The 72,089-nt window shown below is 37.1% G+C and overlaps 2 pseudogenes across 2 annotated transcripts; both read right to left on the reverse strand.

The window, feature by feature from the left end:
• Positions 1-33,764: 33,764 nt before the first annotated feature.
• On the reverse strand, positions 33,765-35,310 carry LOC309846243 (DDB1- and CUL4-associated factor 13-like; annotated as a pseudogene). Its single transcript has 2 exons — positions 35,022-35,310; positions 33,765-34,801 (listed from the first exon to the last, which is right to left on the reverse strand). The product of its transcript is annotated as a DDB1- and CUL4-associated factor 13-like (transcript).
• Positions 35,311-44,059: 8,749 nt separating this feature from the next.
• Positions 44,060-44,731, reverse strand: LOC309842806 (peptidyl-prolyl cis-trans isomerase FKBP3 pseudogene; annotated as a pseudogene). Its single transcript has one exon. The product of its transcript is annotated as a peptidyl-prolyl cis-trans isomerase FKBP3 pseudogene (transcript).
• Positions 44,732-72,089: the final 27,358 nt, after the last annotated feature.

Consider the following 72,089-nt stretch of genomic DNA (forward strand, 5'->3'; position numbering starts at 1 on the left):
GAATTGTCATTCTGAACTCTAGATCTGACATATTACCAATTTCGGTATTGATTAGGTTCCTAGCCTTCGGTACTGCCTCTTGTTCTTTTTTTTGTGTTGAATTTTTCCGTCTTGTCATTTGGTCCAGATAAGAGTATATAAAGGAGCAAGTAAAATACTAAAAGTGTGGCAACAACCCAGGAAAATATGCTTTAACCAAATTAGAAGAGATCTCAAATCGTGAGGGGGGAGAAAGGGGATAAAAAGAGGTTCAAAAAGGAAGAAAGAAAAAAAAAGCCAAAAGAAAAGAAAAGAATTTAAAAAAAAGAAAACAAGAAAAATAATAAAGAAGAAAAAATATATATATTAGATAAACTAGTTAAAAAACGTTAAAAAAGAAAAAGGTAAAAGTTAAAAAAAATTTTTTTCCAGTAGGTGAGAAAAAAAACAAAAAATGAAAAAGAAAAAATTTAAATCAACTGCAAGACTAAAAAAAATCACAGGGAAAAAGCCCTCGGTTCCATGCTTTGCTTTCTCCTCTTCTGGAATTCTGCTGGCTGGATTTCTTGTTGATCTTCTGGTGGAGGGGCCTGGTGTAGTGATTGTCAAGTGTCTTTGCCCCAGGTGGAATTGCACCGCCTTACCAGGGGCCGGGGTCAATAATCCGCTCAAGTTTGCTTTCAGGAGCTTTAGTTCCCTGAGGGCTTTCCGTAGAGTTCCAGGAGGACGGGAATACAAATGGCAGCCTCCTGGTCTCCGGCCTGGAGGAGCGAGAGCTTGGGGCCCCACTCCTCAGTGCGCCCTCAGCAAACAGCGCCCAGTTACTCCCATCTGCCTGACCTCTGGCCCCGCTCCGAGCTCACCGAGCCTGCGGCCGGTTCAAGGTAACACCGAGCTGTGAGTTTACTGTCGGCTCTGTCTCTGTAGCCGACTTTCCCGTTCCAATACCTGCAAGCTCTGCGACACTCAGACACCCCCGATCCTTCTGTGACCCTGTGGGACCTGAGGCCACGCTGACCCCGCGTGGGCTTCGGCCCGGTTTAGCCTCTGGAGCAATGTCCCTCAGTGGAACAGACTTTTAAAAGTCCTGATTTTGTGCTCTGTTGCTCCGCCGCTTGCCGGGAGCCAGCCCCACCCCTCGGGGTCTATCTTCCCGTCGCTTTGGATTCATGTCTCCGCCGGTCCTACCTTTCAGAAAGTGGTTGTTTTTCTGTTTCCAGAATTGCTCTTCTCTTCGATCTGCCGATGTTTTTGCAGGTGTTTGAAATCTTTAGATAAGCTATCTAGCTGGTCTCCTGCTAGCTGAAGTAGTCTCAGCCTGCTACTTCTCCACCATCTTGACTCCTCCCCTATACTTTTTTTTTTTTTAATGGTTTGAGTTTAATTTTGGAGCATCAACCCTGTGAGAAATACATGTCTTTTTTTTCCTTTTCTTTTTTTTTTTTTTTCGTATCTTGACTTTTATTGTCCACTGTACTTCCTTACTTATTTTACCTTATGTGCCTTAAAATGCTAATTGAAAACAAATTACATAATTAAAGAATATATGTAGGTCATCAAATTATACATTTGCATGTGAACTTTTTTTATGATTTTTATTTTATTTTTTTAATTCATTTTTTATTTTCAGCATAACAGTAGTCATTATTTTTGCACCCCACCCAGTGCTCCATGCAATCCGTGCCCTCTATAATACCCACCACCTGGTACCCCGACCTCCCACCCCCCTGCCCCTTCAAAACCCTCAGATTGCTTTTCACAGTCCATAGTCTCTCATGGCTCACCTCCCCTTCCAATTTTTCCCAACTCCCTTTTCCTCTCTAACTCCCCATGTCCTCCATGCTATTTGTTATGCTCCACAAATAAGTGAAACCTTATGATAATTGACTCTCTCTTCTTGACTTATTTCACTCAGCATAATCTCTTCCAGTCCCATCCATGTTGCTACAAAAGTTGGGTATTCGTCCTTTCTGATGGAGGCATAATACTCCATAGTGTATATGGACCTCATCTTCCTTATCCATTTGTCCGTTGAAGGGCATCTTGGTTCTTTCCACAGCTTGGCGACCGTGGCCATTGCTGCAGTAAACATTGGGGTACAGATGGCCCTTCTTTTCACTACATCTGTATCTTTGGGGTAAATACCCAGGAGTGCAATGGCAGGGTCATAGGGAAGTTCTATTTTTAATTTCTTGAGGAATCTCCACACTGTTCTCCAAAGAGGCTGCACCAACTTGCATTCCCACCAACAGTGGAAGAGGGTTCCCCTTTCTCCACATCCCCTCCAACATGTTTTTTCCTGTCTTGCTAATTTTGGCCATTCTAACTGGTGTAAGGTGATATCTCAATTTAGTTTTAATTTGAATCTCCCTGACGGCTAGTGATGATGAACATTTTTTCATGTGTCTGATAGCCATTTGTATGTCTTTATTAGAGAAGTGTCTGTCCATATCTTCTGCCCATTTTTTGATATAATTGTCTGTTTTGTGTGTGTTGAGTTTGAGGAGTTCATTATAGATCCTGGATATCAACCTTTTTGTCTGTACTGTCATTAATTTGTATGGAATCAGAAGAGACCCCAAATTGCTAAGGAAATATTGAAAAACAAAAATAAAATGGGAGGCATCACGTTACCTGATTTCAAGCTTTACTACAAAGCTGTGATCACCAAGACAGCATGGTACTGGCATAAAAACAGACATAAAGACCAGTGTAACAGAGTAGAGAGCCCAGATATGGACCCTCAACTCTATGTTCAAATAATCTTCGACAAAACAGGAAAAAATATACAGTGGAAAAAAGACAGTCTCCTCAATAAATGGTGCTGGGAAAACTGGGCAGCTATATGAGAAGAATGAAACTCGACCATTCTCTTACACTGTACACAAAGATAAACTCAAAATGGATAAAAGACCTCAATGTGAGACAGGAATCCATCAGAATCCTAGAGGAGAACATAGGCAGTAATCTCTTCGATATCAGCCATAGCAACTTCTTTCAAGATATGTCTCCAAAGGCAAAGGAAACAAAAGCAAAGATGAACTTTTGGGACTTCATCAAAATCAAAAGCTTCTTGATTTTGATCAAGAAGGAAACAGTCAAGAAAACAAAGAGGCAACCCATGGAATGGGAGAAGATATTTGCAAATGACAATACAGACAAAAATTTGATTTCCTTTTCTTTTTTATTATGTTATCTTAGTCACCATATAGTACGTCATTAGTTTGTGATGTAATGTTCCATGATTCATTGTTTGCACGTAACACTCAGTGTGCTCCATCGAATCTGTGTCCTCTTTAATGCCCATCACCCAGATAACCCATCCCCTCCAAAAAAAAAAAAAAAAAAAACAAAAAAACAAAACAAAAAAACAGAAAACAAAAACCCTCAGCTTGATTCCCAGAGTCCATAGTCTCTCATGGTTTATCTCCTCCTCTGATTCCCATCCCCTTCATTTTTCCCTTTCTTCTCCTAATGTCCTCCATGTTATTCCTTATGTTCCACAAATAAGTGAAACCATATAATTGTGTCCCTCTGTTGACTTATTTCACTTAGTATAATCTCCTCCATTTCCATCCATGTTGATGCAAATGTTGGATATTCATCCTTTCTGATGGGTGAGTAATTGCCCATTGTATAGATGGACCACATCTTCTTTATCTTTTGTCTGTTGAAGGGCATCTTGGCTCCTTCCACAGGTAGGCTATTGTGTACATTGGTGCTATGAACATTGGGGAGCATATGGCCCTTCTTTTCACTACATCTGTATATTCGGGGTATACGCACTAGTGCAGTTGCTGGGTCATAGGGTAGCTCTATTTTTAAGTTTTTGAGAAACCCCCACACTGTTCTCCAAACTGGCTACACCAGCTTGTATTCCAACCAACAGTATAAGAGGGTTACCTTTTCTCCACAGCCTCTCCAACATTTATTGTTTCTTGTCTTGTCAATTTCTGACATTCTAACTGGTATAAAGTGGCATCTCAATGTTGTTTTGATTTGAATTTCCCTGATGGCTAATGATGTTGGACATTTTTTTCATGTGTCTGATAGCCATTTGTATATCTTCTTTGGAGAAGTGTCTGCTCATGTCTTCTGCCCATTTTTTGACTTGATTGTTTTTTGGGTGTTGAGTTTGTGAAGTTTTTCATAGATCTTGGATACCAGCCTTTTATGGTAGTGTCATTTGAAAATATCTTCTCCCATTAGATGGGTTGCCCCTTTGTTTTGTTGACTGTTTCCTTTGCTGTGCAGAAGCTTTTAATCTTGATGAAGTTTCAAAAGTTCATTTTCTCTTTTGTTTTCCTTGCCTTTGGAGATGTGTTTTGAAAGAAGTTGCTATAGCTGATATAAAAAAGGTGACTGCCTATGTTCTCCTCTAGGATTTTGATGGATTCCTGTCTCACATCAAGATCTTTCATCCATTTAGAGTTTATCTTTGTGTATGTTGTAAGAGGATGGTCAAGTTTCATTCTTCAGTATGTAGCTGTCCAATTTTCCCAGCACAATTTATTGAAGAAACTGTCTTTTTCCATTGGATATTTTTTCCTGATTTGTTGAAGATTAGTTGGTCATAAAGTTGAGGATTATATATGGGCTCTCTATTCTGCTCCATTGATCTATATTTCTATTTTTGTGCCTGTACTATGTTGTCTTGTTGATCATAGCTTTGTAATATAGCTAAAATCAGGCAACATGATGCCCCCACTTTGTTTTTCTTTTTCAAAATATCCCTGGAAATTCAGGGTATTTTCTGGTTCCATACAAATTTTAGGACTGTTTGTTCCAGCACTTTGAAAAATAGCATTGGTATTTTGATTGAGATGGCGTTGAAAGTATAGATTGCTCTGGGCAGCATGGACATTTTAACAATGTTTATTCTTCTGATCCATGAGCATGGAACATTTTCTCCATTGTTTTGTGTCTTCTTCAATCTTCTTCATAAGTGTTCTGTAGTTTCTAGAGTACAGCTCCTTTACTTCTTGATTAGGTTTATTCCAAGGTATAAGTTTTTTGGTGCTATTATAAATGGAATCAATTCCCTAATTTCTCTTTCTACAGTTATACTGTTACTGTATAGGAAAGCAACTGATTTCTGTGCACTGATTCTGTATTCTGTCACATTACTGAATTGCTGTATGAGTTCTAATAATTGGGGGTGGAGCCTTTTGGGTTTTCCAAATAAAGTATGTCATCTGTGGAGAGAGAGAGGTTGATTTCTATGCTAATTTCAATACATTTTATTTATTTTTGTTGTCTGATTGCTGTTGCTAGGACTTCTAGTACTATGTTGAACAATAGTGGCAAGAGTGGGCATCCTTGTCGTCATCCTGATCTTAAGGGAAATGTTCTCAGCTTTTACTCCATTGAAAATTATATTTGTTGTAGGCTTTTCACAGATGGTTTTTATTAAATTGAGGAATATTCCCTCTATCCCTACACTCTGAAAAGTTTTAATCAGGAAAGGATGCTGCATTTTGTCAAATGCTTTTTCTGCATCAATTGAGAGGACCATGTGGTTCTTATCTCTTCTCTTATTTATGTATTCTATCACATTTATTGATCCATGAATGTTGAACCACCCTTGCATCTCAGGAATAAATCCCACCTGGTCATGATGGATAATCCTTTTAATGTATTATTGGAATGTATTAGTTAGGATCTTGTTGAGAATTTTGAGATTCATATTCATCAGGGATATGGTCTGTAATTCTTTTTGATGGGGTCTTTGCTGGGTTTTGGGATCAAGGTAATGCTGGCCTCATAGTATGAGTTTGGAAGTTTTCTTTTTGTTTACAACATTCCACCCTAAAACAACAGAATACTCATTTTTCTCCAGTGCACATGGAACACTCCAGAATAGACCACATACTGGGTCACAAATCAGGTCTCAACTGATACCAAAAGATTGAGATTATTCCCTGAATATTCTCAGACCATAATGTTTTGAAACTGGAGCTCAATCACAAGAAAAAATTTGGAAGAAATTCAAACACTTGGAAGCTAAAGACCATCCTGCTTAAGAATATTTGGGTCAAGGGAGGAGTCAAGACAGTGGAAGAGTAGCAGGCTGAGATGATATCTGGTCACAGGAATTCAGTTAATTAGTTATCAAACCATTCCGGACACCTAAAAGTCCAACAGGAGATCAAAGAGAAGAGGAGCAGCAATTCTAGAAACAGAAAATTGACCACTATCTGAAAGATTGGATCTGTGGAGAAGTGAATCCGAAGCAACAGGAAGTTAGAGTGTAGGGGAGGGGCTGGCTCCCAGCAAGCAGCAGAACACTGGAGCACAAGATCAGAGCTTTTAAAAGTTTGCCCCACTGAGGGATGGTGCTCCAGAGGCTAAGGAGGGGTGGAGCCCTCATGGGGATAGCGTGGTCTCAGGTAACACAGGGTCACAGAAGGATTGGGGGTGTCTGAGTGTAGCAGAGCTCACAGATATTAGAGCAGAGAAGCCAGCTACAGAGACGGAGCTGAGGAGTGAGCTCTCAGCTCGGGCTTACCTTAAACTGTGATCCATGGCACAGTCAGGCCACTGATCTTTGAGCAGGGTCCCCACATGTGGCAGATCTGGGGACACTCACCTTCCTTCTATGTAGGCAGTAATCTGCTGGGTTTGGAGACTCCAAATGGGACTGTGTGCCAAGACATAAAAGTTCATACACAGGCTGGGTGAGCTTGGAGTGTGGCCGGAGACCAGAGAGACAGGAGTGATTGAGTGCTCTTCTCCAAGTGCACTGAGGAGTGGGGCCCTGAGCTCCCAGCTCCTCTGGGTTGGAGACTGGAAGGCTGCCATTTTCATTCCTATCCTCCAGAGCTCTATGGAAAGCGTTCAGGGAACAAAAGCTCCTGAGAGAAAACCTGAGCAGATTACTTAGAGCAGCCCCTCACAAGAGCCATGCAATTCCGCCTCAGGCAAAGACACTTGAGAATCATGGCAACAGACCCTTCCCCAAGAAGATCAGCAAGAACATCCAGCCAAAACCAACCTCACTGATCAAGGAGAACATCAGAGTTCCAGAGGAGGAGAAATCAGAGCATGGAATTCATGGCTTTCTCCCCATGATCCTTTAGTCTTGCAGAGTTAAATATTTTTAATTTTATTTTTTTCTTATTCTAATTTTTTAAACTTTTCCTCTTTTAACTTTTTTTAACTAGTACATCTTAACAATACCTTTCTTTAAAAAATCTTTTTGAAACTTTATTATTATACTCATATTTTATCCTTCATTGTATCTAACTTTATTTTTTGTATACATACAGGGTTTTTTCCTCTAAAAAATATTTGGGGTACAACTTCTTCTAATAGATCAAAATATATCCTAAATCTAGCACAGGGCTTTGTTCTCGTCTCCAGCCTGAGCAAATTTTCTCCACTTTCTTTTTCTTTCTTTCCCAACCAACTTATCAACTCCTTTTTTAGAATTTTTTAAAATTTTCATCTTTACAGTCATATTCCATCCCTTCATCATATTTATCCTTATTTTTTTAGTATATATATATATGTGTGTGTGTGTGTTTCTTTCTTTAAAATTTTGGGAGATAGTGACTTCTTTTTTTTTTTTTAAAGATTTTATTTATTTATTTGACAGAGAGAGATCACAAGTAGACAGAGAGGCAGGCAGAGAGAGAGAGGGGGAAGCAGGCTCCCGGCTGAGCAGAGAGCCTGATGCGGGCCTCGATCCCAGGACCCTGAGATCATGACCTGAGCCGAAGGCAGCGGCTTAACCCACTGAGCCACCCAGGCGCCCTATATAGTTTATTTTTGAATTTCTTTTTACCCCCTTTCTTCTCCCCATGATTTGGGGTCTCTTCTGGAGTGGTTAGCACACATTATTCTGGGGTCTTTGCCACCCTTTAAGTATTTTATTCTCTCATTCATATATTCTTATCTGGATAAAATGACAAGGTGGAAAAACTCACCACAAAAAAAAAAAAAAAAAAAAAAAAAAGGCCGTACCTAAGGCTAGGGACCTAATCAATTCGGATATTGTTAAAATGTCAGATCTAGAGTTCAGAATGATGATTCTCAAGGTCCTAGCTGGGATCAAAAAAGGCATGGAAGATATTAGAGAAACACTATCTGGAGAAATAAAAGCCCTTTCTAGATTAATAAAAGAACCCAAATCTAACCAAGCTGGAATTTTTTAAAAAAGCTATAAATAAGGTACAGTAAAAAATGGAGGCTCTTACTGCTAGGATAAATGAGGCAAAAAAAAGAATTAGTGATATAGAAGACCAAATGACAGAGACTAAAGAAGCTGAGCAAAAGAGGGACAAACAGCTACTGGAGCACGAGGGGAGAATTCAAGAGATAAGTGACACCATAAGATGAAACAACATTAGAATAATAATTGGGATTCCAGAAGAAGAAGAAAGAGAGAGGGGAACAGAAGGTATATTGGAGAGAATTATTGGAGAGAATTTCCCCAATATGGCAAAGGGAACAAGCATCAAAATCCAGGAGGTGCAGAGAATTCCCCTCAAAATCAACAAGATTAGGTCCACAACCCGTCACCTAATAATAAAATTTACAAGTCTCAGTGACAAAGAGAAAATCCTGAAAGCAGCCTGGGAAAAGAAGTCTGTAACATACAATGGTAAAAATATTAGATTGGCAGCTGACTTATCCACAGAGACCTGGCAGGCCAGAAAGAGCTGGCATGATATTTTCAGAGCACTAAACGAGAAAAACATGCAGCCAAGAATACTATATCCAGCTAGGCTATCACTGAAAATAGAAGGAGAGATAAAAAGCTTACAGAACAAACAAAAACTAAAAGAATTTGTAAATATCAAACGAGCTCTAAGGAAATATTGAAAGGGGTCCTCTAAGCAAAGAGAGAACCTAAGAGTAGCAGACCAGAAAGGAACAGAGACAATACACAGTAACAGTCACCTTACAGGCAACACAATGGCACTGAATTCATACCTCGCAATTGTTACCTTGAATGTAAATGGGCTAAATGTCCCAATCAAAAGAACAGGGTATCAGAATGGATAAAAAAAAATAAGACCCATCAATATGCTGTCTACAATAAACTCATTTTAGACCCAAACACATCTCCAGATTTAAAGTGAGGGGGCGGAAAACAATTTACCATGCTAATGGACATCAAAAGAAAGCTGGGGTGGCAATCCTTAGATCAGATTAACTAGATTTTAAGCCAAAGACTATAATAAGAGATGAAGAAGGACACTATATCATATTCAAAGGGTCCATCCAACAAGAAGATCTAACAATTTTAAATATCTATGCCCCCAACATGGGAGCAGCCAACTCTATAAACCAATTAATAACAAAATCAAAGAAACACAATGACAGTAATACAATAATAGTAGGGGACTTTAATACACCCTTGATTGACATGGACAGATCATCTAAGCAAAAGATCAACAAGGAAATAAAGATTTTAAATGACAGAATGGACCAGATGGACATCACAGATATATTTAGAACATTCCATCCCAAAGCAACAGAATACACATTCTTCTCTAATGCACATGGAACAGTCTCCAGAATACATCACATCTTGGGTCACAAATCAGGTCTCAACTGGTATCAAAAGATTGGGATCATTCCCAGCATATTTTCAGACCACAATGCTCTGAAGGTAGAACTCAATCACAAGAGGAAAGTTGGAAAGAACCCACATACATGGATGCTAAAGAGCATCCTACTAAAGAATGAATAGGTCAACCAGGAAATCAAAGAAGAATTAAAAAAAAAAATCATGGAAACAAATGATAATGAAAACACAACTGTTCAACATCTGTGGGACACAGAAAAGGCAGTCCTGAGAGGAAAGTATATAGTGATACAAGCTGTCTCGAAAAACAAGAAGGGTCTCAGGAACACAACCTAACCCTATACCTAAAGGAGCTGGAGAAAGAAGAGTAAAAAAAGCCTAAATCCAGCAGAAGAATAGAAGTAATAAAGATCAGAACAGAAATCAATGAAATAGAAGCAAAAAAAAAAAAAAAAAACCCAAAACCAAAAAACAAAACAAACAAACAAACAAACAAAAAACAAAAAACAACCAGTAGAACAAATCAACGAAACTAGGAACTGGTTCTTTGAAAGAATAAGATTGATAAACCCCTGGCCAGACTTATCAAAAAGAAATGAGAAAGGACCCAAATAAATAAAATCATGAATGAAAGAGGAGAGATCACAACAAACACCAAAGAAATACAAATAATTATCAGAATGTATTTTGAGGGATGACTGGGTGGTTCAGTGGGTTAAGACCTCTGCCTTTGGCTCAGTTCATGACCCCAGGGTGCCAGGATTGAGCCCCACATCGGGCTCTCTGTTCAGCAGGGAGCCTGCTTCCCCATCTCTCTTTCTCTGCCTCCCTCATTGCCTACTTATGATCTCTGTTTGTCAAATAAATAAATAAAATATTTTTAAAAAGAGAACATATTATGAGCAACTATACACAGCAAATTTGACAATCTGGAAGAAATGGATGCATTCCTAGAGACATATAAACTACCACAACTAAACCAGGAAGAAATAGAAAACCTCAACAGACCCATAACCAGTAAGGAGATTGAAGCAGTCATCAAAAATCTCCCAACAGAGGTGCCTGGGTGGCTCAGTTGGTTAAGCAACTGCCTTCAGCTCAGGTCATGATCCTGGAGTCATAGGATCGAGTCCCATATTGGGCTCCCTGCTCGGCAGGGACTCTGCTTCTCCCACTGACCTCTCTCCTCTCACACTCTCTCTCTCTAAAATAAATAAATAAAATCTTAAAAAAAAAAATCTCCCAACAAACAAGAGCCCAGGGCCAGATGGTTTCTCAGGGGAAATTTATCAAGCATTTAAAAAAATAATTCCTATTCTCCTGAAACTGTTCCAAAAATATAAATGGAAGGAAAACTTCCACACTCATTTTATGAGGCCAGGATTACCTTGATCCCAAAACCAAAGACCCCATTAAAAAAAAGAGAATTACAGATCAATATCCTTGATGAACACAGATGCGAAAATTCTCACCAAAATACTAGCCAATAGGATCCAACAGTATATTAAAAAGATTATTCACTAGGATCAACAGGGATTTATTTCTGGGCTGAAAGGTTGGTTCAACATCCACAAATCAATCACTGTGGTACAATACGTTAATAAAAGAACAAGAACCATATCATACTCTCAATAGATACTGAAAAAGCATTTGACAAAGTACAGCATCCTTTCTTGATCAAAACTCTTCACAGTGTTGGTATAGATGGTACATACCTCAATATCATAAAAGCCATCTATGAAAAACCCACTGCAAATATCATTCTCAATGGGGAAAAACTGAGAGCTTTTTCCCTAAGGTCAGGAGCATGGCAGGGATGTCCATTACCACCACTGCTATTCAACATATGACTAGAAGTCCTAGATTCAGCAATCAGACAACAATAAGAAATTAAAGGCACCCAAATCAGCAAAGAAAAGTCAAATTATCACTCTTTGCAGATGATCTGATACTTTATCTGGAAAACCCAAAAGACTCCACTCCAAATCTGCTAGAACTTGTACAAGAATTCAGTAAAGAGTCAGGATATAATATCAATGCACAAAAATCAGCTGCATTTCTATACACCAACAACAAGACAAAAAAAACGAGAAATTAAGGAGTCAAGCCCATTTACAATTGCACCCAAAACCATAAGCTACATAGGAATAAACCTAACCAAAGAGGCAAACAGTCTGTACTCAGAAAACTATAAAGTACTCAAGAAAGAAATTTAGAAAGACATAAAGAAATGGAAAAACGTTCCATGCTCATGGATTAGAAGAACAAATATGAAAATATCTATGCTACCTAAAGCAATCTACATGCTTAATGCAATCCCTGTCAAAATACCATCAATTTTTTCAAAGAAATGGAAAAAATAATTCTAGAATTTATATGGAATTAGGAATGGCCAGAGGAATGTTGAAAAAGAGCCAAAGTTGGTGGCATCACAATTCCAGACTTCAAGCTCTATTACAAAGCTGTCATCATCAAGACAGTATGGGGGGGTGCCTGAGTGGCTCAGCCTCTGCCTTTGGCTCAGGTCATGATCTCAGAGTCCTGGGATCGAGACCCGCATCGGGCTCTCTGCTCAGCAGTGAGCCTGCTTCCCCCTCTCGCTGCCTGCCTCTCTGCCTGCTTGTGATCTCTCTCTCTCTCTCTCTGTCAAATAAATAAATAAAATCTTAAAAAAAAAAAAGACAGTATGGTACTGGTCCCAAAACAGACACATGGATGAATGGAACAGAATAGAGAGCCCAGAAATAGACCCTCAACTCTATGGTCAACTAATCTTTGACAAAGCAGGAAAGAATGTCCAATGGAAAAAGACATTCAACAAATGGTGTTGGGAAAATTGGACAGTCACATGCAGAAAAATGAAACTGGACCATTTCCTTACACCACACACAAAAGTCGACCCAAAATGGATGAAAGACTTCAATGTGAGACAGGTATCCATCAAAATCCTTGAGAAGAACACAGGTAACAACCTCTTTGACCTCAGCCGCAGCAAATTCTTCCTAGAAACATCACCAAAGGGAAGGATAGCAAGGACAAAAATGAACTATTGGGACTTCATCCAGATCAAAAGCTTTTGCACAACAAAGTAAACAGTCCACAAAACCAAAAGACAATGGACAGAATGGGAAAAGGTATTTGCAAACAACATATCAGATAAAGGGCTAGTATACAAAATCTGTTAAGAACTTATCGAACTCAATATTCAAAGAAATAAGCAGAGGACATAAACAGATAATTCTGTGAAGAAGAAATCCAGATGGCCAACAGACACATGCAAAAGTGCTCCACATCACTTGGCATCAGGGAAATACAAATCAGAACCACAACAAGATACTACCACCTCACATCAGTCAGAATGGCTAAAATTAACAAGTGAGGAAATGACAGATGCTGGTGAGGATGTGGAGAAAGGGGAACCCTCCTACACTGTTAGTGGGAGTGCAAGCTGATGCAGCCACTCTGGAAAACAGCATGGAGGTTCCTCAAAAAGTTGAAAATACAGCTATCCTAAGACTCAGCAATCACACTACTGGGTATTTACCCTAAAGATACAAATGTAGTGATCCGACGGGGTACATACACCTGAATGTTTATAGCAGCAATGTCCACAATACCCAAACTATAGAAAGAACCTAGATCCATCAACAGATGAATGGAAAAAGGAGAAGTGGTGTGTATATATACAATGGAATACTATGCAGCCATAAAAGAAATGACATCTTGCCATTCATGATGACATGGATTGAACTAGAAGGTATTATGCTGAGTGAAATAAGTCAATCAGAGAAAGACAATTATCATATGATCTCTGTGATATGAGGAATTTGAGTGGCAACCTGGGAGGTTTCGGGGGATAGGGAAGGAACAAATGAAACAAGATGGGATTGGGAGGGAGACAATCCATAAGAGGCTCTTAATCTCACAAAGCAAACTGAGGGTTGCTGGAGGGAAGTGGGGGGAGTAGAGGGTGGTTGAGTTATGGACATTGGGGAGGGTTGTGCTATGGTGAGTGCTGTGAAGTGTGTAAACCTGGTGATTCACAGACCTGTACCCCTGCAGCTAATAATACCTATATGTTAATAAAAAAATTTTTAAAAATTATTCCTAATTGAAAAAAAAAAGAAAAAAAGAATATTGTGTCAACCAGGTAATCAAAGAAGAACTTAATTCATGGACACTAATGAGAATGAAAATATATTAGTCTAAAACCTGTAGGATACTGCAAAGGCTGTTTTAAGGGGGAAATACATAGCCATCCAAGCCTCACTCAAGAAAAAAAAAGAAAAATCCTGAATACACAAATTAACTTTACACCTTAAAGAAATGGAGAAAGAGGGTGCCTGGGTGGTTCGGTGGGTTAAAGCCCCTGCTTTCAGCTCAGGTAGTGATCCCAGGGTCCTTGGATCGAGCTCCACATCAGGCTCTCTGCTCAGCAGGGAGCCTGCTTTCTCCTCTCTCTCTGCCTGCCTCTCTGCCTACCTGTGATCTCTGTCTGTCAAATAAATAAACAGATTTCCAAAAAAAAAAAAAAGAAAGAAAGAAATGAAGAACAACAAATAAAGCCTAATCCATGCATTAGAAGAGAAATAATAAAGATTAGAGCAAACAATCTGTACTCAGAAAACTGATTTCTGATTTCAATGAATCAGAAACCAGAAATGTAGGTAGAACAGATCAACAAAATTAGAAGATGGTTCTTTGAAAGAACTAATAAGATTGATTAACCACTGGACTGACTTATCCAAGAGACAAGAGAAAGAACCCAAAGTAATAAAATTATGAATGAAAGGGGAAGAGATCATGACTAACATGATACACACACACACATAATACATACAGGAAATAGAAACAATTATTAGAAATTTCTATCAATACCTATATGCTAATAAATTAAGAAACCTGGATGAAATGGATGCCTTCCTGGAAACCTATAAACTACCAAGATTGAAACAGGAAGAAATTGACAACCTGAATAGGTCGACAGCCAGTAACAAGATTGAAGCAGTGATCAAAAACCTCCCAAAAAACAAGATCCAGGGCCTGACGGATTCCCTGGGCAATTCTGCCAAACATTCAAAGAAGACATAATTCCTATTCTCCTGAAGCTGTTTCAAAAAGTAGAAACAGAAGGTGGTGCCTATTATTTGTTCATAGTGCAAAAGATCAGTCACATTGTAATGTGGGGAGAAAATGCAAGTACTGAACAAAGAAAAATAGCAGGTATATGGTTAAGGGGAAAAAAAAAAAAACCAGTTTCTTCAAAAAGTAGCTGAGTTTGACTTGCAATACTTATTACCCATAAAGCCTATTTAGGGTTGTGTTTGCTCCATGCTATGTGATTCTTATGTTATCATCACCATGACCATCCTTTATTAATTAGCTTTATGAGCTGAGAACTTTTATGTGCCTGAAGTCATGCCTTCACAAAAAGTATGATTCAGTAACCACATAAAAGAAAAATGCAACTAACTGAATGTTTTTAGAGGGAGAACAATCATGAACTTCTAGTAGAGCAGGGACTCAAGGGGAAGCACTTTCTACATAGTCCTTCTTCACAGAAGATAATCTTGCCTCTGTTTGAATACCTTTAGAAATGAGAACTAAATCTTCATGAGATATCCTTCATGGATGCCAGAGAGTATTTCTACTATAATGTTCTTTCTTCTTATAAGCCCAAATCTTCCTTTTTGCAGGTTTTCCCAAATCTTGCCCAGTGTCGTGCAGCAACACAAAATTGTTTTACCTTTTTCCTCCATGCTGAGTTTGCAAATATTAGGAGATGGATTTTGATATTTGTTATGGTTATACACATTAAACAATTCAGGCTTCTCCAGTAAGCTGGACCAACACAAGTTCTGTCCCTCTAAACGTACCCTGCTTTTTCAGGGTGTTTTAAAAACATATTAGCTATGTGCAATGTCTATTCTCACCAGTCTTATTCAACATAGAACTGGAAGTTCTAACCAGGCATACAGATTGGAAAGGAAGGGATAAAATTATCTCTATTTGCAGATGGTATGATTGTCCATGTAGAAAATCCCAGAGTTTACAAAAACTCTTAGAACTTTAGTAAGTTTAGAAGTTTAGTAAGATATTAAATACAAGTTCAACACATATAGGAACTAAACAAAGACACAATATCAATTGTAACTGGTCCAAAGAAAATTAAATACTTAGGGATACACTTACCAAAATATTCAAAGAATTTGTATGCGAAAAGTTAAAAAATGTTGATGAAAGAAACAAAGAAGGCCTTTAAATGGAGAAATATGCCATGTTCATGGATCAGAAGTTTCTACATGGTGAAAATGTGAATTCTCCACAAATTGAATTATAAATTTAATTCCTATCAAAATCCCAGCAAGTTATTTTTACAGACAAGCTTGCTGTAAGGTACATGTCACAGAACATAGCTAAAACAAGCTTTTTAGAGAATAATTAGGAATCAGAATTACCCTACCCAAGGTTTACTGTCTCACTACAGTATTTAAGACAGTATAATATTAGTAGAAGAATAGACATGTAGGTCTACTGAAAACACAACAAAGCCAGAAACAGGCCCACAGAAATATGATCAAATTATTTTTTAAGGTGAAACTGATTCACTGGAAGAAGGACAGCCTTTTCAATTAAAATTGCTAAAACAATGGAATATCCATAGGCAAAACAAACAAAAAACTTCTACCAAAACCTTATACTTCACAACTTATACAAAAATTAATTAAAATGAGTCAAATGACTTATGTGTAAAACATAAAACAGGGGTACCTGGCTGGCTCAGTGGGTTAAAGCCTCTGCCTTTGGCTCAGGTCATGATCTCAGGGTCCTGGGATCGAGCCCCGCATCAGGCTCTCTGCTCAGCTGGTTAGCCTGCTTCCTTCCCTCTCTTTCTCTCTCTGCCTGCCTCTCTGCCTACTTGTGATCTCTCTCTCTCTGTCAAATAAATAAATAAAATCTTTAAAAAAATAAAACAACAAAGATTAAAAAAAATATATGACAAAATTCTTTGGACTATAGAGCTAAGCAAAGATTGTTATACTTGACACAAAAACAGGACTCATAAAAGGAAAAAATTATAAATTGGACCTCATCAAAATTTAAAACTTGTTCTGTGAAAGTCCATGTGACAACCTAAAGACTATGAGAAAATATTCACAAAATTCATATCTGACATAGAACTTGTATCTAAAATATATAAATAACTCTCAATATTGGACAAGGAAAATAAATTAAAATTATACAATCAAATTAGAAAATGGGCAAAAAGTCATGAACAGGTATTTCTCTGAAGTGAGTACACAAATGGCAAATAAACACATGAAAAGGTATTCAATATCATTACCCATTATAGAAACACAAAATCACAAAGAGATATCACCACACACCTCTCAAGATGGTTACATTAAAAGTACTGACAACTCTAAATACTGGTGAGGCTATTAAGAGAAACTGACTCTATTTTACTGATGGGAATTTAAAATGATACTCTGGAAAATAGTCTAACAGTTTATTACAAAGCTAAGCATGAAATTACTGTATCACCCAGCAATTGTTCTATTGGGCATCTATCCCAGAAAAATAAAAACTTTCTTTTCATGCAAAAAAAAAAACCCAAAATATTCATAACAGCTTTATTTCAAAAAGCCAATCATTGGAACCAACCCACATATTCTCCAACAAGTGAATGTTTAAACAATCTGGGGGACATACATACTATGAAATGTTACTCATTGATAAAAAGGAATAAATTCCTGAATGCAACAAGTTGGATGGATATCTAAGAAATTACGCCCAGTGGGAAAAAGCCCATCTCAAAAAGTTATAGGTTGTATTATTCCATTTTATAACATTCTTAAAATAACACAATTTTAGAAATGCAGACAGACAATAGGTTGCCAGTGTTTAGGGGCAAGAGGGGACATAGGTAGGAGATAGGGGTGATTATAAAAGGATATTACAAGAAATTCTTGGGTGTTGTAACAGTTGAATATCTTGGTTGTGATACTATATATACAAGTCATCACAAATGGCAAAATTAATCAGTTATTAACACACATGCCCTCGCACACATGTGCATATACATGAGTCCAGTAAAATTGGGGAAATCTGAATAAGGTGAATATATCATGGTTGTGATATTGTAATTTTGAAAATTATGGTCATGGGGAGAAAGTGTCCCAGGTTTTTCCAAAAGCCTTCCTTTGACTCAGTTTTGTTTTGTTTTGTTTTCAGTCTTTAGATACATCACAGTCTCAATTAGAGCCTCACTTTTTACACATAAAACCTTCTGACAGACTACAAAAAGAAAGCAAATGATTTCTCATTTAATATGCAAGCAATGAGCATATAGACAGGTTCCAGCTAAAACAACATTGAGCAATAACTAGTAATTACCTTATTGTGGGGTGTGGGAATTGAAATTGAAAACGTGCTACCCAACCCCTTAAATCCATGGGTTTTCCTGAAAATTAACATAGGAATCTTCAAAAGCTAAGAATCAGTTTTCTCCAGTGTGAAGAAAGGAGCCCTTATTTTTCATGTGCATAGTTAATGTGGTATAGATATAATTTTATTGCAAAAATGAGATTTTCTTACGCAAAAGAGCAAGCCATTTCTTATTTGTAAAATATGTGGAACCTCAAATACAAATTATGGCAATGGCCAGGGGAAAAGTTTGCCTTCATAAATTAAAAACTCAGTAATAGGGTCCAGGGTTGGGGGGATGAGTGGAGAGGCAGAAGTTTCTCCTTTAGCCTTTATCCCACAGTTTGTAACCAAGGAGCAAAGACAAAGAGGGAGGTCTGATGACAATCCCTTATTTAATTAGATAGATATTCTGGAAGCAGGAAAACAGGTGAGATGCTTTTTAACGTTGTAGCAGCTCTTGATGGAAAAAGTGGACCAAGTTGTGAACCTTGGAAACAAGTTGGCATCTCTCACAGTCTACGAACATAGGCTTTGTAAAATGTACTTTGCTACTTTTAGGAAACGTGTTGACATTGCCTACTCTTTAACTGTAGTGAAGGGATTTTGTCCATGTTTGGGCCTGAGCTTTTAAGGGAGAGAGCAGAGTCTTTAGGGAAAAGCCAGTGGCAATGGATTCCCAGTGAAGTATCCAAGAGAAAGATAAACCTCATAGAGAAGAGAGTCAGGGGCTCCCAATGGGACCTCAGTTCTCCACTTGCTAAGCCACAAAGTTTGCCTGCTTTGACTTAATAAGGGAACCCTTCCTTTATTCATAAGGCAGTATTTTTTTTTTTTTAACTTCTCTTACCTTTTACCCACTGGAGTTTGTTGCTAATGCTAATAACCATTTGTCTATGCTTCATGTCAAGGCTGCTGTGGTTTAAAACTTCATTGTTGAATTCCTTCTCTCATTCTTCTGATGATAGCACATGGTCAAGATTGCTGGTATCATAGTCTGTGGATGACCCAAAGTCATTTTCCATCACTTGCTTCTCAGAGAACTTTATGTTCAAGATGATATCAGTTGGCAGTGCACCAGTGTGAAAGCAGGAGGCACTGAATATAAAGAAACAGAAGAGACGGTCCTGTCCTTGGGGAATATATAAGCCACAAAAAGGGCTTGGAAAGGCTCAGAAAGTAATTTTCAAATAGACGCATTAATATAGTGCAAACGGAGTATTATATTAAGGTCAGGCAGAATCTACAAGACAAAGGAAGGATTATAAAAATAATAACTAGAATTATATAGTCTTTACTAATTTACAAATACCTCTCTTGCCTTATATCTTTAACTACAGCTCTTTCAAGTAAAGGACTAGATTTTTATTATCCCTATCTTTCTGATGAAGAAACTGGGACTCGGAGTTTGTCATTACTGTGGCCACACTGGGGTCCTAAGCCCTTGATCTTTCTTCCAAAACATTCTCCCTTTAGAATCTGAGGAGGTGAGATTAACCTGGGAAGTAGATGAGTTTGGAATAGGACTTTATGGGAAGTAAAATTATGTGCAATGGTAGACAGAGATGAAGAGAATGTTCCTGGTTTGCTGCTAATCTTAAACCAAACAAACAAAAACAGAAACTCTCCACACAGTGGAGGCTTTTTTTTTTAAGACTTCTTTTTGAACAATCAAAAACCCCCATTTGGTTGGAGACAGTTTCTTTGCACTCATTCCTACTTTCTTTTTTCACTAACTATTTGTTTATTGAAAAGCATTGAACAAATCAGACAATCAATCTGAGGTGCTTATTCCATTCATAGATTGTATGTAATAACATTTCCATTGGTGGCAACTAGCTCAAAGGAATTCAATCCTTCTTATAAACATAAATCTTCAATACACCTCCTTGCAGCAAGGAGAAGGCAGGTGTTAATGTCATGAAGCTTCACAAGGAGACTGTGATACATGAACTCCTTCTGAAGTGAAAAAGTAGCATAGAAAAACTAAGAAGCATATCAGTAAGGCATAAAACCTATGGCCACATGATATACTTAATGAGGAACAGTATTCCCTTCAAGCTAAAATTCTCTGTAGCCCACCACCAAGAGCAACATAAATAAAGCAGAGAGGCAGAAGAGAGTCACTGAAGAAAAAGTGATAACCTTCCCAGAATCAAAGGGCAGCTATGTGTTTGGGGAGGAAACTCCATGTTTTTTGACATGTGTTAAATGTCAGATCAATCTGTTTCTGGGGGAAATGGTAATTTTTCCCTCCCATAGTTGGAACTTTATTGACTGAAGTCCACAACCTAAAATTCCATGCAAGTAAGGAGAGATTCAAAACTGGATTATCATTTGCAACACCGATCACATTTCATCAGTGTAAAAATGTACAAAATATATAAAGCCAACTGACAAGATCTCCAAGAGAATGTCTCATTGTGCCACTGTCCCACTCAGCTTTCCCTCCATGCCCAACCCAGTACACTACTTTTTGCAGGGCATATTTAGTATCATATCATCAACTATTTATTAAACAGCTAATAGATCCTCAGAATGCACTCCCCTGGCAGAGGAAAGTTGAGTAAGACATAGTCCTCCCCACCTCAAGATGGTGAGGGGTTAAAACAATCTGGGTGGCATCGAACAACACAAGCTTTATGTGGCCAAGGGTTACACAGCAAGCATAAGAAACTTGAAGGGCTTTGTGGTACATTGCAAAGAACCTGGTATTGAGAGTTGGAAGGTCTTTGTTCTATTCTTCAATTTCTCTTACTAAACTATGGCTGTAACATTATCTTTTTGTGCCTTAATAAATTTATCTGTAACATGTAAATAATAACAGTTGCTTTGCCTACTGCAGAACACCATTGTGAAGAACACATGAGATCGTGTACTTTGACGTTGAGTTACACATTATAAATCTGAATGATGGAAGCAGTTAAGAATGAGAATTAAAGTAAAAAGTAGCTAAATTTTAAAAAGTGAAAATTAGCTAAAATGGGGTCAGGAAACCATCATGCTAGCATGGGCAAGTTATAAGGGGGAAAAAAAAAAACCTCTGATTAAGAAGAGACAAAGAGTGGGCGCCTGGGTGGCTCAGTGGGTTAAAGCCTCTGCCTTTGGCTCAAGTCATGATCCCAGGGTCCTGGGATTGAGCCCTGCCTCAGGCTCTCTGCTCGATAGGAAGCCTGCTTCCTCCTCTCTTTCTCTCTGCCTGCCTCTCAGCCTACCTATGATCTCTATCTGTCAGATAAATAGATAAAATCTTTAAAAAAAAAAAAAGAAGAAGAAGAAGAGACAAAGAGGAAATTCGGCATACAGGAAGAATGAAGCAGAAATGTCAGGATAGAACCCATGAAAAGGAGGAACAGAGTCACAGAAGAGGAGGGAAAGAGAAAGAGAGAAACAAAGAAAGACAGGAAAAAGAGAGGGGTGAAAATTGAAGACTAGGAGGCAAGCATAACGCAGTATAGTAGTCTGTCAGAATACAAGCATCTGAAGGTTGGAGACCATCTTTGAATCTATATCTGATACTTAATATAGTGTGTTATGTACTCATAGTAGATGCTAAATTCACATCTCCTGACATAAAAAACTTGCCATGTTAAGGGATTCTTTGGCTCTTTTGCCAAAATCATCAGAGGGATACATTTCAATTTCTTATAAAATTACTTTTTGTCTTTCTCCTTCAGGCTCTATCCCTATTGAGAAAATGGAACACATTTTCTCAAGAAGCTGTAAACATACATATTATAAAAGTTAAAATAATAGGGACTCCAAAACAACAGCTAGTAGATATTATAAATAGTTAAAGTTATTTAGAAAATACAGCACAGTAACTATGTAGGAGACCACCAGAAGCTAACTGAACTTAAACCAAAAAAAAGAGGGGGGGGTGTAAATTATTGAGACAATGTGTGTGTGTGTGTGTGTGTGTGTAATTCTCACTTTTTTTTTTTTAGGAAATAGATGTTAGATGTTAGTGTCCTCTTACCTCAGGACTAATGGCAGTATAGAGAGATTGCTACCACCACCTTAATACCTGTTTCTGAGGAAGCTGGGAAATAATGTAATGCCCCTGGAAAGCAAGGCAAGTTCTTGGTGAAGAAAAAGACAGAATAGAAACAGAAGAGATTCTTCAGGACCAGGAGAGGAGAGGGGCCCTGAAAATACCAGGAGTGCTTGCACTACTCCTTGACAGAGCCAAGGGAGATGTAAAATCTTGGAAGTGGCTGGTTGTATGTCACTCTTCCAGAGCTTAAACCACATGAGTGCGTCTTTCAGGTGCCACAGTGATCCTTCTGTTCAAGTGTGATACAAAGACCATAGGGCCATTTTCCTTCAGGTACCATGTCCAGGTTTAGAAAATGAAAAACAACAGATATGTTCCCCAAACAGAGCTATGTCCCTAAAAGTTATACTTTGAGTAAGAATCCATAGAATCATTTCATACCCTCAAGGGAAGAATCTCAATTAATGACAGAAAATCAATTTCTCATTAACCTAAGGAAGTAGAGGGTTTTGGTATCAGATTTGATTTGATATTAGAAAAATAAAGACCACCCATACGAATCTTCAACAACTGCTCATGTGGTTCTTCAGAACCATTGCTATAGGCAGGATATTTTCCCTAACATGCACACAGGAGGTGAATATCAAAACTGACCATCTCTTATAGGCAACTTTCTAAACAAATAATTGAAAAGGAGGATTTCTTTTATCTACCTCAAATGTGTAATGGAAGAAAGAAGGAGCCAGAGTGTCATTTTACAGCTGATCAAAACAAAGGACATCTCATAAGTGTATAAAGGTTTAGGACAGAGGTTAGAACTCCTAAGCCTGAGCTATACCCCATGCTTAGATGCAAGCATGTTTGGACTAATCTGGCAGACAGGTGTCCCTGGCCTGACTGTGTCTATTTGCTTGAATACTAAAGACTCTTGAGTGGAGACCCATTTTAAAGGAAGGAAGGAATAGACAGAATGCTTGGACTAACAGCAAAGCACTGTTGTAAAAAAGAGGAGTAATTCTGAATATAACTTGCTGCCTATCACTTGGAGTTGCCTTCCAGCTGAATCCCAATGAACTTATGTCTTATTCTAAGAAGAAGAGAAATGAAAACTGATAAACCAGTTGCTGTTCATCTCTTCTAAGATATTAGGACACAGAAAATCTCTGTTTAGGAACCAATGTGGCAGAATCTTACCCTCCAGCCAAAACAACTAAAAAATTGTATAAAATATAAAACTGCACAAAATGGAAAACAACTATTTTCAGACATTATACAATAGGCTAGACTTTAGGCTTGGAGAAAAAGTAAACAAATAATGGGTATTGAACGATAGTCAAGCACAGGAAAGAGAAATCCAAGGACAGTGCAGTGATTTTGCAGAGTTGAGGGGTCTGGGGTGGTTGGACTTTGCAGGGGAAAGTACCAGAGAGGAGGGTGGTAGCCAGAAATTGCACAGGGGTTCCTTGAGGCATTGGCAGAATATAAGCTAAATGTGTATGGATAGGTCTTCATAAGACTAAACAAAGAACAGTCACTAGAAAAAAAAAAAATCACCTACTGAAGAGTTGTAATCTAAACAGTTTCTAAAGATTATACAGGTTTGGGACACATTTGATTTGCAAACAAGCAGAGAGGAGAGTCCTCACTGGAACATTAAGTAGAGGTCTCAGAATGTCCTGCTTTCATAGTTGAGGTAGATTAAAGGGCACTCTAGGTTTAAGCTAATAAACAAGGCTTACGCTTAAAGCAAGCTTTACAATGATCAAGTTGATTAGCAAGTAATTTTAAATGTTTGCCTAAATAAATCTCAATATTCTTTAAAAGAAGCCTAAGGAATCCAGAAACTCTACAATTTAATTTCTACATTATCTAATAAGCATTCAAAAATTACTAGGATGAAAGAAGCAAGAAAATGTACCCATAATCAGAAGAAAATCAGTCAGTAGAGATAGAGTCAGAAAAAATCAGAGGTGTTGGAATTAGTAAACAAGAATTTTAAAAGAGATATTATAGGGGCCCCTGGGTGGCTCAGTGGGTTAAAGCCTCTGCCTTCGGCTCAGGTCATGATCTCGGGGTCCTGGGATCAAGCCCCACATGGTGCTCTCTGCTCAGCAGGGAGCCTGCTTCCCTTCCTCTCTGCCTGCCTCTCTGCCTACTTGTGATCTCTCTCTCTCTGTCAAATAAATAAATAAAATCTTAAAAAAAGAGATATTATAAATATGTTCAAGGATTTAAAAGAAAACATGAGTGTAATGAGGAGAGAAATGGAAGGCATATGAAAAACAATAATTTCCCAAAGCTAAAACAACACCATATATGAAATTAAAAACACTGAAATTAGACAAGGCAGAAGAAAAACTAACAGTGAACTTGAAGACCTAGCAATAGAAGCTATCCAAATGGAATCACAAAGAGGAAAGAGAGTGAAGCTAAAAAGAGAAAAGAAAAAAAAAATCTCAAAATCTATGATACGTCTTTAAGGCTGTGATACGTCTTTAAGAATTTTTATGGCTTTAAATGTTCATATAATAAAAGAAGAAAAGCTTAAAGTAAGCAATGGGTAAATAGGCTTTCTTCCTCCTTCAGCCCAGGAATTGGAACTGCTTCAGCTTGTCAAGGACCCCAGCTTGTCAATTTCCCATATTGTCCTGACACACTGGAAAGCTCTAGGAGCCTCTGTATCAGTGAGGGGGTAGAAATTCCTGGAGTGGGGCAGTTGAATTGTTCTCTACTAAAAGCAGGGCTGACAAATTCTTCCCCAGATTTATGAGAGAGCTCAGCAGCAGATGGCTATGGACAGATAGGAGGAAAAGACAGAAACCTCCCTGTAGCTAATGACACTTATTCATAAGCAAATGTGAGAGAAAAAACATCCTGGGTATCTTCCAGAAATAACTGGAGGTGGGGTTGGTGGGATTAGAAATGAGGAATATCTTACAGGAAGTTAAAGGTCAGTAAAAAATATCTGATGACAAATTCTCCCTAAGTGAGTAAAATAAAGCCATGAGTACAGAGAAGGTGCACAATGTGACCTTTTTAAAATCTAATTTAGTAAGGCAGTATATTAGTTATCTATTGCTACTCCCAAGCTCAGTAGCTTGAAACAACTACATTTATTTTTCAGTTTCTGTAGGTCAGGACTCTAGGCACAGTACAGCTGGGTTTTTTCCTTCACGACCTCCCATGGACACAATTTGGTGAAGGCCGTGCATACTGAATCTAAGTCTCAACGGGAGAAAAATCCACTCTACGTTTACTCCTATGATTATTGTCAGGACACCATTACCATGGGTGTTGGACTGAGAGTATCAGTTCCTTGAAGGCTTTTAATGAGAGGCGGCCCTCAGTTACCTTGTGAGGTGGGCCTCTCCAACATGGCAGCTTGCTTCCTCAAAGTACAAATAGAGAAGTCAAAGGCGAGACAGTGCAGCAAGTCACAGTTTTTTTTTTTTTTTGTAATATAATTACATCGAAGTGACATCCTATTACTTTTGTCAGATTCTACCCAATAGATACAAATCACCAGGTCCAGCAGACATTGAAGGGGAGGCCATGAATAACAGAGCTGGGGGATCTCTGTGTGGGGATCTCTTCTACACACAGAAAAACAAGAGCAGGTATTGGCCCATGCTACTCTGGCAGGATGTTCCTCCTAGAAAGTGAAGGCCCTGGGTGCCTGGGTGGCTCAGTGGGTTAAAGCCTCTGTCTTCAGCTCAGGTCCCGATTGAGGGTCCTGGGATTGAGCCCTGCATTGGGCTCTCTGCTCAGTGGGGAGCCTGCTTCCTCCTCTCTCTCTCTGCCTACTTGTGATTTCTGTCTGTCAAATAAATAAATAAAATCTTAAAAAAAAAAAAAGGTTTCTTTGCACCTCTTCTAAAAAAAAAAAAAAAAGAAAAGAAAGTGAAGGCCCGAATAAAATTAACATTTGGAGTGGATCAAGTCCCTCAGGTGATCAGACAACCACCTTCCTCTGATGGCTGGTGTCATCCCAGTGAGGCTGTAGCTTAGAGAAGAGTGTAAGAAGTAGCAAGTGAGGGGAGAGAGAGAATGGTGATGCTACAGCATATAAGAAGATTTACTAGCTTTTAGAATGGTATTTCATTGACAATAACAATTTAATAGACAAAAGTTTTAGGGACATTTTAAGAAAATATGTTTTGTGTATGTGTGTGGGTAGATTTTCCTAGTACCCAAGCCATCAGTGAGTTCCTAAAGAGAGAAGTTTGAAAATCCAGGAAATGTGATCCACTGCTGTGTTAACTGAGTTTCAGCCATTCAAAATAAATAAATAAATAAATAAGAATAAATAAAAGAATAAATTTCATCTGTTCAAATGCCTCTTTTGTGACTTTTTCTAGAGTTGTATTATTATGAATACATATTTTTAAGTTTAATGTACATTTTTACACTGATAAAAAAATTTTGAGAATATTTTTATAATCATTGCTATACCCCCAAATCCATAACTACTGATTGCAAATATTTTTCGTACATATATTAAAATTAACTAAACTTATTAAAGATTTTTAATGTTTTTCTGCATTCCACCCCAAATCACTTCATCTCTAGTGGAGGCAGCCTGAAGTCTGAAAACCATGTATCATGGAAGGAACATTTGCTTTGGGTTTAAACAGTCACTTTGCCATTTTCTATTTATTAAAACATAGGAAAGTAAGTAACACTTGGGTTACTTGAACCTCAAGCTTCTTTTCTATGAAACTAGAATAATGATGTTTACCTTAAAGAGCTGTTTGGTTTTAGTGAGATGATAATTGTAAAAAAGACCATACTTGGTTATCCAATAATAACTGCAAACGTAATAATATTGGCAATACCTAATACTTACTGCACAATTACCATGTGCTAGGTACTGTAATAAGGCATCATGAATATATTTTCAATAAAACTTAGTATTTTTTCTTTTATTTTTATTTATTATTTTTTTAAGATTTTATTTATTAATTTGTCAGAGAGAAAGCGAGAGCAAGCACAGGCAGACAGAGTGGAAGGCAGAGTCAGAGGGAGAAGCAGGCTCCCTGCGGAGCAAGGAGCCCGATGTGGGACTTGATCCCAGGGTGCTGGGATCATGACCTGAGCCGAAGGCAGCTGCTTAACCAACTGAGCCACCCAGGCGTCCCAAAAACTTAGTATTTTTTCAAAAGCCATGATATCAATTCAGCAGTTCTATCTAGTATTGATTATCACCCACAACAGCTCCCAAGTTTCTAAAAGAATGAAAAATGTTTGAGGGTGTGCTGACAGATTGGAACGTTTACTGTGACGTCAACATTACAGCTGGGAAAAAGTAATACAACAAAATGGAATTAAGTCTGCATTACAGATAAAAGTTATGATATTTAAATGTCTCCCTTTGTAATGTGTTATATTATATGGATTATGCCAAATTAGTCCTCATAGTTTACAAACTGGAGCATGAACCTTTCGCAGTTGATTATGCCTCATTGAAAAGGCAAACGTGTTCACATACATGGGGCTTCCTACAACTTTCAGGCACAAGAACATAAGGTATGGGAAAGGTGTGCCCCATGGGTGCTAATTTTCTTTGTAAACCATAGACAAATAGGTAAATAAGACATGTTCTTTATGTGCCTTTATTCCAAAATGTTTGCAAATAATTCCTTCTAGTTTTGAGTCCTATCTTCCAGTGAACTATGATCTTATTCAGGTCTCACTTCATCTAGCTGTTTTTTTTGTTTGTTTGTTGTTGGGCTCCCCGCTGAGGGGAGGAGGCGCCCGAGCCAGCCGGAGGCCTCTCCTTGGGGCTGAGCGGGATGGCAAGTGTCGCGAACCCGGAACGCACTCACAGAAGACACCGGGCTCGGGGGATCTGTCGAAGCAGGATCTCACTTTATTGTGCAGGGACACACCTTATATAGAGCAGCAGAAGGGAAGTGAGGACAGAGGGGGAAGAGCCAATAAGATTATGCCAAGTAGCAGTTGCTGGGTAAGGCGTGTCGGGCGAGAGGAGGAAGTGCCATAGGTTTCAGGAACCGAAACTGTGAAATTGGCGCCTTGTTGGCCGGAAGAGACGGCAAGCCGGCGCCATCTTTATTCTGGGCCGCACCCTGTGGAGGCACCTCTAGTTATGTGCCTTACAGTTTGTTTTGTTTTTATTCAAACCTTCTCATGTAAGGCATTTGCATGAAGCAGACTTTTCTTAAGTGTTGACGTGACAGGTGTCTGCTTCAGTCTACTGCCTGGCTGTCTAAGAATTCCGTGCTTCACTGTTTTCTGGGGATTTGTCCTGTACCCTCCCAGAGAGGACACCTTCCTTCACCTTATTATGGACAGCAGCCTATCCAGCCCAGACCCTGCTATCTGCATACCCAAAGATTCACTAGGGGATAATGCCAAACAACAGATTTTCCCTCGCTTCCCCTCAAATAACACAAATGACTGAAACAAACTTTGAGATTTCCCTGCTTTCTATTGTCTCAACCGTTCTTCATGAGAGGAAAGAAATAGTGTATAGAAATAATTTTACCCCACTTCATTAGGAAGGCAGATGTACCTATAAGTCATTTTGGGTGTTAAATAATAACTTGCCTTCTCTTTGTTACAGTAGGATAATTCCAGGTAGAAACAAGGAGGGTTAAATCCTCCTTGTCTCATTTTGACACTTTCCTCTTTCAAGGAAAGAGTTCCTAACTCTACCTTTCAGCATGCTTCAGAATTGTTATGCACACATTTATGAATGAATTAGACATTTGAAATACTCAAATCCAATGTCCTCATTTTGCAGGCAAGCAAACTGATGGCCAGCAGTACCTAAATTTAAAGAGCTATTCAAGGATATGAATAGACAACAGCTCAAAACAGTATATCACAACGTTCCACATTCTCAGTGCATCACTTAAGTATCTAGGATGAAAGGAAAAAATTAACCCCTCGAGCATGTCCTGGCAAAGAAAGTTATTTGTACTCTGAGACCAACAAATGCCCTCCAAGATTTTAAGTGGTAAAGAAGCTAGGAGCATTTGTTAGAGTCTAGCCCAAACTGAATCTGTTCCCTCTTTTCTTGACCCATTACTTCCTTTCAACCATGTTCATCAAAACAGACACATAGATCAATGGAACAGAATAGAGAGCCCAGAAATAGACCCTCAACTCTATGGTCAACTAATCTTTGACAAAGCAGGAAAGAATGTCCAATGGAAAAAAGACAACCTCTTCAATAAATGGTGCTGGGAAAATTGGACAGCCACATGCAGAAAAATGAAATTGGACCATTTCCTTACACCACACACAAAAATAGACTCAAAATGGATGAAGGACCTCAATGTGAGAAAGGAATCCATCAAAATCCTTGAGGAGAACACAGGCAGCAACCTCTTCGACCTCAGCCGCAGCAACATCTTCCTAGGAACAATGCCAAAGGCAAGGGAAGCAAGGGCAAAAATGAACTATTGGGATTTCATCAAGATCAAAAGCTTTTGCACAGCAAAGGAAACAGTTAACAAAATCAAAAGACAACTGACAGAATGGGAGAAGATATTTGCAAACGACATATCAGATAAAGGACTAGTGTCCAGAATCTATAAAGAATTTAGCAAACTCAACACCCAAAGAACAAATAATCCAATCAATAAATTGGCAGAGGACATGAACAGACATTTCTGCAAAGAAGACATCCAGATGGCCAACAGACACATGAAAAAGTGCTCCATATCACTCGGCATCAGGGAAATGCAAATCAAAACCACAATGAGATATCACCTCACACCAGTCAGAATGGCTAAAATCAACAAGTCAGGAAATGACAGATGCTGGCGAGGATGCGGAGAAAGGGGAACCCTCCTCCTACACTGTTGGTGGGAATGCAAGCTGGTGCAGCCACTCTGGAAAACAGCATGGAGGTTCCTCAAAATGTTGAAAATAGAACTGCCCTATGACCCAGCAATTGCACTATTGGGTATTTACCCTAAAGATACAAACGTAGTGATCCAAAGGGGCACGTGAACCCGAATGTTTATAGCAGCAATGTCCACAATAGCCAAACTATGGAACGAACCTAGATGTCCATCAACAGATGAATGGATCAAGAAGAGGTGGTATATATACACAATGGAATACTATGAAGCCATCAAAAGAAATGAAACCTTGCCATTTGCGACAACATGGATGGAACTAGAGTGTATCATGCTTAGCGAAATAAGTCAAGCAGAGAAAGACAACTATCATATGATCTCCCTGATATGAGGAAGTCGTGATGCAACATGGGGGCTTAAGTGGGTATAGGAGAAGAATAAATGAAACAAGATGGGATTGGGAGGGAGACAAACCATAAGTGACTCTTAATCTCACAAAACAAACTGAGGATTGCTGGGTGGAGGAGTTTTGGGAGAAGGGGGTGGGATTATGGACATTGGGGAGGGTATGTGCTTTGGTGAGTGCTGTGAAGTGTGTAAACCTGGTGATTCACAGACCTGTACCCCTGGGGATAAAAATATATGTTTATAAAAATAAAAAATTAATAAAAAAAAATTCACATTCCACCTAACATTTCAACACAGAGATGGAAAAGTGGAGGCTCTCGGCTTCTAGAATCCTGAACAATACTTTTTCTCCTTGACAACAGAGAGCCAAATTTTCAGTGAAAAGCCATGAATATCAGATTAAAAATTGCAATAAAACCCTCCCTTTCTCTAAAAATAATGGGGATTGAAGGGTGAGCCCATCTGGGCCAGGGTGGGTGTGATAAAATGTAAACGTGCACTTTCCGTAGGAGGGAGCATGATGCAGTACAGGTCAGTAGTGTAGACTGAATAAGGATAATTTTTAATACTAATGGAACTGGGGGAGGACTGCTTCCAGATGGGAGGGGTAGCAGGTAGAGAGAGGTTTGTGGGGGCTGGGGGGGGGAATGAGCAAGCATATGGAGACAGAAGGGAAAGAATAAGGCTCTCAAGGGCAGAAAATGTGGAAGCGGGACTCAAGTTGCAGAGAACTCCATAATGACTCACTGGACCTGTAAAGAGGGAGACAAATTCGGGAAATAATCTCAGATAAAGGTGGGATGCTGAGGGCTCCTGGGAGAGCAGTTTCCCTTAGATGGTCAGAGAGGAAAGAGCCTGACAGTGCAGCAAAGATCAAGTCAGGAAGTAAAGAAATGGGAATGGGTAGAACAGCATCACTTTTAGATTTTCAGTCACTCAAGCATCCAGTATCATCTGAATTTTCTTCTACTTAAGATATCTTCAGAGATAAAGCAAAAGCAACAAAATGTTACCAAAAGGGGGATCTAGGTAAAGGATGTGTTTTGGTGTCCCTTTGGTCTCATCATTCTTATTCTTGCGCCGAGGTCCCTGATGGACAGAGAGTCACTATTCAGTTTTGCTCAACACTGTGACCTTATCTATAGTAAATGTCAGGGCCTCAATTCAAAACACAAGCAAAGGGTGATGAAACAGAAATTTCTCACTTAAAGAAAACTACTCCGTTTTAATTAAGTTCAGTCAGTTTACTAGCAATAAATCAGCCAGTGACTGTGTGAACTCTGATTCTTCTTCACCAGGTTCTTGTCTGTCTTTATTTTCAGCTTTGGTGTATGACAACTATTATCATCTTAACTTTAAGTCTATTAATATTTCAGTGCATGGTATCTAACGTTGAGTGTGTCCATATTTTCTTAAGGCTATCTTTTTGTTCTACACACTCCTATTTTGAAATGTGTTAGTGGTTTTCAATATCTATACCGTTATTCATACCTAACTGAGGTCCCATATAAATGTGGGCTCATTTTCTAGATAAGACTGTCTCATGTAGTATGATTAGGAGGTCCACAGGTCTTTAACCAAACCCATTTCATAGATAGTTAGACTTTGAGGTTTCCCCACAGCATAGTAAAATGCTCTGTGTATATAATCAGGGCTTGCCAGAGCTATCTGGCAAAGAACAGAACAGAAGTGGCAGGAAAAGGCCACGCGACTCAGTCACGTTCTGTTTGTAGTAGGAATGCCAGGTCCCTTTGGAGCTGACTGCTTCGGCAGAACACAACTGGAGGCCTTCTGTTGGGGAACTTCCCAGAGGTTCCCAATTCAATACATGTGCCTTGTGTGGCCCTTCTATCATGGGGGAGTGAGGCAACATGGGCACCACTCCCTTGCAACCACATCAGACTCGGACTCCTCTTTGATTGCAAACTTCTAGGCAACCAGAAGTCTCTGAAAAAGTATAAGTTCCACCTCGGAACCAACATCTTTCATTACACTGCAGGGTGAACAAGCCCTTTCAGCTGCTTCCTTGTTGTCTGCCTTAGATTTTAACCTTCCTTTCATCGTGTGTGTTTCTCTCACTCTAAAGTAGAAGCAAGTCGATGGCGAACACTGGGTCTTTATGGCTCTTAAAGAGGGTCTGCAGAGAGATCCTGGGATGATAGCCTCTGACAGCTTTATTTGAGACCATGTAACCAGAGGCAAGTAGGAAGGGTTGCTATTGTTAGCATTTCAAAACAACATCCACTATCACCTTCTTTTTTGACCTGTTTAACCTTTTCTTTCAAGAAATTATTCTTTGATTCTCAAGCTCCCTTGCCCTTGTCTGAGAACAAAGAGTGTCCTCCCCCCATTTTTAGTGTACAAATTGCTTTAGTCATTTTCAGGTTATGAAGTATGAGGGGGTATTTTCCTACAGAGAAAATACTTATGATTTCTTTTATGGATAATTCAAATATAGTTGAACCTTAGAACTTTAAGATGAAGAATGAAATTGTTATGAGTTTGGGGAAAAAAAACCTGAGCAATCAAAAACCAGTCTTCATGTATGCACAATAAAATTGAGTTTTAAATTGTGTAATCATACCTCTGCATAACATGGCAGGGATATTATTGTTTGTTTTGATGTTGTGCTCTATTTTAAAATGTACATAGCTATGCAAATAAAGTTAGGTAACTCAATCAAGACACAACTTTCCTTTTTTTCCTTAATTTACCATCTTAGTTTCTTAAATCTAAAACCCAGAGAAATTAAATGCAAAAAAGTCGAAAGTAAATAATTGAAGTGTTGATGTTTCCTCTTAAAAAAATTAAAGATATTTAAGATTTTCATCAGGACATGGTTAATCAACATTACAAGTAGGGCGATACCATCAGTAAAAGAAAACATTTCTAAATTGTGTGTCTCTGTCTAATTCTCCATCATCTTCCAACACTCCCCCCATACCCATACCTCTGTTCATTGTATAATTACTCTTCTGGCCTGGAATGCCCCTTATCCCTCATGTCCATCTGGCTAACTCATGCTTGTCCTAGAAAACTCAGCTCTGCTCTCATCTTTTCTCCATTACCCTTAGCGGCTCAGAAAAGCCAGTACTTTTACTTGCAAAGTTTGCAAATCAAAATGTAACAAATAGGGGCACCTGGGTGGCTCAGTTGGTTAAACTTCCTCTAACTCTTGATTTTGGCATAGGTCATGATCTCAGAGTTGTGGGATCAAGCCCCTCATTATGCTCTGCACTCAATATGGAGTCCTCTTACCCTTCTGCCTTTGCTCCTTCCCCCTACCTTCTCAATCTTTCTCTCTCTCAAGTAAATAAATAAATAAAATTTTAAAATGCAACAAACAGGGAGGGGAGCCTCAGTGGCTCTGTTGTTAAGCCTCTGCCTTCAGCTCAGGTCATAATCCCAGGGTTCTGGGATCTAGCCCCAAATCGGGCTCCCTGCTCTGCAGGAAGCCTGATTCTCCCTCTCCCACTTCCTCTGCTTGTGTTCCCTCTCTCACTGTGTCTCTCTCCGTCAAATAAATAAAATCTTTAAAAAAAAAATGCAACACACAATTATATATCAGGATTGGTAGGAGTATCAAGGGTTATTTCACAACTGCAACTATGTGTTTCTTTTTCTCTGACACGATTAACACAAATCCTGCTATGTTTGAGACCATTCACTTCCGTTCACTGATGTGCTTCTTTCATGATGCACTGTTCCTCAATCTGGCTGTAGACAGATTTTGGTAGATGTCAGTGATAAGCAATGTGTTTTATATGAGAATGATATTGAAATGTCTTCTTCAACTTTTGGTTATAATCTTTGGCTGCTTTTTCTCACGATGGAAGCATACCCAATTTTTCAGAAGCATTGGCTTTACATAGACAAATGTTCATTTCATCAGACCCACATATAATGTATTTGCTGTCAGAAGTCCATTTTACATAGATAACATGTTGCATTCTCTTTGTGTGATAGACTTCCCTGCTTCTACTTTTGTCCACAGGAAAGAGCCAAATAGATTTATCAAAACTAGCACACATAATCTTTCCCAGTGGGAAATTAATCCATATCAAGCCCTACAGCTGCATGATCCATATGTACCATTAGGGGAATGTCCAGTATATGCATATCAAAACTATACCGTTCTAATCATTTGCAGCAGTAAAAATGAAAGCTTCCATAGAGCTCCAGTAAATTGTATTTGTTCTCATATCGAAGATGACCTTTTTCAGAGGACTGGCATACCTCATATCATATAGTTCTATATTCCTGTTAGAAGCACAACTTTCTAAGATAAACATCTCAATTGGTTTAACTTTAATACTAGTTATACTGCTGAATCCCCAGGTCATTGGGCATATAGAACTTGTTCTTTGTTTATCCTAAATGTTTACTTGCTGTCCACATGAAGCAAAACAGTTTCTCTCCAGTGATGATCAATTCCCGCACACACTGTCTTTCCTAATGTGGTATGCAATGGTTTCTCCTCTTCCCCCATTACCTGGTCCATCCATTTCCCAGTGCCCCACAGTTTTGTCATAACCAATAGTAGAAAAAGAAGTCCCACAAAAGTAAGTACATATTCTTTGTACAAAACCCTCATGTGCTTGCATTATACAGATACATTTTCTTTTTCTTTCTTTTTTTTTTTTGAATATTTTATTTATTTATTTGACACAGAGAGAGACATCACAAGTAGGCAGAGAGGCAGGCAGGCGGGAGGGGGAAGCAGGCTCCCCACTGAGCAGAGAGCCCCACTGAGCTGGATCCCAGGACCCTGAGATCATGACCTGAGCTGAAGGCAGAGGCTTAACCCACTGAGCCACCCAGGTGTCCTACAGATACATTTCATTTAGTCAAGTTCCAAATTCTAACCTCTCCATCACATGCCCCAGGAAGGGCAGCAGTCAGGGTCTTTGGATGCTCTGTCAAGCAACAGACTCCATCTCGGTGACCACCCAGGAAAGCAAACAATGGTTTCGTAAATACACATTCCAGTTTGGTGCCTTTAAAGCTTTTAAGTATTCTTGTGGGACCTCAAAAAAAATGTAAGTAGGATCACAGTTTCTTGGAATTCTTTGTAAGTCCAGCTTGATTTCTCCGACATAGTTGCGCGGGTTCTGGCTCAGCATCTTTGCCTTCATTTTGGCTGCTAGTTGTCCCCGACCCCACAAGCCTTTCCTTCACACTTGGGTTCCTGCTGCCTTCTTAAACAAAACCCCCTTAAAACATCTAATTTATACTACTAACTCTACTAGTAGTGGTGTGACTCATGTTCTATTAGCATCATTTCTTTATCCATAATGAGAGGAAAAGCAAATAAGGTTGTGCTTCCTACCATCCAGGATTATAGTATCAAATGAGATTTTGTATATGAATATGCTTTGTGAATGCCTTAGCACCATGCAAATATAAAATATTAGTATTATGTGCATTATTATGGGAATCTGTTCTACTCAACATTTTTATCAACAACTTGAACAAAGACATAAAAGCACGATTATAAGCTTCGCAGATGATAGACATATGGGAGGAATAGCTAATAAAAAGAAAGGAAGAGAGAATCAAAGTTCAAAGAAATCATGACAGATTGGAATGATGACTAAAACTACTAAAATGATATTTAATAGGAACAGATGTAAAATACACTTCAGTTTAAAAAAAAAATCATGTCAGGGGAGACCTGTGATGACATCAGTTTATATGAGCCACAGTTATATGGTTGGGAATTGAAAATAATTTTATATTTTTCTGATAGGAATACTTTGTCCAGAATAAAAGAGGTAATATGCCACATGTGTCAGAACATTGCTTACATGTGTAATATTTAAATATTGAAATATGAGGAACTGTGCATCTAGGGAAAGCAAGAGAATTTTGATATTTTCATATAAGAAACAACTGACAGAACTAGGATTGTTTTGCTTGGAAAGAAATACATAAGGGTGTCTACAAATGTTCCAAGGACTTACACACAGAACGGATGTAAAAATGCCGAATACAAAGAGTAATTGGGAGATCTAAAAGAGATAATGAAGCATATACTAGATTCTCAGTAAGTGAGAGTCAAATCTAAATTCATTCTGTCTTACTCTAGTGGGAAGAGTATAGATGTTTAACTGGGAGAGGTGGTCAAATTAAACCAAATGGAATGAGTTTCTCATGGCTGGAAACATGCAAGGAAACTTTTATTGCTACATATAGCATTTGTATAACGTGCTGGAAGTTTTGTGTGTATTAGTGTTGTCTCATCGGAGAATGTGCATTCATCTAACTATACACCTGCTTTCCGTCCATGCACAACCCATAGCTAAGCAAAGATAATATACAAAATTCCATTACATTTCCAGGGAAAAAAAAAATGAAAGGGAAGTAATGTTGCCTCTTACCAGTAGAAAACTTTAGATACAGAGAGATTATATAAATGAAATATTCAATAATATTGTGATAGCCCCTGCTAAGGCTCTGGTTTTCAAATGTTAGTGTGTGTCAGAATCACTCACAGGGCTTGTCAAAACACAAATGACTGACATTCACCCTCAGAGTTTCTGAGTGAGGTAAAGCCTGGGGTAAAGCCCTCCAAATTTGCATGTCTAATAAGCTCTCAGGAGATACTGTTAAAGGACCACTGCTCAAAGTAAAAATGCCTTGTTCATACCCCTTGCCACACAAGACAAATTTGTCACAGTTTTAAATGTATTACATCCTCCTATCTTCTTCAGTTGATAATTAGGGATGAGAACCCGATTAATCCACAACAACCTATAATGTGACTTGTCATGAAAAGAGAAGCAGAAGGAATCAAGTTTCGTCTCTCAAAAACTTGAACCAATGCATGTTTAAAAGACCAGCAACTTATATAAGAAAAAGAAACCGAAACACCAACAGGTATAAAGGAAGGAGTGAAAAGGAAGACGGATAATCAGAAGAGGAGAGAGAATATAGCAAAATGTAGGAAGCAGCTGATTTCGGTTGATGGTGAAGCACTAAAGACCTTTAAACTTCTTTTGAAAATTGTTGGCGCTCCAGGATCTGGTTCCCTCACCCGTTAAGGTGGCTCTACTAGATGTGCTCTTCTTGCTTTCTAATCATTTGACTTTTTCTATGTTCTTGTTTCCAAACCTGCTTACAATACACCTCACATTTACGGATACTTTTGAGAAATGTTTACTCCAGTATTTGGAAGACCATTATCTTCCTGCTAGCAAAGTTGCTGTTGAGAAGTCCATTGCCACAACAATTCCCTATCTTTTGCTTGAGACTCACTATGTTACCACTCTGGAAGTTTTGAGGGTCTTCTCTTTTCCTGGTGCTTTGATAATTTCATCACAATGTGTCCCAGCATGGGCCTTTGAAGAATTATTGTCTGCGTGACTCTTGCATTCTGGAAAATTATTTCCTCTGCAATGAAGTTTTGTTTGTTGTAATCTTTCTTTAAAAACAAACTGAAAGAGAAGGTAAGACTTTCCAACAAGAAGCCCAAGCAGTTTTAGAAGTCAAACAAGATAGAAAATGTTTGTTCTTCTAACGACTGCTCCCTCCCCTAAAAAAGAAGAAAGAAAAGCAGGAAAGTCTGAAGGGGGTTTTGATTTCTCTCTTGTAATTCAGCCTGATTGCTCTGGTAAATTCTCAGGAAGAAGCCATAGGATCCAGAACAGAGTGAAAACAGAGTGAGAAAATGAATAGTGAATGGATCAAAGGACAGTGATGAGAACCAGAGGACAAAACAAGACAAAGCCGTGCCCCAGCTGATCGTGCTGGGCTCAGGAGGCAGGGTTGCATGCTCCACAAACACCACTAATGGTGGCGGAGAAGAAACGGTATTTTAAGCCCATCGGTAATCCCCCTCTATTTTCTGTCACTCTGGAAAAGCAGTGCTAACAATGGCCTTCTCTGTGCTTCCCACATGGGATTTAGCCACTGTTGTAACCTTTGTGTTGTTCATTGTGAGGCTAGAAAAGTATAATTCCACTATGCGTAAGCCCTTTGTAAGGTGAAATACAACTGTCAGCTCAGGTGGCTTTAAGCTGCCAGAGCTTGGGGAATAAAACCAACTCATCTCTCTTCAAAATCCCCATGTGAGGAGAGAAGCTGACAGATATTAGTTCTGTCTTCCTCTAATAAACTCTTCCCATGCAATGCAATGATCTCATGGCAGTCACACTGGAATCAACTGTGAAGGTTTAAGAACTCCTGCCCTCTCCCTCCAGAGATTCTGACTTATTTGGTCCAGTGTTTTGAGCTGGGCATAAGGATTTACAAATGCCCCCAATGGTTCTAATGTGCAGCCAAACTGAAGAACTATTGCTATTTTTTTTTTTTTTCCTTTCTTAGTCTCTCTCTTTCTCTTTATGGTTGCCTTCCCAGAATAATGTTTCTCTTTCCTAGACATCAAACTTTTGGTTCAGGCTTCAGCTCTTACTCATTTAGAAAATTGTGAGGAAAATGGGCTCTGCCTGGCTTCAAGGCTGACCCTTCTTGGCTTGTGTTAATTAATCCATTTTATTCCTCCATCCACAGTCAGTGGTCCAGAGATGAACAAGTAATATATAAACAACCCAATCAGGATGATCTTGGGACACTTGCTTGGAAGTCTTAGATAGGAATATTTTCTTTCTTCCTCTTTGTCCTTCTTTCTTGTGGCAAATGGATGTGAAGCCAGGAACGACTACATGTGTTTTTCTCCATAAGAGAAGCAGCACAAAGATGTAATCATTACTTAGAAGGGGACACAGCCAGGAAAATTGCACAGAAACAGAGCTAGAGCCAAAAGTTGTTGGTCATCCTCAAGCCCATTCTGTTCTTGGGATTGCAGTTAGATAAGTCAGTAAAAGGGCCTTTTTATTCAAGTCAATGGAGTTGGGATGTAATTAAGGTACTACAACAGATTTACCACCATGGGCTATTTTTCTTCTTGTTTCTCTTAAACCTGGGCCAAGTGGTTATAGAAAGATGTGAAAAACATTCACTATTTATAAGGTACTGAAGCATCATGCTAATAATTTTTCATGGTCACCTTCCTAGATTAAGGTAAATCTTAATGTAAGCAGGATACCATTTCTGTGGTTTGAAATGGATGTGCTAGCTTCTCTGATCTATATAGAGTAGACTGATGTCATGACTACAGAAAGAAGTACTTATATCCCATACTGTTGCTTTCTCCCACAATAAGCAAGTTGCCTATTTGTCAGCAAATTGATAATGGTTGAGTGAATGATTCACAGGAACACCGCATTAGGAAGTGTACATTTGGTTAAGAGGTAGATGAATGAAAGAAAGGCATGGTCCAGGACGACACGCAGTTTCCTCTTTAACTGAGCCATTCTCCTCACATTTCACTTCCAATCTGTAATTGTGGACTGCTTCCCCATTGAAAGAATGCTCAGGGAGTCATGTCTAGATCTCCCCTAATACCCTATTGACTCTGCCTTTATAATGTTGAGCCAGGGCGCACCAACAGAGACACTGATGATCCATGATCCTTTCTAGACAGTAACATTTCCCCTAGATTCAACAAATTCATCACTTTTCCAGCCCAGAACGGAAATTAAAACCAGAATGGGTACTGGAATCTTCCCTTGGTTTTTCTCTTTATGTCACTTTTTCTAATTGCGAAAGCTAGCACTTTTTTTTTTCTTTAAATACCATTAGCCAACATATAGTACATCATTAGTTTCAGATGTAGAGTTCAACAATTCATCAGTTGCATTTAACACCCAGTGCTCATCACATCACATCTCAGTTACCTCATCCCCCCTCTCCAGCAACCTCTAGTTTCTTTCCCATAGTTGAGTCTCTCATGGTTTGTCTTCCTCTCTGCTTTCTTCCCACTCAGCCTATAAAATCAGCCTATAAAAACCAAATTATTTCATTCCATAAGAAAGTAGAAAAATATCAGAAGCCAAACCAACCCTTTGGCTCATATGCCCTATGCCCTATGATCCTCTGCACTGTTTCTTATATTCCACATATGAGTGAAGCCATATAATTGTCTTTCTCTGACCGACTTATTTTGTTCCACATAATACCTTCCAGTTCCATTCATGTCAGTGTAAATGGTAAGTATTCACCCTTTCTGATGGCTGAGTACTATTTCATTGTGTGTATATACCACATCTTCTTTATCCATTCCTTTGTTGATGGGCATCTTGGCTCTTTCCATAGTTTGGCTATTGTGGATATTAATCAAGCACTTTTCAAGTGACCAGACATAATTCTCCTGGATGTTGACTTTGTAAGCTTTATCTTACACTGACCTCTTTCAGCTGGGGATCAAATGTTCCGTTTTGTATGCATAAGAAACTGAAATATTTATGATTCTACTAACTAATTTGACAAAGAAACCATAGCCTTTAAAGAATTTTGAAACTTTATTGAAAATAGATGCTTCTGATATTTTTCTACTTTCTTATGGAATGAAATAATTTGGTTTTTATAGGCTGATTTTAGTCAAATTGGCAAAGAGGCTGAAGTCTTAGAGATATATTGAGTTTTCTTGTAGGCAGCCACCCATGAAGTTAAAATCCAGGGGAAATCAAATTTCTTTAGTTCAGTCATTTGCCTCCAGTAATGACTTACTTTTGCACCAACCATAACATTTCTCTACCATTATAACGATTTAGAGAATTTTTGTGTATCAGATTATTTTCACTTGGACACAGTTTTCCTTGCTTCACTGCTGAACCAATCCAGCATTCTGAGGTGCTGTCAGTTTGCATGAAGGGACAATCTGCAGGCTCCACTGAGTAGGTGAAGTGTTCCATCATGACTGGTTACACTCCAGTTAGGACTCTTTACCTCCAGCTCCAAGTAGCACTACATTTTCTCTTAATACTTGTGAGCCACAGTCTAGAGACCTGAGTTTTTCGCCTGTAGGTATAGGTGAGTGTAGGAAGCAGGAATAGAGATTTTTGGAGAGCTAAGTTTTGACATAGGAGTAGTGCTGGAATAAGTTTAAAAATGCATATGCCATCCCCAAACCAACCCTTTGGCTCATATGCCCTATGACACTTCATAAGAGACTAATACTTGGGCTTTAAAATCACAAGGTCTGGCACAAGCCAGGAAAGAAACTCAAATATCTCTCCTTAAGTTTTACAGAACCTTGTGGTTTTTGTTTTTTAAACTCTTATATTATAAAATAGAATAAATGAATGCATCTAGTAAAATGTGTAAAAGTATATTTTCAGTTTAATAAACAGCTATAAGCAACACTCATGAAAATATGATATATATCAGATGAAAGAATAATAGCAATATTCCAGAACTCCCACATGTGGCTCCTCCCACCATTCCCTTTCCTTTTCGGTAATCATTACCTTGACACTGATTATGAGCAATTCCTTGTTTTTCTTTAGTTTTAGTTCTTGTGTATGCATCCCCAAGAAAAATACTTGAGTCTTGCCTGTTTGGAATACTACATAAATGCAATTATGCTGCATATATTTTCTATAACTTGCTCTTTTCCATTCACTATTAAGATTATAAGTTTCAGCCATATTGTTGCACATCGAACTAGTTCATTAATTTTCATTGCTGTGTAACATTCTATGGTTTATTGATATGGCAATTCATTCATCCATTTTACTATTGAAGGGCTCTTTTCAGTTTTTGGAAAATGTGAAAAATGCTGCTTTGAACATTCTTGCATTTTGTTTCTTGTTGTATATAAACATGCAGATTTATAAGGAATACTCTTAGAAACGGAAAGACTAAATCACAAGATATGTGTGTTTTTTCAAGTTTACTAGTCTTCTTTCCCAACTATAGCATTACTACATAATGTTATACCAGTTTGCAAAATGTGGTAATTTGCACAGAGTGAAGCTCAATGGGGAACTTGAACCCCCAACCCTCAGATCAAGACTGGAGCTGATGCTTACCCAACTGAGCCAACCAGGAGTCCCATGTTAATTTATGTTCTTAATAAAAGGTCCTATAAAGTCCTCCAAATTTATTCTTTTATTTTCATTGTTGTTTTGTCTATTATGATTACTTTGTATTTCTTTTAAAGATTTATTTCTCTATGTGGGAGAGAGAGAGAGCCAGCACAGGCAGGGGCAGAGGGAGACAGAAACTCCAACAGACTCCTCGCTGAGTTCAGAGTCTGAGGCAGGGCTTGATCTCACAAATCTGAGACCATGATCTGAGCAGAAAACAAGAGTCAGACGCTTAACTGACTGCACCACCCAGGGGTCCCCTGGATACTTTACATTTCAATATGAATGTTAATATCGGTCTGTTCAAATAGAAGCCTACCAAAAATTCCTGGGATTTTGATTGGTATTACATTGAATCTACAAGTCAATTTAGAGAGAAATGACAGATTAACAACATTGTGTCATCTAATTTAGGAACATGGCATCTCCATCTTTTTAGGGCTTCTTTAATTTCTCTCATCATGATCTATTTTTCAGTTTAATGGACTTGTATAACTTTTCTCAGATTCATCTCTAAGTAATACTTTTAATGCTAGTGTAAATGGTATCTTCATTATTTCAATTACCTATTGCTAATACATAGAAATCCAATTGATTCTGTATATTCATCTTATATCCTACAACCTTGTTAACTTCACATATTAGATTTATTAGCCTATTCATTTTAGATTCCAGAGGATATTTTACAGAAACCATTCTGGTTTTGGTAAAGGAAGATTATTTTACTACTTCTTTTCCAATAATGTTGTCATTCAAGTTTTTTCTTACCTTACTGGGCTGACTGGAATCTTTAGGACAATGTCAAATAGAAGTAGTGGGAGAAAATATCCTTACTTTCATGATCTTAAGAGACAACATTCATTTTCTTTTCACCACTAAAAACAATGTTAGCTGAAAGCTTTTCAGAGATGACATTTATCAGATTAGGGACATCTCTTCAATTCCTTGTTTTCTGGGAAATTTGTATGGGTAATGGATATGGGTTTTGTCAAACGCTTTTCCCTATATCTATTGATATATATTTTTTGTTGTTGTTGTTACTGTGTGTGTTTGTGTGTGTGTGTGCATAGTCTGTTAGTGAATAAGGTGAATACTTGGATCTTTAAATGCTAAACCATTTTTGCATTCTTGAGATTATTCAAAATTGGTCGTATTATCTTTTTTACATATTGTTAGATATTATCTGCTAAAATTTTGTTGAACATATTTACACATATGTTTGTGAAGGATATTGTTCTGCAGTTTTCTTGTCTTGCAACATGTTGGTCTAGTTTTGCTATCTGGATAACGCTGGTCTTGTGAAATGTGTTGGAAAAGAGTCTCTTTAATTATCTGGAAGGATTTGTGTTTAGACATGTTTTATGGCCTGGTATGTGTTAAATATTTATAAATGATCTGTGCATGATTGAAATTAATGTACATTCTGCAGTTGATGAGTCAACTTTGTTAATTATGTTTTTCAGTTTTTTTATATCCTCGTATTTTTAAATGCTTTTCTATCAATCCCTAAGAAAGGAGTGTTGAACTTTCTGACTTTAGAGATCTATCAAATTCTCATTGTATTTCTGTCAAATTTTGCTCTGAATAATTTGAGACTTTGCTGATATATGCATGTAATTTTTAAATTGCTATACATTCTGTTCATTGAATCTTTAGCCATTTTGAAATAATTCTTTTTTTTTTTTTTTTGCAAGACACTGAATATGTTTTTATTGAGTCTTTTGGTTTACAACATGAGGTAAAAGGAAAGTCATTTCTTTTTACACAGCTGTAGTAAAATATTTTAAACTTTAAGGAATTATGATGGATTACATATATTAAGAGGTGGGGATTGGGTAAACAATATCTTAGTTCTTGAATTTTCCAGTAGTAACCAGCTCTAGTTAGTTACATAAGTTTCTTCAAGGCCATGCTTTACTGTTGCTGATGTCTTTACATCTGAAGCATAGTTGTTTCAGTCAGTATTCACTAATTCCACTTCAAAAATGAGTTTTGCATTTGGTGGAATTTTGGCATCAGGCTGTCCTTTTTTCCATAAGCCCATTCTGGCTCAATCTCTAGTCGAGCCTTTTCTCCTTTACTCATAGATAAGACTGCTTCGTCCCATCCTCTGATAACTTTGCCTAGTCCAACCTTAAAACTTAAAGGCTTGGCATTTTTCTTCTTCTTTGAACTCTTTTGAATATTAGTATCAAATACAGTCTCATCCTGTAGTGTTCCTGTATATCAGCAGTGAACAACATCTCCCTTTTGGGGAAGTTGGTTTTATCTCCTTTTTAAAGAACAGGTTTTATATGTTTTGGTGGACCCTCATCCAGAGTCTCTTCAGACTTGGTTTCTTTGGGTTTATCTTCATTAAGCTCCACATTTTTCACCTGTCCAGACACATTACTTATACTTTCAGTACCCTTGAAATGTTTCCTTTCAAAAAACTGGTTGTAGGCTGTAACCAAATGGTCCTTATGAGCTGTCTTGTCCACATTTTTAATGTTTCTAATAACTTATGTTCTGCAAGAAATGAAGCTGAACTATGGTCCTGTAGAAACTTGATAATGTCCTTCTTGGGGAGTAGCTTGCTGTGCAGCTGCTCCACAGTCCACGCCTGCTGTGGAACAACCATCACCATCTCCTTGTCCCCTTCCCCCCGCCTCTGCTTTACTGAGCTCTGATGTAATTCCTTTTAATTCTGGTAACTGTATTTGCCTGAAGTCTACTTTTGTTGGTTATTAATATAGTTATGTCAATTTTTCTTTTTTTAAAGATTTTATTTATTTATTTGGCAGAGATATGACAAGTAGGCAGAGAGGCAGGCAGAGAGAGAGAGAGAGGGAAGCAGGCTCCCCACTGAGCAGAGAGCCAGATGCGGGGCTCAATCCCAGGAGCCTGAGATCAAAGGCAATGGGTTAATCCACTGAGCCACCCAGGCACCCTGTCACTTTTTCTTTTTATTAGGATTTGATGGCATGTCTTTTTCCACCCAATCACTTCTAACATTTTCCATAGCCATGTTTATTTTAGATATATTCCTTATAAACAGTATAGAATTTTTGTTCCCAGGTTATCTTTTTTGTTAAACTAGAGCATTGAGTCCATTTGTACTCAGCCTAATTACTAATATTTGTGGATTTATTTCTACCACATTATTTTATACTTTGTGGTCTCTGTTTTTATCTCTTTTCTTTGTTATTTTATTACTGAATATTTTAAATAATGTTTTCATCCACTATTAGTATAAAATTTAGACCCTTTGTTTCTGCTCCTGTGGTAATATTAGAAATAACATTCATATTTAACTTACTAAAGTTAATTGTTTTACTCTTTTCTTTGAAAATATTAGGACACTAGAACTTTTACCCCATTAATACCACTCATTCCAACTGATAAATTATGGTTCTATGATTTTTTTAATCTGAAATTTTGTTGAAGTCAGTTTTCTATGTGTTTACTACAACAAATGTTATTACTTTCGATTTATAGACTCAGTGTTCATGTTTATATTGCCCACTCAGCCACCATTTTCTTTGATGCTCACTTCAATTAGAGATCACTTTCCTTGGACCTGAAGATTGTTTTCTAGAGTTTTCAATAACTGATAGTTTTTTGGTGATTAATTTTTCCCGTATTTATTTTAGTAAACATGTCTTCACGTCACCTTTTTTTTAAAATTTTTTATTTTTTATAAACATATATTTTTATCCCCAGGGGTATAGGTCTGTGAATCACCAGGCTTACACACTTCACAGCACTCACCAAAGCACATACCCTCCCGAATGTCCATAATCCCACCCCCTTCTCCCAAACCCCCTCCCCCCAGCAACCCTCAGTTTGTTTTGTGAGATCAAGAGTCACTTATGGTTTGTCTCCCTCCCAATCCCATCTTGTTTCATTTATTCTTCTCCTACCCACTTAAGCCCCCATGTTGCATCACCACTTCCTCATATCAGGGAGATCATATGAGAGTTGTCTTTCTCTGCTTGACTTATTTCGCTAAGCATGATATGCTCTAGTTCCATCCATGTTGTCGCAAATGGCAAGATTTCATTTCTTTTGATGGCTGCATAGTATTCACTTCACCTTTTTTTAACTGACATTTTGTCGAATATAGAAATCTAGCCATATTGTTATCCATGACACCACATTATTTTTCCTTGTAGCACCTGAAATTTGTAGCTGCATAGTTATGTATTCAATATCTGTATTCTGAACTGCGTTACTGGGCCATAAGTTCTATGTGGGTGGGAACTATGCCCATTTAGCATATCAGTGGATACTTAAATCTGCTCTAATGCTTGAAATATGGAATTTAAACAATATAGATTTGCATGAATGAATAATAGAATGAAAAAATTAATAAGCATAGTCCCTGCACTTGTGGTATTTATATCCTGGTAGATGTGTATTAAAAATAGACAAATTATTGGTGATCTGATAATTGAGGTCTGGTTGTCTGATTCCCACTTAAACAAAACAAAACAAAACAGGAACCAAGGAGAAAAAGATTTGAATGATCAAAATCTGGGTTAATTTCTGAAGCTAATATGCAACTATTCTCATTACATATTGTTCTTTCATTATTCTTAAAGTTGCCGGTGAAATTGGTCCTGAAGACTTAATAGTACAGCTTGAATATAAATTTTTGCTTTGTCTAAGTTGGGTTTTACTAATATATGCATATTATTGCCTCCTCCTTCTCATTTCTTAGCATATATTCATACTTCTTAGGAAATCTTTTAGATTTCCGCAGCAAAGGTTTCTTCAGTCCTAGGTGCATTTCTATGTGAAAATCAAATTCATGTACCCTATCCTTTGCCATATGCCTATATAGCAGATCTAAGTACTAATGCTAGTCATGGCGTTACTAGAGTGCATCATGATTTTCATTGTGTATTATTTTACTAAAAGATGGAATGGCAGCCTCAAGGTGATAAGTATCTTAAAGAGCGATGGAAAATGTGGTGACTGCACAAGAGGGCATGGCTGGACTTGAAACTTTGGACTTGAAACTTCCAGACTTTGAAACTGGACTTGAAACCTCAAAGTGTGATGGCCTTTTTCATCTTTAGCAATTTTAAGATACAGACCTATAGATACTGACATAAACATATGACTTTTGCTGGGGCAAGAATTACATGACATCTACCATTTGAATCTCACTCACCCCCAGATTTACCTCCTTTTCTTGATATTTGGCACACCATTGAATGTCTTTGAGCCTATTCTTTCAACAGTCTTAACATGTGCCAGGTGCTTAGCTAGCCACTTGATGACAGGATGTGAGTAACTTCTACCTTCATGAAGCTTATGGTATAACTGAGGAGACAAAGAAATAAAATAACCAATTATATTATGGTGTGATAAATTCCACAGATAGGGGAATGACTGACATCTATATGACTTGTCGGAAGTAACCTTTTACATTACCTCTGGGATACTTTCTCTGACCATTTATGTCTTGCTTAGATGCAGCACCCCTTAGTGTTCAGTGAGAGAACCACAGAGCTAAACCTGAGGGGTTACCCTCAGATTACCATGCAAATGGTGTCCCCTGGATTGTTCAGCATATATTCCATGCAACTCAGCTCTTATAATGGCAAAAGCAGCCATGATTATTTTGAAAGGGCCAATTCTCAAGCAGACAGTGAAAGATTATAACTGACCTAAATTATGGAGAGATGTTTCATTAGAAGGAAGTATAGGAGAAGTAGTCTTCTAGCTTTGGATAAATAGCTACCCCATCAAAAAAAGAATAATAGAATGAACACAGGAATTGCAAAAGACTTATGCAATGCTGCCAAATCGAGACATAAGCTGGTGCTAAATCATGATGACTTAGTAGTCCATTGAGTAAAGAGTGGTGAATGGAGTACCTTCTGGATATTCATGAGATTTTGGGCTTCAAAAGACTGATTTCCATAGTCAGTACCCCAGATCTACTTCAGACCATCAGAACTAGGAACAGTTATAGGGGTGACATATTGGAGGCCAAAAAAGTCCTGGCAGAAGTTATTTCCAATGAAACTGGAGTCCTGATAATAGAAGGTATAATAAGTCCCACTTATTATATATGTATTATACAGATGTGTTATCTGTATATTGCACAAGACGTCTGTCCTTTATAAACTAGGGGACAGCATATGTATCCAGTACCCAGGGTACAAGAATGACAGATACGGTAGTATATGGCAAGAGTTACAAAGTACTATAGAGCTGAGGTTCAGATTTTCTAGTCAAAGTCAAGAGCACTTTGTACAATGGAACTGATTGGCCATGAATCTCTGAGCATTTCATCAATGAAATGGTACCTCTTTATAATGCAGTATAGGAGGCCATACTTCCCAGTCTGAATACATGGCCCGAGGCCATATGCAACTGTGTAGTGACAATACAGAATTTTTCTCATAAAAACGTGCAATTCTTGGATCCTTGTTTAGCTCTGACATTTGCAACCCTCTTTTTTTTTAAAAAATTTATTTATTTAATATAATGTATTATTTGTTTTGCAACTCTCTTTTAAGGTAAACAGTATCTGGGAATATATTTTTTTAAGATTTTATTTATTTATTTGACAGAGAGAGATCACAAGTAGGCAGAGAGAGGCAGGCAGAGAGAGAGGAGGGAAGCAGGCTCCCTGCTGAGCAGAGAGTCCTATGTGGGGCTCAATCCCAGGACCCTGGGATCATGACCAGAGCCAAAGGCAGAGGCTTTAACCCACTGAGCCACTCAGGCACCCCAGTATTTGGGAATTTTATTAAACAAAATCTTCTATCAGTCAAATTTCTTTTCTTTAATTTAGCTCCAAAATTCCTGGTGAAAAAAAAATCAATATTAAGTTTTTCAGCAGGAGATTTATACACATTGCAAAGTAACTATTTATCAGTTTGTGTAGTCAGTAAGTTTACCTGTGAAGAATTAAATATAAATACAAGAGCTCTCACATATAGAGAGAAGTAATTTCTTTTTGAAACTCTACCATGTACTGCTCTGGGTGCTTTGTGTTTGCCTGATCATGAGCCATCTCCTCCTTTTGATGAAGTAATTCACATCTGAATGTTTTCATCATGAAAATAAGAGCCCACTCCAAATTTTCTTTATGAGAAAGTCTGTGCTTTGGACATGAGATGATCATTTCTCTTGAAGAAACAACACTAAAAAAATCAAAACTTGTTTTTAGCACTGAAACTGCAGCTCTAAATTTGTTTAAATGGGTTCAGTTTTCTATTTCAATTCCTATGTCAAATGCAAGTGTGGGAAGAATTTTTAGCATCGTGGATAATCTGTGGAACGATGCAACTGTGCATTGGGACTACAACAAAATGAACATACAGTCAGTATATAGGAAATGCTGAGCCTTTTTAAATACACCTTTAATTTGAGTGGAAGGAAAGATGGGTATTTGAACTCAAAGATTTATAAAAAGCTATATATTCTGAAATAGATTACAAGGTATAATTTAGGTCATCTTTGTACAAAGCCAATGAGTTGGAAACTTGGGAATTCAGATAAGAGCTAAAGGGACACAGAGGTGGGATTTATTGCCTGAGCCAACAAACACCAAGCTAGAATCATTAGTTAATTTTTCTCTTGTTTTTTGGTGTAAGATATTTCCTCCTCCAGAAAAATGTGATCAAACAATACATAAAAATTTTGTTAAAAATAACAATTTGGGGAAGAGGTACAGGAGAACAGAGAAGAAAGCTCTGATTCTCATTACAAACTTTTTGAGCAATTGGGTGAATATTCCAAAATGTACATGAATTAGTTTTTTAGAATGTCAATAGGTATTTTTCAGGTAAAGAGATTATAAACTGTACGTGCTTTTTTCTTTTTTATTTCTGTCTACTAACAGCACTAATGCTATTTCTCAGCAGCACTCATTTTTGACCAATTCATTGTTGAAAGTTAGAAATCAGTGATAAGCAAAAATAATAGTACGAAAACACTCTCAAAACCTATATAATAGAATAGAAATAGAAATAAATAGAAAATGACTATTCAAAGACAACTATTAGCTCTTCTTCCAGATTGTTTTCTCAAATAGATTATGCTAATTTAGCAACTAATATAGACCTTTTCACATTACTTAATGTATTTCTACCTCACCTTTTTTTAAGGACTACATGTAATGTATCATAATTTATTTAATGAATTCATTACTTTAGAATCATAGGTTGTTTTGAATTCCTCCTTTTCCTTTCAAATTTGTGCATTTGTCTCATTTCTTAGGATGAATTCCTAGAAGAGCACTGCTGGCCCAAAGGGAAGGCATATGTTTAAGACATTTAATGCAGTTGCCAAATTGCCTTTCAGGAAAGTTGGACCAATTTAGACTACCATTAGCAGTGTATCAGAATGTCTGTTTATTCCAATCCATGCTGTCACTCAATTTTGTCAGTCATTTTAATATTTGTCAATGTAATAGGCTAAAAATTAAATCTCTTTTTTTGCATTTCTTTGAAGTTAAATGTATTTTCTTTTGTGAATTACCTGTTATTACACACATTATTTTTTCTATTGAGATGTTGAACAGTTTCTTCATAATTTGTTAGAGCTCTTTGTATAAGTGTATCAACATATGTTAATACATTTTTCCATATAGTTTGTCCTTATTTTTCCAAAGTTAGTGTTCATCTCAACTTTGTTTATTCTCATTTTCCCCCACAGATATGGAAATTTTGCATTTTTTTTTTTTCAAATCACTTGAAAGACTGAATATAAAAACAGACAATGGCCAGATTATCTAGAAAGATAAAACTCTGATGCAAAGCCTGCAGTATTCTTCCCAGGAAAACAACCCTTACTTACAATAAACAACCAGGAAGGCAGCTTGCTATGAGTAAGACTTTCAGGAAGCCAGATTGTTATCTCTAGTGGCAATCCAGAAAACTAAACAAAACCTCTATATCAATCAGCCCCAAATGGCCAGGATTTGATTAATGGACAGCTTCCCTAATTTCTGTCTCCATTTCCAACTTAGGACCAACCAGAGTAAGCCAAATATCCACTTCTAATCAATCACATAGGATGCCTCACTTCCACATGCTCTACTTACAGCTTCCCCAGGCCAACAGCCTTCAATGAGGACACAACTTCAGCTTCCCTTTCCTTTACCATAAAGCTGTCCCACTCCTCTGCCTGTCTTTGACTCTCTGACAAAAAACAAGTGACGGTGGCTCTGGACCCTCTTATTATAACCAGCTCAGAATAGACTGTCTTTGGTTTTTTCTTTTGGGTAGTTTTCATTAATTCCCACACTACCTATATATTCTTATATTGTTCCCTCTTTGGTGACGTACAGAGAGAGCCCCTCCTCATTGCAATTTTGTATAATTTTCAACAATTCTTATTTATACTTTATTAAAGAGGCAATCCGAGTTGTTGATTTAAAGTGCTGGCTGGAGAACTAGACTATGTGGATTTTTATTTCTGTGCTTTCACTAATCAGTTAATTGACTTTGGACAAATTGCCTATCCTCTCTAGCCTTAGTTTTCCCCATCTGCATAATGGGTGTAATATTAGCTCCATAAGGTTGCTGTGAGGACTAAGTGAGAGTACCTAGAATGACACCTAATATATAGTAAGCACCCAATATGTGTTCCTGTTATTGCCTATATTTTTCAAGTACTTTAATGATCGCATTTCTAATTCTAGGAGAATTTTACAGGGCTCCTACAGGAGGTGACAGGCACACTCTAAGAATCAATTGAGGGATAGCTTCTTGATTTCTGCCAACTTAGTCTGTAGTTTAGGACAGGAATGCTTCCACAAAATCAAGAGATTGAGGGAAGGTCAGGCATGTTGCCTGTTGAGAACTGGAGAAATGCTGCCACTTATAGACTTATAGATGCTCATGACTCAGTCCAAACCTAGAGCATCCATCATCTTGTGAATGGTTTCATCTACAAAAAGTGCCAAGAGTCCTGTTGTGCTCCTTGTCCTGTCACCCTGTAACAGTTGCTATTTTGGAGTGAAATTGAACACATTAAATCTTTTTTTTGTCTTTGGCCATAGTTCAACTAACCCCTATATAGCTTTCAGTAAGTATGATCTCAGTTGATTTATTTAAAGAAAATTTTAGGGATTTGACCTTTACACAGATCTGGAGTAGAGTTCTTAAATTTATTACTAATAGGAATTCAGGTAATAATGATCCTGATTCCCAGGTGTCACTACCAAAAATTGAGATCATTCAGGAGACCTGGCAGGGTGAACGGGAACCTACATTTTTTCCCCTAGCTTTACTGAGATTTAATTAACATATAACATTGTATAAGTTTAAGGTGTACAATACGATGATTTGATACATTTATATATTGTGAAATGATTACTGTGATAGCTAGTTAACACCTCCATCACTTCACATAATTATCTTTATCATGGCAAGAACATTTAAGATTTATTCTCCTCGCAACTTTCAAGTATATCATACAATACTGTTATATATAACTGTCATGCTGAACATCAGATCCCCAAACTTATTCATCCTATAACTGGAAATTTATACCTGTCCACCAACATCTCTCCATTTACCCTACCTCCAGAGTCCCTGGAAACCACCATTCTAGTCTCTGTTTCTGTGCGTTCAGTCATTGTTGTGTCTGTGTGTTTTTTAATTCTATATAAAAGTAAGATTATATGGTATTCGTCTAACTCTGTTCGACATATTTCATTTAGCATAATGCCCTCAAGATCAATCCATGTTGTCACAAATGGCAGAATTTTCTTCTTTCTCAGATCTGAATAACATTTTCTTGAGTAATCTCTACACCGAATGTGGGGTTCGAACCCATGACCTTGACATCAAGAGTCATATGATCCACCAACTGAGCCAGTCAGGCACCCTGTGAATAACATATTCTTTATCTATTCATCTGTAGATAAAAACTAGGTTATTTCCCTGACTTGGACATTGGAAATAATGCTGCAATGAACACAGCAGTACTGATAACTCTTTGAGATTCTGTTTCATTTCCTTTGGATACATATCTAGAAGTGGGGTTGCAAGATCATATGGTGGCTCTATTTTTCATCTTTTGAGTTCCCTCCATATTGCTTTCCATAGTGGCTGCACCACTTTACTAACCCACCAATGGTGCATAGGAATTCCCTTTCCCCCACATCCTCTCCAACATTTGTTATGTCTTATCATTTGATAATAGTCATTCTAACTGATGTGAGCTATTATCTCATTGTGGTTTTGATCAGCACTTCACTGATGATTAATGTTGTTGAACACATGTCCATGTACCATCAGGAAAAAGAACTTCATTTTTAATAAGCATTCTAAATTATTTTGATAATGATGGTATGTAGATCCCACATTGGAAATACTGCTATAGATGTACTCAGATCCTAACCTGGTTTGAATTTGACTTGGCATTTAAAGTATGAGCTAAAAAATGACATAGAGTTGGGATGAGAAGAAGAGGAAGGATTAGATTGCCATCCTCTTTCATCTTTTCCAAACAGTCTTTAGAGAAAGAGGCCTATTATTAGTACTTTGTCCTTTAATGTTACATTAAAAATATTTGGTTTCTTTAATCTTCCAGCTCCTTTGTTTTCCATTTCAGAGAGTTAGGTCACTAGGATAAATTTGGTGATGCCCAAGGAAACACCAGTCATTTTGACCCTCTCCTCCAATTACTAGTACCTTTCTTTCCTGTGAGAAACAGTGTCTTAAGTCTTTTCTTGGAGCTTTTTGTACAACAGCAACTTTTTGCTTTTAAAAAGTCTTACAAATGGACTTTTTTTTAATTTAAAAAAATTAACTTGTTCACTCTCCCCTCATGTACACATAATTATACTAGTACTTAAATATGATTTTATATTGTCTCTAATTATTTCATGTTTTCATCTTGTCTTTTCAGCTAGATCACAAGTCAGCAGTACATTTTATTAAAATTTCCTGCTGTACTGATTTGGTTTAGCTTCTCTCTTTCTTTTTGGTTTAGCTTTTCTCTTTCTTCCATTATGATTTGGTCATTCTTTTCTATTACCTTTATTCACATTGTATGTCTTTCTTTTCTTTCCTCCATAAAAAAGTTGTTTTCTTCATTTACAAAAATACTATTTAATTAAAAGTCTTCAGAATGGTTTAATACTACCCAATTTTGTATATATAAATAAACTGAATATCTGACATGTTATGTTATTTCTCAAGGTAATAATGGTAACAAGTTGCACATTTAAAAAAAAAAAGGGAACATAACATTAGCAAATGTGTTAAACACCATGTGGTCAAATTTTCATATGCATTTATCTATGTATTCCTCAAAATAATACTATGAGATAAATATTACCCACTTAAGCAGATGAGTAAACAATATTAAAAGGCTAAGTAATGTACTCAAACTCAGTTCACAAATAACACAGTCAAGAATCAAACCCAGCTATTTTTGTACCTATAGTCATCTTCCTTTCTTAAGGGAATATCTTGCCCCAAATCCCAGCCTCACTGCATGATGTCACACTGTAATATTAGGTTGCAATTCCACTTCTACTCCAAGAACATGAGTGAAATGTATGCCTACCTTACTGAGGAAAGATGCTCTCCTGTCTCCCAAGCATGAGAGATGTATACCAGCTACGTTGCCCTTTGGCATTGAGAGAAAACATATCATGATTTAAATAAAACATTTCCAAGTATGTAAATCAGAGTTGCAGTGATTACTCTTTATCTGTACACTTGATTTACTTACAAACACTCCTTCCAGTCAACGCACAAGTTGGAAATAAGATATGAATGACACAAATCCAAGTATTTCAACCTAACTAGACAACAACTTTTTGAAAACTTTATGACTCCATATTTCTAAAACTGGTATTGTCAGCTAATTTTCAAATGGAAAATGTCCAAAGGTAACATCAGTCTCTGAAGTTTATGCAGCCCAAGGAGCCACAAGTGATAGGGAACAAATCTATTCAAATCATTTCATTTCATTCCTTTATATTATTAAATAAATGAATATTAGATTAAAATTCTTAATGGAGAACAAGAATATAAATTCCCATGATTGAAACTCTGTAATAAAAAAGAAGAGAATAACCAGGGTATTGTGTGACAGTAAAGGTCAAATGCCCTACCACTTTCTATTATCACCATTCTGGCGCAGTTCACCCTTACTCTCCCCTGGACTGAGGTGTTGCCCCAGATACAGAAAATCTAAATACTCTAAGCATGAAAATCCATGACATTGGAAAGTGTAGCTCTCCTTGAAAAAAAAATATTAGATAAACACTAATAACAAACTGCAGGGACAAATAAAAAAAAAAGCTCGTCACGAAGTCTAGAAAATAAATGTGTGCTGTCTGTGCTTGTTACTTCATAAATTCAGGGTCAGTGTGGTAATTGGAGTTTCTAATAACTTACCTAATATTTTTCACATTATGTTACTACGTAGCAGCATCTCTATATTGTATAGCTTTCCTCTAGAATATAATTTCTCTCCAGGTATTGCACAGATACTAAAGTATTCATGGTCATGGATTGCCAATCACTTTAAGGTTCAAATACAGCTTCCTCTGTTAAAATAGTCAAGCTTAAATTGTGTCTAACAAACCTTAAAGCAGACTACACTTTTGGAGAAGTATTTTAGAGCAAACAACAAATGAAGAGTTGCTGTTCAATGGGTATATAGTTTTGGTGATGCAAGATGAATAAGTTCTAGAGATTTGCTGTACAACATTGTACATATACTTAAAAATACTATTATTATTTAAGTGCACCATGCACTTAAAAATTTGTCAGGAAGGTAGAACTTATGTTGCATGTTCTTACCACAATAAAAAATATTTAAAGAAAAAATTGTATGTGTTTTAATAAACTAATTCCTACCTATTGACCCATACTCCTTCTTCCTTTTTAAGGAAGTCATATATTTTCCTTCAAACTGAAATTAAAAGACTTAATTACTTAACTATTTGACTTTGAGTCTGAAGCACTTTCAGCAATTTGCTTTAAACTATCCCTGTTTCAGTCAAGCTCAGAGTAAATGTTTCTTCAGCTTTGCTCCTGGTGTAAAACATGTTCTTTATGCTTCATTCTTTCAGTCAGTTGGTGGAACAAATAAACTGCCAAAAGGAAAAACGAAGGAAGAAACATGGCCTATCTCTTCACCTTCGGGATCTGATAGTATGAAATGTCTCTCCTTAGAAAAAAGGTATTATGGTATGGTGCCCTTCAATCAGGGAGAGAATTAGCACATATTTCTTCTTCTCCTATGTAATTCCTTTAGTAAGAGCTAATGAAGGATTTGGTTTTATTTGTATATGAAAATAAACACTAATAATTTAAAGTTAATTATTTCTACTAAGTTTCAAATATGAACAAACTTTATTACAGTAAAAAGAATAATGCTACATAGCTACATTCTCCCTTTTTTGGTGCTATTATTGTCATAAATATTACATCTATATAAGTTATATAGATGCAATACAATGCATCTATATTAGTTATATAATTATACAGATGCAATACATTTCATTGTTATAATTATTACATTGCATAATTTTGTATCTTTTAAAGAAGCTGAGAGAAGAAAAAAAGCAAGTATATATTTATAGTGTTTAGTATATTAAACTTCTTAAAGAAGAAGTTTATTTTTCTGATTTGCTTTATTTGTTCCTATGGATTCAAGTTACCATCTGGTGTCACTTCCTTACTCCATTACAGCTTGGCTCCCCCACCCCCTTAACCTCCTTTGTGCTAATATTGTGTGTGTGTGTGTATAATTTCTAAATGTTATAAGCTCAAAAATATAATTTATGTGATTTTAATTATTTATATAATTATTTATATATTATATATAGTCTTACACGATTGCTTTTCTAATAAATTAAGAAAAGAGGGGCATCTGGATGGCTCAGTTGGTTAATCAGCTGCCTTTGGCTCAGGTCATGATTTCAGGGTCCTGGGATCAAGCCCCACATTGGGCTCCCTGCTTAGCAGAGAGCCTGCTTCTCTCTCCCTGTGCCTGTCTTTCTGCTTGCTTGTGCTCTCTATCTCTCTGTCAAATAAATAAATAAAATCTTTAAAAAAAAGAAAAGGAGAAAAATATACACTTATACTATCATATAATTATATAAATTGCCTTTATTGATGTTCTTTGTTTTTTGTGCAGATTCAAATGAAAGTCTGGGGTTACTTGCTTTCAGCCTTAAGAACTTTAGCCTGAATTTACTAGAAACAAATTCTGTTTTTCCTTATCTGATAATATCTTGATTTCACTTTTTTTTAAAAAGAGAATTTTGCTGGATATAAATATGTTTGATTGACAAGGTTCAGTTGGCTTAAGAAAGTGACTCCCTGGGGCATCTGGGTGGCTCAGTAGGTTAAAGCCTCTGCCTTCGGCTCAGGTCATGATCCAAGAGTCCTGGGATCCGATGTGGTCCCCAGATCCACATAGGGCTCTCTGCTCAGCAGGGAGCCTGCTTCCTCCTCTCTCTCTCTGCCTGCCTCTCTGCCTACTTGTGATCTTTGTCTGTCAAATAAATAAAATCTTAAAAAAAAAAGAAAACTAGACAATTTAAATAATATGTTATAGCTTTTCTGCATACGACAAACTCCCATGGTTTGTTGTTGTTGTTTGATAGTGACTCGGCTGGATTTAAGTCTGTTTCTCTGGGACCATGAAGTCTCTGATGTGATGTTTCAGAGGAAGCAGACTTGGACATACATAAGCACAATCAGCCTGGGATGACAGTGGTTTGGACAGAGTTCTCTTCGACTGTCTTTTTTCCTGATCTTTTGGTTACACCGTTTGTCCTTGCTGGTATCATACCCAGCTGTTAGTCTCCACTACTTTCTAGCTGACCACTCTATTGTTTTCAATAATGCCCTGGGGCATAAAATGTTCCAGAGTCTGATCCAGTTAAATTTGAGCTGCTTTATAGGGATAATTTTTTAGGTCATTTTCTGAAGTCAGTTCTGACCCCGGGAGGGATACTCTTAGTTGTCTCTTTCCAAGATTCTCTCTGGTAAACCAGCTGTTGTACAGTTTAGTTGTGGCTCTCATGGAGTTACTAGTCTCCCCTACATTGTTTTACTAGAAAAATCTTCGTTGTTCTTGAGAGTATTTTATGCTTAACCATCTCTGCACTCTGTTCATTTGGACAGACATTTCAGTTGGAGGAGTTGCAGAACTCTCTCATGAAAGATCTCTCCCCCTAGGTAAAATCTTTGGGCCACTGCTCCAGAGCTGGGATGTACAACTAGCCTGTTTCTCTGAGCAACACTCCCATTTTACAAATGCAGTATTGGGAGAGGGGATGGGCCTCTGATCTTCATGGCTTGCCTCTCTAGTCATGAAATCTCCATCTCAGAAGTGAGCTTGGTCACAGGCTGTTGAGGGTTTAGTACTTACTCTAGGACAGAATCTCTGTCCTGCTACTAGGGGCTGAGCGGAGGAAGGGAACTCATCCGTGCTTTCTAGGTTACTTTTGCCTACAATTTAGCTTCTGCAACACAGAGCCGATATAGATGAGAAATGCTGATGACCTTCCCCTCCTGGGGAGATGCCATGATCCTTGACTGGGAACTGGAGAAAGAGAGAGCTCAGACTGCCGGGCCAAACCTGCTAAAGTAGAGGTCTTCTAGTGCTCAGCTCATGGATGGAGGAAGCAGTTTGTATCCAAGTGCCACAGACTTTTACTCTTGTTATAGGTTTTTAGCAGATTTTCTTGAATAAATTTGTTCTTTGCCCTTAGGACAATTCCCAGAGATTTTAAGTTATTTTTTAAAGCAATTTCCCAGTTATTCTTTCACTATAATTTCTCCACAGTTTCACTAGGGAGAGTGTCTGCAGAACTTCTAGGCTGCAATTTCAGGAGTCAGGATTTTCCTTGGAGTAAAAACCTATAATCATGGTTTAAAATTTCATTTCCATGATGGCTAATGATACTGCCCACTTTTTTTTTTTTAATATAAGGGTATTATTTCTTTACTTACCTAAAAAATATATATCTCATTTATCAAAATGACGGAAATTATTTTTTAACAACTCTACTGGGAGTATAATTGACATAAAACAAATTGTATAAATTTAGAGTCGACAAACTGATAAGTGTTGACATGTATGCCTATGAAACAATGACTGAAGTTAAGATAATGAAACTATACATCACTCCCCAAATATTTCCCAAGTCTTTTATAATCCATCCTCCTGCATCTCTCACTGACTCTTCCTCTACCTAGAAGGAGGAATGTCCCACAGAAGCAATGATCTGCTTTTCTTCCATGTAGATTAGTCTGTATTTTCTAGAATTTAATATTAATAGAACCATACAGTATATAATCTTTTTTTGTGGTCTAGCTTCTTTTGTTAAATATAATTGTTTTGAAAGTCCTACATTTTGTATCATATATCAATAGTTTCTTCTTATTACTGAATGCTATTATATCTATTAATCTGTTGATGGAAACTTAATTGTTTCCAATTTTAGGCTATTACAAATAAAGCGACCATGAATATTCATGTACAAGTTGATGTAAAGACATTCTTTCATTACTCTTGAGTAAATACCTTGGAGTAAAACAACTAGATCATATAATAGATATAAGTCTAACTTAAAAAAACACCTGTTAAACTATATTCAAAAGTAGCTGTATTTTTTTACATTCTGACCAGCAGTGTTTAAGAGTTCCAGTTTCTTCATATCTCTAAACACTTGCCAATAAAGCATTTGGTTGGTCTTTTTTTCTTTAAAGCGATTCTAATAATGTAGTGGTATTTCATTATACTTTTTATTTTCATTTCTAATAGTGAAATAAATATCTGCTCAAATTTTTCCTGAGTTTTTTTAAATCATTTTATTTAGTTTTGGGAATTCTTATACATTCTGCATATAAGTATATATATGTATATATGTATATACACATATATATATGTACAGATATATAACTTTATGTGTATAAAAGTTTATATATGTGTGCTTATATACACATTATATATATGTACATATTATTTCAAATATTTTCTTCCAATCTGTGGCTTACCATTTCATTATTTTAACAGTATGTTTCAACAACAAAAGTTTCTAATTGAAGTTCAATTATCCAATCTCTTATAGATTTGTTTTTGGAATCATTACATAATCTTTTCCTAAACCTAAATCACAAAAGTTTTTCCTAGATATTTTTCTTAGAAGTCTTAAGTTTCACATTTAGGTTCAAGATCTTTTTGTGTTAGCTTTTTTTTTTTTTTTTTTTTTTTAACGTGGGATAACATATGATCAAAATTATTTGTCTGTATTACACACAAATAGCCAATGTTGAAAAACTATGCTTTCTATACTGAAGCGTCTTTGCAACCTTGCCAAAAGTCAGTTGTCCATATGTGTGTGGGCTTATTTCTTAACTCTCCATTCTGTTTCATTAATCTATGTGTCTATTTTGATACCAATCCCACAAAGTCTTCATCCTATTGTTTTATTATAAGTTTTATATTCAGGCTTTGTTAATCTTCCAGTTTTTTTTGTTGTTGTTGTTGCTGTTTCTCAATTTCTTTGGCTAGTCAATGTCCTTTCCATTTCTAAATGAAGTTTAGAATCAATTCTTGAATTTCAATTTTAAAAATATACTTGGAGCGGGACGCCTGGGTGGCTCGGTGGGTTAAAGCCTCTGCCTTCGGCTCAGGTCTTGATCTCAGGGTCCTGGGATCAAGTCCCGTGTCAGGCTCTCTGCTCAGTGGGGAGCCTGCTACCCACCCCGCCCCTGCCCTCTCTGCCTGCCTCTCTGCCTACTTGTGATCTCTCTCTGTTAAATAAATAAAATCTTTAAAAAAAAAAAAATATATATATATATATATATACTTAAAGGAATAGGGCTTCCCAAATGACATATTGAAAAACTCTGTGAATCTTTTCCTGCATAAAACCAATGAAAATTCTAGAAAAAAGTTGTCAAAATCAACTTTCTCAAGATTCTGAAAATTAACCACAGTTTTGTGACAATGAAAGGAGCATTTGCTAAAAGAAAAAAAAAAAAAAAAAAAAAACAACAGCAGCAACAAAAAACTCCTGCTATATCTTTGTAAGAGAAGTAAGGTTTTGGTTTTTATGCTGGGCCTATTCCCACCATCCACCACTTTTCACAGATATTCATTATAAGTCTAACTTAAAGGCTTCATGGTAGCTTTGAAAACAAGTAGCCCCATAACCAGTAACAAAACCCATAACCCATAACAAAAGCAGTGAAAACCAGAAGACTTAGAAAAACCAGAAAGAGGGACACCTGAGTGGCTCAGTCACTTAAGTGTCTGCCATAGCTCAGTTCATGATACCAGGGTCCTCTTTTCTCAGTAGGGAGCCTGCTTCTCTCTCTGTCTGCTGCTCCCGCTGCTTGTGTTCTCTCTGACAAATAAATAAATAAATAACCATGAAGAGCATATGAAGATTTAAGTTCTTCGAAAATTTCCTTCTCCAGAGTATTGTCACTATTAGATTTGTATTATATACCTACCTAGAAAAGCCTGATTTATAAGGCATTGTCATTATTTAACCTGACTCAGAGCTCACTACATTATAAAAGTCTCTGTCCTCATGGCCTTTGTTGAAAAAACTCAACGGCAATTGTTTACTATTGTGGCCTCTTAAGTCTATAATACCAGTTGAGGCAAATAAGAGTCTGACAAATAGTTACAAGGAAGATTTAAGGATGAAAATGTTCAAAGGAAGCTTTGAAATCTGACATACATCTGTAGCTGTAGAAATCTTCATGCATGGGCAGGGCTATGCACATCCTCAAAAAAGGCCTAAGAAGGCCCCAATCTCTCAGATGTGGCTGATCTTGAAATACTATACAAATAAGAAGTGAAGGATAACGCAGGTTTGTGTATGTTCTAACCCACATACAGAGCCTCTTTGTAATGGATGAAAGATTTATTGGCTCAGGCATTTAAAGAAACATCTGGCCAATCACTGTTGAGCACTAAGTTAATCAAACAGTAGTTTCAGTGGTAGCACACTATTGGGAATATAGACTTCATAGAATTAATCAAGAAAAGTAACTAAACGAGAGCAAAAACAACAAACCTAAAAGAAAATTACAAAATCTCCAGAGTTGCCATATGATACTATCACAAATATTCAGTCTTCAACAACAATGACAAAATATAAACATGAAAGTATTGCCCATACACAAGAAGAAATTAAATCAATAAAAGCTATCCCTGAGGAGACCCAGATTTTGGAACTACTAGACATAGACATAAATCAGCTAGTATAATCCTGCTCAGAGAACTAGAAGAAAGCACATCTAAAGAATTAAAGGTATGCAATGATTCTCATCATTGATAAAAGAGAACAAAGAAACAGAATTATAAAAAAGAATCAAATAGAAGTTCTGGAATTAAAAATACAGTAACTAAATGAAAAAATTCATCAGAGGGCCTTTATAGATGTTAATTGGCAGAAAAAATTATCAGCAAACCTGAAGAGAGAACAATTGATAAAGTCTAGAACATGGAACAAAAGAATAATTAAGAAAAATGAATAGTACCTCTCAGATACCATCAAATTGTACTAATAAATTCATAATGAATGAATGTTTTAGAGATGAAAAAGGAGCAGAAATATTTGAAAAAATAATATCTAAAAATGTCTCAAACTTGCTGAAAAAATTCATACATCTAAGATGCTCTATAAACTCCAAATATTCAAATTTAAAAAATCAAGAATATAATAGTGGAAATCACCACCAACATTACAGAAATTAAAAAGGATATGCAAATAGGCTAAGTGTCCATTGAATGATGAATGAATAAAGAATGATTATAATAATATTACATTATATGTTAACTAAATGGAATTTGAATAAAACCTTTAAGGAAAAAAGGATTTAAAGGGACTATAGTTGGCACTTGAACAACATAGGTTTGAAAGACATGGGCTCACTTAATACCTGGATTTTTTTAATACAGTACTATAAGTGTATTTTCTCCTTCTTAAGATTTTCTTAACAATATTTTCTTTTGTATGGTTTACTTTATTGTAAGAATGCATTATATAATATAAAATATGCGCTAATTGACTTTATTTTCTGTAAGGCTTCCAGTCCATAGTAGGCTATAAGTAGTTAATTTTGGGGAGGCCAAACATTGTCCATGGATTTTGGCAGCACAGAGAATGAGCACTTTTAACCCTATGTTGTTCAAGGGTCAGTTGTAATATGAAAAACAATATGCCAATGATGTCACCTCTTCCATTTTTGTCACTGGGATGTCTCCTTTCCTTTTACCTTTATCAATTTTGTTAGACGCTTTTTTCTTTTGCTTTTATTGAACTTCTCCAGGAACCAACTTTTGACTCTAGTGATTTATTTTCTTTCTGATTCTACATTAGCTTATCCTCTTTATTATTTATTTTATTCTGCTTATTTTGTGTTAATTTTCCATCACTTTTTAGTTTTTAATGGTGGAGGCATAGGCTATTTATCTGAGACTTTTCCACTTTTCTAATATAAGATTTGTACTAGATCTCTATACTGTGTAACAAATTACCCAATAATATAGTAGGTTGAAAACAACAAACATTTATTATCTCTGCATCTGTGGGTCAGGAATACATGAATGGTTTCTCTAGATAGTTTTGCATCAAGGTCTTTTATGAAACAGCTGGACCTGTAATCTTATTTGAAGGCTCAACTCAAAGAGAACACACTTCCAAGCTCTCTCACATGGTTGTTTCAGGCTTTAATTCTTTGCTGGCTGTTTGCCAGAGACTTCTATTCATCACCATGTGATACTCTCCACAGTCTGCCTGAGTAAGTTTATGACAAGGCTTCTGGCTTTTCCCAGAGCAAGTGATCTGAAAGTTAGAAAGTCCATGTCATGCGGAAGCTGTAATCTCCTCATAATCTACATCTCATATGTGACATGATATATCATAGTTTCTATAATATTCTATTCACTATGTTTATGCACACTCAACAGCAAGGGAATGAGGATCTACCTCTTCAAGGGATGAGTATAAAACAATTCTTAGAGATGTTTTTAAAACTACAGTCTAACTTCTAACCAAAATTTCTACTTCCCTTCTTCAAAATTTCCCACATGCAAAATAACTTCCTCCCTGCTAAATATGTATATATTTTTCTAATTTTCTTTTTTTTAAAGATTTTATTTATTTATTTGACAGAAAAAGATCACAAGTAGGCAGAGAGGCAGGTAGAGAGAGAGAGTGGGAAGCAGGCTCCTCGCAGAACAGAGAGCCTGATGCGGGGCTCCATCTCAACGCACTGAGATCAGGACCTGAGCTGAAGGCAGAGGCTTAAACCACTGAGCCACCCAGGTGCCTCTATTTTTCTAATTTTCAAACAGGAATGGCTCTACCTGTTATTCTATGCTTGCTTTGCCATCGTTTGTGTGAAGCAGACAAGTTGTCTTAGTTTCACAGGTCCACAGATCAACAAGAATTTTATTCCAGAAGCAATAGTTAAGGAACTACACCGATGAAGTAGTATCCACACCTGGACCTGAATTAAGTGACAAGATTCTGAAATTAGAATTGATTTGACAGTAAAACGAGACGTCTGGGAGTCTTGGGAGGGAGGGTATAAGTACTTTGAAACTGGATACTTCCAATATATATCTCTGGGACTTTTTTCTATCACTTGACTTTTACTGTTGCTACAATACCATGATACATGGCTATTTGTATACTTTAGATACTTAATTATATTTTACAAAAATTGAAAAAATATAAAAAATAATTTTTTTATACTTAGTCACACATTTTTCATTGCTGATACTGTTATTCCTTTGTGTAGATCCTGATTTTGACCTTGCTATCATTATTCTTCTGCCACAAAGATACTTTATTTTCATTATATTTTTGTGGGAAATGTGTGTGTGTGTGTGTGTGTGTGTGTGTGCAATTAATATATAATAGCCTGTATAACTGTTTTATTTCAGATTGTGATATAATACAAAAATACATTTGGTCTTTTTCCTCAGTTTCTAGAACAGAGCTCCTAAACTCTTGGAATTTCCCGAGTGTCGTTTTTGTTCATTGTGAGCTCCTTGCATTATACCTGTGTTTCTACTAATGACATGCATTGGGGTGGAACCCCAGACTGCTTCGGGGTAAAACTGATCATCAAAAAGTCCAAGTGATTATAGAGTTGGAACTTTTTGCTTCATGCCTCAACCTCTAGGGAGAGGAGGTAGAGTGCTGGAGACTGAGCTCCATAAAAACTCTTGAAATTGAAATTTTCTTTGGAGAATTTCTGAAATAGTGAACACACATCCAAGGAGGGTAGAACACCCCAACTCTACAGCGACAGAAGCTCCTGCACCAGGAACCCTTCTAGATCTTGGCTAACATACCTCTTCATTTGTCGATTCATTCGTATTCTTTATAATATATTGGTAAATACAGTAATGTGGCTTTCTGAGTTCTGTAACCTGTTATAGCAAATTACTGAACTTGAAGAGGAAATCATGGGAACCCCCAATATATAGCTGGTCAGTTAGAAGTATGGGTGATCCAATACTTTCAACTGGCATCTGGAATAAGGACAGTCTTTTGAGACTGTGCCCTTAAACCTGTAGAGTCTTATGCTAACTCTAAGTAGTCAGACATGAATTTTGGACACGAGTTGGTATCCACAGAAGATTACTGTCAAAAAACATCCCAGACAAATATAATTAATTAAAGATAATTTTGTCTAGGTTTTTTACTTGGATATAAAATTACTAATTTCAACTTGTCTTTTAAAAATGTTCTCTATTATATATTTGTCTTTTTCATTTAATTGACTTCCTTTTATCACCATGGATTACTATCCTCCATTTCCCACAAGCTCAGCACTGTTCAAGCCCAAGGACACAACGAAAACAATCCCCAATCCCATCTTTGCAAGTCTATTTTCCTACAAACACTCATGATATAGACCCTTTATCAGTCAATGGCTAATCCAAGCACATAAACATCACTGTAATGTGAACACAGGAAATTTAAAGAATTATTAGCCATAACAGAAATTAATTATAAGTATAAGAAAAACTGTACAGAATAGCCTGTGTTTGAGGGAACAGTGTTCAAAAGGAAAACTTGGAAACCAGGCCTCTTCCTCAAGGCTAGGGTTCAGACCTGATCACAGAAAGAGAAATTGTACTTGACTGTATTGTGGAGAAGTTTATTCAATTGCACCCACCAAAGCTGGTCTACCATTACCAGGCAAGTAGGAAACACTCCTCCGGGGCACATAGAGGGTGACGCTGGCAGACAGATGTTTAGTGGGAGTCAAGCTGGGAAGCCAGTTGGAAGCATAGTAGTAAAAGGCCTAAGAAACACAGTGGCCTTTTCAGGAGTGCCACAGTGAGACGCTCAATAGGTCTGGACCAATGCCAATAGTTCAAGGTGTTGTGGGCTTTGGGCTCATGATTTGGGAAGAATAGCACTGGATGTCCCTATCTACATGCATCCTGGGAGTAATGCAATAGGAGCAAGAAGAAACAAAAACAGAAGCACCCTGGAATTGAGAAAGACAATATCTTTTCTTCTGCAATGTCATTCCAGCACTCTCTACTCCAGAATTTAACTCTTGCTGTCTGTATAGGAGAAATTTTTAGAGGATCAATCTCTGTTATTACAAATAATGGTTTTAAAAGTGCATTCATCCAAAAGGCAACAAATTGACAACCAGCAAAAACATATATGAAACTGATAGAGGGGTTATGCTAAAATGAAGTGACAATTTAATTGGCCTTAGGAACTTAACTCTAAACACAGTTTCCTCTGTTATATCTGGTGGGACCAATAAACTCCTAATCATATCAACTGTCCCAAAGAAAACAATTATAAACACGAGACAAAACACAAAAAATGGTTCTCTAATGGTTTGGAAAGTAAATATTAAGAGGCAGATTCTGGAGAAGAATTAAAACTTGGCAGAAGGGATCACCACAGGGTTAGTTTTATTTATTTTGGCTTTTTGCCTCAGTGCAGACAACACTCACATCCCCATGAAGGACAGCTATAGAATGTCTAACGCACAGCATTTCTGGCCTGAAAAGAAAGAATAGAGTTTGGGGCAATACCAGCTGCTAGAACATGAGGTATGTGGGGGGAGGCAGGAGCCACAAAAACAGAGAGCCCTGGGGTCATATTTTGTGTATAAACTCAGAGCAAATCTCTGGCTGAGTCCTGAATTATACATGTGTAGGACACACTGCAGGCAGTAAGCAGCCCAGCTAATGGAGAAAACAGCAACAGCAGCAACAACAACAACAAACCCAAATAATTTAACTTAGAGTTGAGTTTCTATGTAAAAGACAGAGTTTTCAGTTTTAAATCCAAACAAGTTAAATGTCTGCTAAAACAAAAATACTCATACTCTTCTCAGTTATATATCAGAATCCAGGTGACCATATCACGACATTCACAATGGCCAGGATATAATCCAAAATCACTTGAAATTTGAGAAGCAACCAAATCCAACCCATTTTAAAATGGGAAAATAATCATTGAAAGGTAAAGTTAAAATAACTAAAATGTTAGAGATAGTAATCAAGGACTTCAAAGCAGCTCTCATAACTGTACTCAGTGAAAGCTAGAACATGCTCATAATGGATGAAGAAGAGAAAGCCCAACAGAGAAATAGGAAATATAAAAAAGGAAAAAAAAGAAGTTCTAGAACTGAAAAATACAATTTATGAATGAAAAGTCACTGGATGGACTTAAGAACCCACTAAAAATTAAGAGGAAAGAGTCAGTGAAGTTGAAAATAGTTCAATAAATGGAAATAAATAGATTATAGTATCAGAAGAAATGGAGAACAAGGCAGAAAAAACATTTGAGGAAAATGCCAAAATGTCCTCAGTTTGATAAAAGATATAAATTTATAGTTTGAAGAAGCTTAGGTAAACCCTCAAGTCAAATGAATAAAACCATACTTAGGCATATAGTTAACCTGTTGAGACCAAAGATAAAGAAAACATCTTGCAAACAGCAGGGGAAGATGGCACATTTTATTCAGGAGGCGAACAATTTACATAACTGTTAACTTATCAGAAATTACAGAGGCTAGAGACAATAGGATTACATCTTTAAAAGTACTGGAAAAAAGATCAATGTACTGCAATTTCAAATAATGGAAAAAAATAAGAGAATTTGTCAAACATGCTTTACAAAAAAACGCTTAATGAAATTGTTCAAACTGCATGAAAATGATTCCAAATAAAAACTCAGATATTCAAGAAGAAATGAGGAGTACTGAAAGTGGTAAATATATATAAACATTAAAGATTTTTTTCCTCTTAATTTGCTTAAAATATATATGACTAAAGCAAAAGTTATGATTCTGTGTGTACTTTGCAATGTACATAGATATAATATATAATAAGAAGAAAGGTCGGTGGGATGGGGTAAGTAGAACTTTACATTTCCAGGGTGTCTATATTTTATATGGAGTAGTGCAATATTACACAAGTAGGTTATAAAAAGTGAAAGATGTGTATTTAATCTGCAGAACTACTGCTAGAAAATACTCAGAATTATAGCTAAAAAGCCCATAAATAAATTAAAATGAAATTCTAAATATATCACAATGATCTGAAAGAATGTAGAAAGGGATGCTTTTTTTAAAAAGAGATGAACAGAAATAAATAATAAAATGATAAGAACATAAAAGTGATTGGGAGAAGACATTTGCAAATGCGTATCTAATAAAGGGTTAATATCCAGAGAGGAGGTAGGTGAGGGGGATGGGTGAAATGGGATGGAGGTTAAGGAGTACACTTATCTTGATGAAATTAAAAAAAAACTATATTGAAACAATAATCATTAATTACATTAAGTATTACTGGACAAAATAATCAGAAGGCAGAAATTACCATAATTGACAAGAAACCAATCTACCTCTATGGTGTCTAAAGAGATACACTTGAAAATAATGCACAGATAGACTGAAAGAAAATGGATAGGAACTATGTACAGTACACAAACAGTAATCATAAGAAGGCTGGAATAACTATATTTATGTAAGATAAAACAGACTTTAAGACAAATAGTATTACCAGAGATAGAAAAGAATTAACTATTAAAGAACTGATTCATCAGGGAGACATAATAATCAGAAATATAGATGTACCTATTAACAGTTTTAAGTTGGTATTATATGCAAGTGATGAATCACTAAGTTTTACACCTGAAACCAATTTTACAATGTATGTCAACTAACCAGAATTTAAATAAAAACTTGAAATAAAAAAAAAAACAGCTTTAAATTACATGAATCAAAAATTGACAATTAAAAGACTAGTTAATTGCACATTCATAAGCAGAAATTTTAACATCCTCTTCTCATCAACTGATGGGATACTAGACAAATATCAGTAAATACATAGAAGATTAAGGAAAAACTGTCAATTATTTTGATTGAATTTATATTTATACAACTATATAATTAACCACTTAAGGATATACATTCTTTTTAAGTGGACATGGTACATTTATCAAAATGGATCATTTCCTGGGCCACAAAACAAGTATCTATAAATTTAAATGAGCCAGTATCATACAGAGCATGTTCTATTACCACAACAATATTAAATTTGAAATCAATAGCAATAAGACTCTGTCTAGGGAAATCCCTTCAGAAACTGAATACACCTATCTAAATAATCTATGGCTCAAAGAGTAAATCACTGCCAAATTAGAAAATGGTCCAAACTAAATGATAAGGAGATTATAACATACCAAAACTTGTTGGGATGCATCTAAAGGACGTCTTAAGGGAATTTATTAATCTTTCATGATCATATTAGGAAAGAAGTAAGGTAGCAAATCAGTGACCTAGTTAAGAAGCTACAAAAGTAGAGCAATGTAATACTGAAGTAAGTAGAAAGGCAATAAGAAAGATAAGCAGAAAAATTAACAAAATAAAAGCCAATAGAAACTATTACTAAATTCTGTCTCCCTCGTTGCATCTGCAGCTAAAATCTCTATCAAGTTCGTCTAGCCTTTCACTTATTGTTTGCCCTCTGGTTACCGGAACTTTCAACAGCTGTGGGTCCATGTGGGTACATGTTAGAAATCACCCAAGGAAGACACCTGGGTGGCTCAGTCGAATAAGTGTCTACCTTTGGCTCAGGTCAAGGGTTCTGGGATTGACTCCCATACCGGGCTCCAGGGACCCTGATTCTCCTTCTGCCTGTTGCTCCCCCTGCATGTGCTCTCTCTGAGATAAATAAATAAAACAGAAAGGAAGAAGGGAAGAAAGGAGAAAGAAAGAAAGAAAGAAGAAAGAAAGAAAGAAAGAAAGAAAGAAAGAAAGAAAGAAAGAAAGAAAGAAAGAAAGAAAGGAAGGAAGGAAGGAAGGAAGAAAGAAAAAAGAAAAGAAAGAAGAAAAGAGAGGGGAAGGAGGGAAGGAGGGAGGAAGGGAAGGAGAGAGAGAGAGGTAAGTAGGAAGGTAGGTAGAGAGGGAGGGAGGAAGGAAGGAAGGGGAAGAGAGAAAGGAAGAAAGAGAGAAATCAGCCAAGGATTTGAGGATGGTTTACATTAAGATTTGGAGTTCTCCTTCTGTCATTCCCTATTTTATGGTGTTTTTCTGAATTACTGGCCTTAATGGCATCCCTGAACTTTGACCTCTGACTCCTTAGGTCAATAGGATTCTTGTTTTCTGTTTGACTTTGATCTTCCAGCACACTGTGTTGACCAGGTAGCACCCTCAGAGCAAAGTTCTATCCGCGCAGATCAGACTCTTGTGTGGAGACCAACTGCTGCAGTGTTTCTCTGTGACTGATGGCCAATGCTTTAAAACCATTTTCCAAAGTTCACCATTGTTTTCAGTGGGAGGGTTATTCTGATTCAAGATCCTCTGCCCCAACCAGAAGCTGGAAGTCCCCCCTATAATTTTTATCCTTAGACAAACCTAGGACAAGCACTTAGAGAAGTGTTTCTCAAATTCTAATGCCCAGATGAGTCATCTGGAAATCATGCTAAAATGCAGGTTCTGAATTAGTAGTTGTGCAGTGTGGCCTAGGAGTCTAGATTTTTAACAAGCTTCCAGTTGATACAGATGCTATTGTCCATAGACCACTTTGAGTAGTGAAACCCTAGACTACTAACATAGTGAAGTATTTTAGAGTATGATACAACAAAATCTTAGAGTTTGAAACAACGAGGGTTAACACTGCTGTTAGTGAAGAAGTGTTAGTTGTGATTGTAAATTCTTAATTTCCTGGGCCTAGGGATCTGAACAAGTGCCAGTATTGATAAAACCTACCTCTACCTTGTTAATGCTAATGGATTAAACAGCGCCATGAGCCTGATTATCTGTTGGCCAATTAAGATAAGCATTGAACTTGTCTTTATAGCATATTTATTGTGATTGGAAATATTGATGTATTCCATGTTAAATACTAGCCAGTATATCAAGTACACGATTTTGCCCTGGGAACACTCCAAAACAACCGCTGAAAATGTATTTTAAAAAGCACAGTTCCCAACTTTCCTCAATTAAAATAAATAAATTAATTAAAAGGACCTGAATCACAATGGGTGATAACAATGACATTCCTTCCAAGAATCTGAAAGAAAGTTATCTCCTCCCTCTTTATAATATACATTGTCAGTCACTCCCACATGCAGTTCAGTTTAGATAACCCTTCCCTTGGCTCACCAAACCCAGTCATTAAATGATACAGATTTTATCTTCTAAATAATACACCAATCCAACTCTTACTTTCTCCATCTTTTATTTTTTTAAGATTTATTCATTCATTTTTTAGAGAGACAGAGAGTGAGCACATGTGTGGGAGACTTGAGGAGGAAGACAGAATGAGGAGAAGCAAGACTCTCTAACAGACTGCACTGAGCTCAGAGCCCTATGGGGGCCTCTTCCCATGACCCTGAGATCAACTCCTGAGGGAAACCAAGAGGTGGATGCTTAACCAACTGTGCTACCCAGGTGCCCCTCTTACCATCTCCATCTTTGCAATCACTACTCTAAGTACTGAATACCCCTCCTGATTGCTATTCCTTTTCC

The sequence above is a fragment of the Mustela nivalis genome (genome assembly GCF_964662115.1).
Source record: "Mustela nivalis genome assembly, chromosome: 1".
Taxonomy (NCBI): domain Eukaryota; kingdom Metazoa; phylum Chordata; class Mammalia; order Carnivora; family Mustelidae; genus Mustela; species Mustela nivalis.